Source organism: Pleurodeles waltl, chromosome 1_1, assembly GCF_031143425.1.
Source record: "Pleurodeles waltl isolate 20211129_DDA chromosome 1_1, aPleWal1.hap1.20221129, whole genome shotgun sequence".
In the NCBI taxonomy this organism is placed as follows: domain Eukaryota; kingdom Metazoa; phylum Chordata; class Amphibia; order Caudata; family Salamandridae; genus Pleurodeles; species Pleurodeles waltl.
In genome coordinates, this window is record NC_090436.1 from 727,103,247 (window position 1) to 727,175,335 (window position 72,089).

Here is a 72,089-nt window from a genome sequence, read left to right on the forward strand (position 1 = left end):
TCCTAATCAGTTTCAGTATTAACATGGTTCTACGTTGATTCAGGTAGAAACTGCAGTTTCAGACAATGGCAACACCTGAGTACTTTTGCTTTGCTAGATTAGGAGAAAGTTTATTTCTTATGATAGATGGTCATTTTCCAATCAAAAAATGTTTTTTAGCTAGAGATGCCACGTGCAATGTTTTTAAAACATAATTTTAATGAAAACATGTCCTAGCTCAGCTTTGTCTGATACATATTTCCATCCTATCCAAAAGACAACACGGCGCCTTGACTAGTAAAAGGCCTGCTTTATACGCTTGATACATTTGATGCGTAGCCCAGGCCTACTGGCACATAGTCCAGACTTTGCAGCAGTCAGTGGACAGGTTTATTGACTAGATTTAGCCCACCTTTGGACTTTCTGCCCTGCTTTCCATGGGAAATGTTTCTTAAGATAACAAAATGCTAAAAAATATTTAAAAAATTAAAAAACATATACGTGTTTAGTTTTGAATGTTTAGGTAGTTTGTGTAGAGGTGTACTTTATGTTGGTATTGTGTGAAAATGTGTATTAAGGGGGAGAGGGGCTGATGGTTAACCCCTTTGGTACGTGTGACTGCTAATGGCCATCACATGCACACCCTCCCAGGTGTGTCTGCCGACCATTGGCCATCATCAGGGAGGGCTTTGAAAAAATCACGCATCTCTGAAATCAACATTCCCCAAGGTGCACTAACATCACATTTATTTTCCCCGCCTCCAAGACAGCAGGTAAGGCTGCTCTCTACTCCTGTAGGAAAAAAAGGCCATCATGGCCTCCCCAGCTTTCAGGCAGACCTCATTTCAAAGGGGAGAGTCCCCCCTTTCAAATGATGCCGTCCCAAAAATGCTTCCTGGCCATGGATAGCAGCCGTTCTACAATCCACAGCCAAGGAACTAGATGCAAGGATTTTATGTGGGGGTCGGTCCTAATGGAGGTGGGCTGTCCCCCCGGGGGCATTAGTTTTTTAATAAATATGTGGGTGTTCCCCTGGGGGGGCAATCAACTCCCCCAGGAGTTCAAAGTGAAAAAAAAAAGGTCAACAGTGAAATTGACAGGGTGTCACCCGTTAGTAGGGCTGACCCCCTGTGGGGGCTAAATGTTATATTTTTTTAAATAAATGTGTGGTTTCCCTGGGGGCCATGATCACCCCCCAGGGAAGCCACACATCTATAAAAACATGACCTATCTATATAGAGAGAGACTCTCTCTCTATATATAAAGAGGGAGAGAAATCTTGCTCTCTCCAGATATATGTTTATATATGTACATATATATGTATATATATATATATATATATATATATATATCTATAGATATATATATAGATAGATATATATCTATATATATATATATATATATATATATATATATATATATATATATATATATATATATGTATATATATCTGGAGAGAGAGACCACTGCTTTTATACATGTGTGCCCCCCAGGGAAACCACACACATATATAAAAGTGATAGATATAGAGAGAGATACTCTCTCCCTATATGTGTGTTCCGCCTTTCACTGGCGACACTGGATGTAAAGTCAATAGGGCCAAATTTTTGACAATTGGCTACGTCCATTTCTTTTTGGATGTTGACTTCCTCGAACAAATTGTGCAAAAACAATTTCTAAAGGAGCATGGAGGTACCCTTGGGCCTTGTTTTAGGGCATGTTAGTTGACTCCCACTTTTCTGGAGGAGTTGAAAATATTTTGGGTCTTTGCGCACAAAATGAGGTTAGTGCAGAAACCAACCATGCATGCCCCCACGTCTCCCAAGAAAAACAGTGCCTCACTGGTACAGGTGGGCCAACTGCCTGTGATAGGGAGGGCCCAAAATGAATTGTGGAACATCAAACTTATCTATCACAAACCAACCTGGTTTTGTCAGGGGGGCACCTGCAACTTAAGTCCCAGACTTGGCGGGCATCCAGAAAAGCCCACCAAACCCAAACATTTTTTTAAACTAGACACCCAGGAAAGTCCAGGGAGGTATGGATTGTGTGGATTCCCCAATGTTTTCCTACCCAGGATACACTGCAAAGGTGAAACATACTTTTTCTTTGCATATCTGTGTTGTTAACTACATGAATGTGCAGGAATCCATAAACTTCCTACCCCCCAGCGTTCTCCCACTTGTCTCAATACAAACACTACCCCACTTGTGTGCCCTGGTCTAGTGCCCGCATCAGGAATGGATCACCCCAGGGTCATCAGTAGTCTTCGTGCAAGGATTACCGTTGACCCTCGTGTTTGATTACTTTCAAAAGGTCTAGGAGACGCCTGCCTGTACACGTGGAAGACGCTGTATTCCCTTGCCTTCAATTTTCTCAGGGTCTACTTGGCTCTATGAATTGATGTCAGAAACTTTATTGCATTGGAAAGTGCATAATAATTGTACATACTAAGGGGATATCTCCTATTTTTCCACTTATTGCAAGTCCTGATGATGGTCTCACTGGCAACCGCTATCGAGACCAAACATCGACATGCTGCCCAACTCACCTTTAAATTCTCCAATGTGGAGTCCTGGATCATTACTGCATGAATAGTTCTTGTGGACATTCTTATTGAGTGGGTTGTTACATGGACATATGGTTTGATGGCAATATTGATAACATTAGACCTACAGTATCTCTGTAACCGTATGTGTTTTGGTTTATGTACCCCTGTGAAAAAAATATGTTTAATGGTTGACATATTGTCTAATTGCATAAAATACAAACGATTTTCTGTGGCTATACACCTGCAGCTTTGTTCCTTTATAATTGGATCACACTGAATGGCTACTAGTTTAATTCTATCTAGATGTTACTACGATTTGAACATCTTGAAATGATTCATGATTTAATTCACATTTATTTCAATAAATTGAATCCTTTGTGGCACCTTTACCTTACTGGGACTGGGACACCTATGGACCCCCTCTAGTGTGCCCTCGATGGTCTCCTTCCCTTCCCTCCTCATCCAACATCTGCCGCTGGACTCCTACATCTTGGTGTTTAAATACATTCTGTGGGTCCTCAGAGACCAGTGCTGGCTTGGGATTTGCTGATGGGGTAGGTTGGGTTGTAGTTTGTTCTTCTTGAGTCCTGATGATGCTTTCAGCACCTTCCAGTCCCAGAGAAGGTGAGGCAATGCAGTACAGCATTTGCTGAAACCTTTCTTCATGCATGGGGAGGCAGGATGTTATTGGCTTCAGGTAGGTCATCCTGGACAGGCATCTGGTTAGGAGGAATTGTTTCTCCCTCTGTAATCAAATGGAGATATGTCAATGTTGATCACAGCTAGATGCTGACAGAAGTTATCAGACTGACAAACAGTATTTATCCTCATTCACTTTCAAATCAACATTAATGTTTGGTACCTATGTGGCTTGTATGTATTGAGGGGAAGTGGCAATTTATTTGCCTTCCAGATGGCAGTATCTGTGCATTGTTCACATGCAACTGTGTGACAAGGGTGTTTGTTTGTGTTATACCGCACATTGCAACACAGTTACACAGCACACGGGCTGTCCCTGCTAGTGCAGATATATTGAGGTATGGTACACATCCAGCTTGGTGATTGGCGCTTCTTCTCATGATGGCTATGCCTAACATTTTTCCATGTATTTACAGCACTACTGTGCACTTTTCACCAACATTGTCCCAAGTCACCAGTGTACCTAGAATTCCCTATGGCCACTACTCAGGCCACAGCTCCTGTGAAAGTTAACTGGGTTTGTTCATATATTCAATTTGATCTTGCTGTCAGCCTTACACACTCTACATAATGGCAGTCTGCCTTGTTGTGCTGACTCGCATGCACATTGTGCATTCTTATGGCCAAGGTTCATATTGGTCAAGCACCCACACTAGCTAGCAACCTGCTAGACTGTAAGAATGTGTAAGTGCATGTACTTACCATGGGTGTGCTATCTGTCTAAGCAGGGGTCAGTGTGTGCTAACTCTGTGGGGATATATACAGTAAAAGTAGGTATAAAGCTAGCACTGACGGTCACCCCACTTCATCACTGCCAGAGTTGGATATCTGCTGAGTATCACACATTGTAGACTCATTCCTACTAGCTTGAACATGTACATGACTCCTCTGGGAATCCTCATTTAGGTTCAGTCACTGTATTTACTGTCACACACAGATGGAAGCCTGATCATACATTGAATAACATGTGACACCAAAGCCTATATTTACATTCACCACTTTCAAATGCCTAACATGGCTGTGTGTATTTGTCAGATATGTATGAGGCTGAACACACACATGCTAGTACTTTTGACAATGCATGACACGTACCTACCCTGTTTTGCCACACAACTTTACCCATACTTCTCAGCCTCAAACCATCACAGATTCCTGCCCATGGTTGTGGCAACACAGCTCATCCTGTCACTTCTGAATTCACTGTTTGTCATCCTCATGCTTTGGCATATGTATCCTGGTATGAGTTTTTGGTTACCTTCTCCCTCCTGGCAATTGCTACATCTTCCCCCGGGGGCACATTACATGTAGGATGTAGTACGCCTATGCCCTCTTCTATGTCATCCCAGCTGGAACAGATGTGTGACATTAACAAACATAGCAAAGCATGTATATCTCAGACTACCTTGCAGTACACACACCACTTTTCACCACCTTGCTATGCTATGTGCTCCAATTCAAACACAGTGACAGTTCAAAATGCTCAGCCACAGTTACATTAAACAGCACTACCAGGGAACAACCTGTCTCACACAATATCTATTGTTTGACAAAACACAAAGCTTACTATTTTATGCATCACTTGCTTTACCCCTGTAAGATATTTTACATACCATGATTTAGGGTGTTGGCTACCATGGTAGGCTACACTTGTGTGCTTACATGTCACAAATCAGTCCAGCTGTGTGCAATGTAGTTTAATACAAGGGACTAAGGGGCATATTTATGATCCCCCATGCACCGCCAGTGCAACACTTGTGTTGATAGATCAGCGGCACAGATGGCAGACCCATATGTATGAGGCCACACAAAAGCTATTTGCGTGCCTTTGATTGGCCTCATTAATATGGAGTAAGGTAAGGCTTTGAAAAATGGCTGTGTTGCCTTACTCTGCATCAGGGTGTCATTCCATGAGCATTGTGGTGGTTTTCCAGTGCAACCCCCATTGCTTTCACTCATTCCCAGATTTTCAAGAATGGGTAAACCTGGAAATATGTAAAAAACATATGCCTACCCGGGACAGGGATAATAAGGAGAAATAACTTTCTTTCTCCTCCTTTTTGTCTCTTTCTAAGTGTGCTGCATTATGCCTCCATTGATTGTTATTGTACCAGAAGGCCTGCCTTCCTGCACAAAGACATTCCTGCATGCAACAAAGGTACCCTTTTAACATGTTGCAAATGTGCCTGTGTTGATGCTAGGCAGCCATAAGGGCATCAGTGCTGGGGTAAGAAACAGGAATGTACCATTTTTTGAAAATACACTTCAATTCTGCCCATTTCCCTGTGGAACAAAAGCAGGGAGAGGAACATGGGCCAGACCCACAGCAGGAGCCTGCCAGTGACACAGCAGGGCCCATCAGAACACCACCAGGGTACATGGAAGATCCAACGCAGGACATGGAGGAAGCAGGAATAGCACCAGGGCCCAGCCCCACAGAGATGGACAGTCAGTTCCACCACATGAACCAACATCTGGAGAACTTGACACAGGACATTGAACATTTGGTCACCGAACTTGTGGCATTCAGGGCACAGGCAAGGCGCAGGGAGCGCAACACTGCCGCCCGCCTTGACAGACTGGCAGCATCCATTGGGTGCCTTGCCACTAATACTGCATGCCTGTCAAGGCGTACAGTCAGTCTCCAGGTTGAACTTGGGCATTTCGCAGGGGATGTGGCACGGGACTTGGCCACATCAGCCATGCAGTAGACCTAATGGAGAGCAGGCAGACTGCAAGGGGCACAGTGGATACCCCGCAGGACAGCGAGGAGGGGTCGACCATCAGCAGTGGGTCTGCCAGAGATTCCTGTGTGCTGCAGAGTAGCAGTGCACGGCAGGGGTCAGGGGTCAGGGGACCCATCAGGAATGAGCCATGGTGGCCGCAGTAGGAGGAGGGTGTGAGCCACCAAACTGTATAAGGCACATGCATTTCATGTGTCTTAAATGACAATTGACAATACAAGACTGTGGCATACAGCACTATTCTATATCTTTCATAGTTTAGAAATAAAAAGGTTTTGTTTGTTTCACTACATAACTGGGCTATGTGTGTCTGACATTAGTGAGTGTGGTCGCGGTTGCCACGTACCTCCCAAAGTATTGGTTTGCAATGTGGTTCCGTCTCTGTCTGCCCTCATTTGCGATGCTTCTATCCCCAGGCTGTCGTTGCGGTAGCTCTTGCTCCTCATCCTCTGTGTCTGTGTCTTCAGGGGTGAGATGTAGCCCACGTCTGGTGGCAATGTTGTGTAGGATGGCACAGGTGGCAACTATCTTGCATGCTGTTTCTGGGCCATAGTGGAGTGCACCTCCACTTTTGTGGAGGCATCTAAATCTTGCCTTTAACAAGCCAAAGGTCCTCTCCACTACAGTTCTGGTCCGCCGATGTGCACTGTTATATCGCCTCTTGTTCTGATTGCCAGGTGTTAGGTACGGGGTGAGTATCCATGGTCTCAGGGCACATGCACTGTCACCTGTTTGAGAAAAAAGGTAAATTGAGCAGGGCATCATTGGTTTACACAGTGACCTATATGTATGGCTTCAGGGTGTAATCAGCAATACCTAATAGATATCCGTCTCCAAACTCCCCACGTTCTAGGCGTTGGTGTATCCCACTGTGCCTGAATATGTATGAGTCATGTGTACTCCCTGGATATTTAGCTACAATGTCAGTAATGACATTATGGGCGTCACATACCACCTGGATGTTTAGTGAGTGGGTACATTTCCTGTTGCGGAACACATATTCCAGATTTGCAGGAGGCCAAATTTGTATATGTGGCCTGTCCACACACCCTATTACATGGTGGAAGTTGGCAATTCTGTAGAAGTCCAACTTGGTGCTGTTAATTTCTGCCTCATTCCTGGGTAGGAATATATATCTTGACATGTGTGTGAGTATGGCATCTAGGAAACATCTGAAGAATCGTGAGAGTGCACTTTGGGATACCCCACCTGCCACAGCAATCACCCCCTGATAGTTACCCGAGGCCAAGAGGTGCAGTGAGCATAGCACTTGCACATGTGTAGGGATGGTGCTGCTGCGCATTGTCTGTCGTTCAAGCTGAGGATTCAGTAGTTCAATTAATTCTAAGATTGCAGCACTGCTCAGTCTATATTTGTCATACATCTCCTCAGTTGGTTGAAATAGTGTCTGCCTGGCTCGGTATATCCTCTCCTGTCTCTGCCTCCTCCTCCTCTGCTGGGCGGCCTGGACTCTCCTCCTCCATGCTATCACGTACAGTTCAGCCATTTTGAGTCACCCAGATGCCTTCTGGGTCTCCTTTTAAGGGAGCATAGTTCCTAATCAGTTTCAGTATTAACATGGTTCTACGTTGATTCAGGTAGAAACTGCAGTTTCAGACAATGGCAACACCTGAGTACTTTTGCTTTGCTAGATTAGGAGAAAGTTTATTTCTTATGATAGATGGTCATTTTCCAATCAAAAAATGTTTTTTAGCTAGAGATGCCACGTGCAATGTTTTTAAAACATAATTTTAATGAAAACATGTCCTAGCTCAGCTTTGTCTGATACATATTTCCATCCTATCCAAAAGACAACACGGCGCCTTGACTAGTAAAAGGCCTGCTTTATACGCTTGATACATTTGATGCGTAGCCCAGGCCTACTGGCACATAGTCCAGACTTTGCAGCAGTCAGTGGACAGGTTTATTGACTAGATTTAGCCCACCTTTGGACTTTCTGCCCTGCTTTCCATGGGAAATGTTTCTTAAGATAACAAAATGCTAAAAAATATTAAAAAAATTTAAAAACATATACGTGTTTAGTTTTGAATGTTTAGGTAGTTTGTGTAGAGGTGTACTTTATGTTGGTATTGTGTGAAAATGTGTATTAAGGGGGAGAGGGGCTGATGGTTAACCCCTTTGGTACATGTGACTGATAATAGCCATCACATGCACACCCTCCCAGGTGTGTCTGCCGACCACTGGCCATCATCAGGGAGGGCTTTGAAAAAATCACGCATCTATGAAATCAACATTCCCCAAGGTGCACTAACATCACATTTATTTTCCCCGCCTCCAAGACAGCAGGTAAGGCTGCTCTCTACTCCTGTAGGAAAAAAAGGCCATCATGGCCTCCCCAGCTTTCAGGCAGACCTCATTTCAAAGGGGAGAGTCCCCCCTTTCAAATGATGCCGTCCCAAAAATGCTTCCTGGCCATGGATAGCAGCCGTTCTGCAATCCACAGCCAAGGAACTAGATGCAAGGATTTTATGTGGGGTTCGGTCCTAATGGAGGTGGGCTGTCCCCCGGGGGCATTAGTTTTTTAATAAATATGTTGGTGTTCCCCTGGGGGGGCAATCAACTCCCCCAGGAGTTCAAAGTGAACAAAAAAAAAGGTCAACAGTGAAATTGACAGGGGGTCACCCGTTAGTAGGGCTAAATGTTATATTTTTTAAAATAAATGTGTGGTTTCCCTGGGGGCCATGATCACCCCCCAGGGAAGCCACACATCTATAAAAACATGACCTATCTATATAGAGAGAGACTCTCTCTCTATACATAAAGAGGGAGAGAAATCTTGCTCTCTCCAGATATATGTTTATATATGTACATATATATGTATATATATATATATATATATATATATATATATATATATATATATATATATATGTATATATATCTGGAGAGAGAGACCACTGCTTTTATACATGTGTGCCCCCCAGGGAAACCACACACATATATAAAAGTGATAGATATAGAGAGAGATACTCTCTCCCTATATGTGTGTTCCGCCTTTCACTGGCGACACTGGATGTAAAGTCAATAGGGCCAAATTTTTGACAATTGGCTACGTCCATTTCTTTTTGGATGTTGACTTCCTCGAACAAATTGTGCAAAAACAATTTCTAAAGGAGCATGGAGGTACCCTTGGGCCTTGTTTTAGGGCATGTTAGTTGACTCCCACTTTTCTGGAGGAGTTGAAAATATTTTGGGTCTTTGCGCACAAAATGAGGTTAGTGCAGAAACCAACCATGCATGCCCCCACGTCTCCCAAGAAAAACAGTGCCTCACTGGTGCAGGTGGGCCAACTGCCTGTGATAGGGAGGGCCCAAAATGAATTGTGGAACATCAAACTTATCTATCACAAACCAACCTGGTTTTGTCAGGGGGGCACCTGCAACTTAAGTCCCAGGCTTGGCGGGCATCCAGAAAAGCCCACCAAACCCAAACATTTTTTTAAACTAGACACCCAGGAAAGTCCAGGGAGGTATGGATTGTGTGGATTCCCCAATGTTTTCCTACCCAGGATACACTGCAAAGGTGAAACATACTTTTTCTTTGCATATCTGTGTTGTTAACTACATGAATGTGCAGGAATCCATAAACTTCCTACCCCCCAGCGTTCTCCCACTTGTCTCAATACAAACACTACCCCACTTGTGTGCCCTGGTCTAGTGCCCGCATCAGGAATGGATCACCCCAGGGTCATCAGTAGTCTTCGTGCAAGGATTACCGTTGACCCTCGTGTTTGATTACTTTCAAAAGGTCTAGGAGACGCCTGCCTGTACACGTGGAAGACGCTGTATTCCCTTGCCTTCAATTTTCTCAGGGTCTACTTGGCTCTATGAATTGATGTCAGAAACTTTATTGCATTGGAAAGTGCATAATAATTGTACATACTAAGGGGATATCTCCTATTTTTCCACTTATTGCAAGTCATGATGATGGTCTCACTGGCAACCGCTATCGAGACCAAACATCGACATGCTGCCCAACTCACCTTTAAATTCTCCAATGTGGAGTCCTGGATCATTACTGCATGAATAGTTCTTGTGGACATTCTTATTGAGTGGGTTGTTACATGGACATATGGTTTGATGGCAATATTGATAACATTAGACCTACAGTATCTCTGTAACCGTATGTGTTTTGGTTTATGTACCCCTGTGAAAAAAATATGTTTAATGGTTGACATATTGTCTAATTGCATAAAATACAAACGATTTTCTGTGGCTATACACCTGCAGCTTTGTTCCTCTATAATTGGATCACACTGAATGGCTACTAGTTTAATTCTATCTAGATGTTACTACGATTTGAACATCTTGAAATGATTCATGATTTAATTCACATTTATTTCAATAAATTGAATCCTTTGTGGCACCTTTACCTTACTGGGACTGGGACACCTATGGACCCCCTCTAGTGTGCCCTCGATGGTCTCCTTCCCTTCCCTCCTCATCCAACATCTGCCGCTGGACTCCTACATCTTGGTGTTTAAATACATTCTGTGGGTCCTCAGAGACCAGTGCTGGCTTGGGATTTGCTGATGGGGTAGGTTGGGTTGTAGTTTGTTCTTCTTGAGTCCTGATGATGCTTTCAGCACCTTCCAGTCCCAGAGAAGGTGAGGCAATGCAGTACAGCATTTGCTGAAACCTTTCTTCATGCATGGGGAGGCAGGATGTTATTGGCTTCAGGTAGGTCATCCTGGACAGGCATCTGGTTAGGAGGAATTGTTTCTCCCTCTGTAATCAAATGGAGATATGTCAATGTTGATCACAGCTAGATGCTGACAGAAGTTATCAGACTGACAAACAGTATTTATCCTCATTCACTTTCAAATCAACATTAATGTTTGGTACCTATGTGGCTTGTATGTATTGAGGGGAAGTGGCAATTTATTTGCCTTCCAGATGGCAGTATCTGTGCATTGTTCACATGCAACTGTGTGACAAGGGTGTTTGTTTGTGTTATACCGCACATTGCAACACAGTTACACAGCACACGGGCTGTCCCTGCTAGTGCAGATATATTGAGGTATGGTACACATCCAGCTTGGTGATTGGCGCTTCTTCTCATGATGGCTATGCCTAACATTTTTCCATGTATTTACAGCACTACTGTGCACTTTTCACCAACATTGTCCCAAGTCACCAGTGTACCTAGAATTCCCTATGGCCACTACTCAGGCCACAGCTCCTGTGAAAGTTAACTGGGTTTGTTCATATATTCAATTTGATCTTGCTGTCAGCCTTACACACTCTACATAATGGCAGTCTGCCTTGTTGTGCTGACTCGCATGCACATTGTGCATTCTTATGGCCAAGGTTCATATTGGTCAAGCACCCACACTAGCTAGCAACCTGCTAGACTGTAAGAATGTGTAAGTGCATGTACTTACCATGGGTGTGCTATCTGTCTAAGCAGGGGTCAGTGTGTGCTAACTCTGTGGGGATATATACAGTAAAAGTAGGTATAAAGCTAGCACTGACGGTCACCCCACTTCATCACTGCCAGAGTTGGATATCTGCTGAGTATCACACATTGTAGACTCATTCCTACTAGCTTGAACATGTACATGACTCCTCTGGGAATCCTCATTTAGGTTTAGTCACTGTATTTACTGTCACACACAGATGGAAGCCTGATCATACATTGAATAACATGTGACACCAAAGCCTATATTTACATTCACCACTTTCAAATGCCTAACATGGCTGTGTGTATTTGTCAGATATGTATGAGGCTGAACACACACATGCTAGTACTTTTGACAATGCATGACACGTACCTACCCTGTTTTGCCACACAACTTTACCCATACTTCTCAGCCTCAAACCATCACAGATTCCTGCCCATGGTTGTGGCAACACAGCTCATCCTGTCACTTCTGAATTCACTGTTTGTCATCCTCATGCTTTGGCATATGTATCTTGGTATGAGTTTTTGGTTACCTTCTCCCTCCTGGCAATTGCTACATCTTCCCCCGGTGGCACATTACATGTAGGATGTAGTACGCCTATGCCCTCTTCTATGTCATCCCAGCTGGAACAGATGTGTGACATTAACAAACATAGCAAAGCATGTATATCTCAGACTACCTTGCAGTACACACACCACTTTTCACCACCTTGCTATGCTATGTGCTCCAATTCAAACACAGTGACAGTTCAAAATGCTCAGCCACAGTTACATTAAACAGCACTACCAGGGAACAACCTGTCTCACACAATATCTATTGTTTGACAAAACACAAAGCTTACTATTTTATGCATCACTTGCTTTACCCCTGTAAGATATTTTACATACCATGATTTAGGGTGTTGGCTACCATGGTAGGCTACACTTGTGTGCTTACATGTCACACATCAGTCCAGCTGTGTGCAATGTAGTTTAATACAAGGGACTAAGGGGCATATTTATGATCCCCCATGCACCGCCAGTGCAACACTTGTGTTGATAGATCAGCGGCACAGATGGCAGACCCATATGTATGAGGCCACACAAAAGCTATTTGCGTGCCTTTGATTGGCCTCATTAATATGGAGTAAGGTAAGGCTTTGAAAAATGGCTGTGTTGCCTTAGTCTGCATCAGGGTGTCATTCCATGAGCATTGTGGTGGTTTTCCAGTGCAACCCCCATTGCTTTCACTCATTCCCAGATTTTCAAGAATGGGTAAACCTGGAAATATGTAAAAAACATATGCCTACCCGGGACAGGGATAATAAGGAGAAATAACTTTCTTTCTCCCCCTTTTTGTCTCTTTCTAAGTGTGCTGCATTATGCCTCCATTGATTGTTATTGTACCAGAAGGCCTGCCTTCCTGCACAAAGACATTCCTGCATGCAACAAAGGTACCCTTTTAACATGTTGCAAATGTGCTTGTGTTGATGCTAGGCAGCCATAAGGGCATCAGTGCTGGGGTAAAAAACAGGAATGTACCATTTTTTGAAAATACACATCAATTCTGCCCATTTCCCTGTGGGGCACTATAGCACAGCAAGGGCATTTGCTGTGCTGCCCTGTGACGCTGTTGTACTTATGCCCATCTGGACATGGCTCTGCACATGGTCCTATGTGATGGTACTTAACATGCTCTACATCTGACTTCCCTCTCAGGTGAGGATTTGATTCTCTGATACCCAAATTCCATTCCATTGATTTGCAGCCTTGATTCAGCTGCATAGCCCCATGAGAAACCAACTAGCCTCATGGTGCAAGGGGGTATGCATTATCCAAATCAGGGTGGTCAGGGTTCCCGTCAGACTTTTCATCCTTGGCGTGGTCTCCCTTAACTTTTTGCCTCTGTTCCCCAGGTTGTTGATGTGTGCTGGGCTCTGATTTTAGTATTTTTGTTACTCTAGGCACTTTACCATTACTAACCAGTGCTAAAGTGCAAGTGCTCCTTTACAAAATGTGTATGTAATTGCCTTATCCATGATTGGCATATTTGATTTGCCAGTAAGTCCCTAGTAGAGTGCACTAGAGGTGCCATGGCCTGTAAATTAAATGCTACTAGAGGGCCTGCAGCACTGGCTCTGCTAACCACATAAGTAGCTCTGTAATCATGTCTCAGACCTGCCACTGCAGTGTCTGTGTGTGCAAACGGGTGTATCTACTTGCCAGGCCTAAACATTCCCTTTTCTTACATGTCTGGTACCCCAAAGGTAGGCCATAGGTAGCCCCAAGGGCAGGGTGCAGTGTATGGTTAAGGTTGGACATATAGGGGGTTATTACAACTTTGGAGGAGGTGGTAATCCGTCCCAAATGTGACGGATATACCACCAGCCGTATTACGAGTTCCATAGGATATAATGGACTTGTAATACCGCTGGTGGTATATCCGTCACTTTACCGTCACTTTTGGGACGGATTAACACCTCCTCCAAAGTTGTAATAACCCCCATAGTAATGTGTTTTATATGTCCTGACAGTGAAATATTGCTAAAAAACATTTCACTGTTGCAAGGCCTGTCCCTCTCAGAGGTTAACATGGGGGCTACCTTTAAATCTAATTAAAGTGTAGATTTCCTTTGGGAGCGGATGGACATGTGGAGTTTGGGGTCTCTGAGCTCACAATTTAAAAATACATATTTTAGTAAAGTTGATTTTAAGATTGTGTGTTTGAAAATGCCACTTTTAGAAAGTGAGCATTTTCTTGCTTATACCATTTCTGTGACTCTGCCTGTTTATGGATTCCCTGTCTGGGTCAGTTTGACAGTTGGGCTGGTTGCACCTCACACTAGACAGTGACACAAAGGGAGCTGGGGTGTAGTCTGCATATCCCGATGAGCCATCTGTGCTAGGAGGGAGGGGACGATTGGTCACTTACACCTGAAAGGGCTGTGCCTGTCCTCACACAATGCAGTCTCCAACCCCCTGGTGAGTGATTTGGGCCTGCCCTGGGCAAGGCAGGATTTCACAGTCAAGAAAGACTTTACTTTGAAGTAGGCCTACTTCAAAGGAGAAACTGGGTATAAGAAGGGCACCCAAAACCACAGACTTTAGAAACACATCTGGAAACAAGAGGAACATCTGCCTGGAGAAGAGCTGAAGAGCTGAGGAAGAAGAGCGGCACTGCCTGTGACTTTGCTTTGTGGAGCTATACTGCAGTTGCCGCTTCTGCCAGAGTAAGAGGGCAAAGACTGGACTTTGTGTGCCTTCCATCTTGAGAAGAAATCTCCAAGGGCTTGATTTAGAGCTTGCCTACTGTTGTTTGAAGTCTCAGGGAGAGCAAAGACTTCTCTCTGCCAGCACCTGAAGTCTCTGAAGAGACTCCTACTCTGCCCTGTGGTGCCCATCCAGTTCCCCGGACCCTGAAAGGAGAAGCTGGCAATCTAAAGAAAAGGAAATCCACGCACAGAGTGCCGTGTGGGGAAAAGATTGACGCAACTCCGATCTGCTGTGGAAGAAACGACACGCCGCCAGCTCCGCGGCTGAAAAATGACGCTTGCTGGAAACGCGACCGAAGAATTGACGCACAGAGCAGGAGAAACGACGTGCAGCATTGCTGACAGAGGCTGGGAGATTGCAACCTGTGCTGCGTGGTTTTCAGGTCATCGTGCGGCTAGATTTCTGACGCAAGTACTGCTGGGCGTGTAAGAACAACGCAAGGCCTGCCCGGACCCGAGAGGGCTGACCGGATCGATGCATCTCTCTCCTGCGGAATGAAGGAACGATGCGCCCCAACCCGCGGAAAGGAGAAACGACGGAAGGTCCCCCTCGTGAGTGGAATCGACACATTGCAAGCCCTTTTTGACACACACTCACCAGTGCAGGTTTATTTTTTATGCACCCGAGGTACTTTTTCACGCTAACAGTGTTAGTGTGTGTTTAAAACTACTTAAAGACTCTTTTTGCATTTTTAGTGATAACTTGACTTGTGTATTGTGGATTTTTGTCATTTTGGTCTTGTTTTGGTTAGATAAATATTTCCTATTTTTCTAAACCCTGTGTTGTATCATTTTGTAGTGTTTTTATTAATTTACTGTGTGTGTTGGTACAAATACTTTACACCTAGCACTCTGAAGTTAAGCCTACTCCTCTGCCAAGCTACCAAGGGGGTAAGCAGGGTTTAGCTGAGGGTGATTCTCTTTTACTCTGACTAGAGTGAGGGTCCTTGGTTGAACAGGGGGTAACCTGACTGTCAAGCAAAGACCCCATTTCTAACATTGGTGATCAGTGGTTGGGATTTGGACTTGTATTTGTACTTGATATACAGTAATTAAGTGTACACTACTGTTTTGAGTGCAGACCACTATGTGACCACATACTACTTGCTTGGTGATCTTTGATTTTTCTCTTTTGCTTGGATTTTTCCCTACATCCATTTTTGTAGTAATCTTTGATTGACTTCTGAACTTCATTTGGGAACTTTTCAGATTTTTGGAACTTTGCACTTTTGTTGACTTTTCATCATGTCCCAATCTGGAGATGCAGCAGTTGGAGCTACTTTTGACCTGGAGAAATTGGATAGCTATACCAAGGCTCCGTTAAAAGAGTTCTGTTAAGCTTTGACAGTCTCATTAAGAGCTCATCCAAGAAGGAGGAGCTGCAAAAGGCGCTGAGGGCCTGGGTGACAGCCAAGAGCACTGGAGGGCACACAGAAGATGAGGAAGATGAGGAGGAGGAAGTGCAGTCCATACACAATGGTATTGTGGGTGGGCCTGTTATGTCCAGGGAGAGGGTATCCAGGACAAGTAGCAGTGTCTCATCTAAGGGTCTGACCCCTGAAGAATTGCAGGACAGACAGGCAGAGAGGAAACACCAGAGGAAGTTGGAAAAAATTAGGATGGCCATTGAAGAGAAAAAGTTGTTGTTGGCTCATGAGCTCAGCTTGAGGGAGCTGGATCAGAGGAGCCAGTCTAGTAGGGATGGTGGCAGCCACTTCACAGTGCAGCCTGAAAGGAGGGTGCAAATTCCTAAAGATCTTGTGAAGGATTACAAGCAGGAGGATGACATATAATTGTGGTTCAAGGGGTATGAGTCTTCTCTCCACATGAATCTGGTCCCTGAAGCTCATTGGGGAGTAAGTCTGTGAAAGCACTTTGAGGTAGAGGGGAGGGATACACTGACAGCCTTTGGGGAGGCTCAGAATCTCACCTACTCTAGCATGAAGGATGCCTTGCTCACAAGGCATGGTCTCACTCCTGAGCAGTATAAGGATAAGTTTAGGTCCTACAAGAAGAAGGAATCCCAAACATGGTTGGAATGTGTTGATTCTTATGGCAGATGACTGGAAGGTTGGGTGAAGGGCAGTTAGGTAACTACGTAGGAGGGGCTTTACAATCTGATTGCTTGGGAGCACTTGTACAGTTTATGTTTTCCAGAGCTGAGCCAGCACCTGATTGATAGCAAGCTGACTGACCCCAGGAAGCTTGCGCATGAAGTGGACCGCTGGGAGAGCACCAGGGTCCAAAAGAGGTATGGGGGAGACCACGCCAAGAGTGGGCAGGGTCCCTCTCAGAAGAAAGAGGGGTAAGGGTAAACAGGGGGAGTTCTCTAAAGGGCACCAAACTGATTCCCAGAATAAGGATTCCGAACCCCCAGCCAATCAATCAATCAATCAAAAAATGTATTAAGCGCGCTACTCACCCGGAAGGGTCTAAAGGCGCTGTGGGGGGTGGAGGAGGGGTATGCCATTTTTCTGCTCAAAAAGCCATGTCTTTAGGAGCTTTCTGAAAGTCAGGAGGTCCTGGGACTTGCGTAGGTTGTTGGGGAGGGAGTTCCAGGTTTTGGGGCAAGGTAGGAGACGGATTTGCCTTCGGAGGTGGGGTGTTGGATGCTAGGGACTGTGGCGAGGGCGAGGTGAGCAAAGCGGAGGAGTTGAGTGGGTGCGTGGAAGTTCACTCGTTCGTTGAGGTAGGCTGGTCCAGTGTTGTGGAGGGATTTGTGGGCGTGGATGAGGATTTTCAAGACGATCCTTTTTCTGATGGGCAGCCAGTGAAGGGTTCTGAGGTGAGCGGAGATGTGTTAGTGGCGTGGGAGGTTGAGGATAAGGCGTGCAGCTGCGTTCTGGATACGCTGGAGTTTCTGCTGAAGCTGGGCTGTGGTACCAGCGTAGAGGGTGTTTCTGTAATCTAATCTGCTGCTGATGAGTGCATGGGTGACGTTTTTTCTGGTTTCTATGCGAATCCATTTGAAGGTCTTCTGTAGCATGCAAAGGGTGTTGAAACAGGAGGATGACATGGTATTGATTTGCTGGGCCATGGAGAGAGATGAGTCTAAGATGATGCTGAGGTTGTGCGCGTGGGTGGAGGGTGTTGGGGGTGGTCCGAGGGCGATGGCCACCAGGAGTTGTCCCATACTGTCTTGTTGGGGCCAAAGATGATGGTTTCTATTTTGTTGGAGTTGAGTTTGAGGTGGCTTGCAGTCATCCATTTTGCGGTGTCGAGGAGTCCGACGTGGAGGTTTGTCTTGGCGGTGGAAGAGTTCCTGGTGAGGGAGATGACGGGCTGGGTGTCGTATGCGTACAAGACGATGGTGATTCCGTGGGGGCGGAGGATGTTGGCGAGCGGGGCCATGTAAATGTTGAACAGGGTAGGGCTGAGGGAGGACCTTTGGGGACCCCGCAGATGATCTTGGTTTCTGGGGACTGGAAGGGAGGGAGGCAGACTTTCTGGGTTCTTTCGGCGAGGAAGGAGGTGAGCCAGTCTAGGGCCTTGTGCCGGATTCCTGTTTCGAAAAGGTGCGCGCGGAGGGTTTGGTGGCAAACAGTGTCGAAGGATGCAGAGAGGTCCAGGAGGATGAGTGCGACGGGTTCGCCCTTGTCAACTCTGGTCCTGATGTCATCAGTGCAGGAGATGAGGGCGGTCTCAGTGCTGTGGTTCTTGCAAAATCCAGACTGGGAGACGTTGAGTGCGATGTTTTCCTATAGGAAGTGAGACAGTTGGGCGTTCACTATCTTCTCAGAGACCTTGGTGGGGAAGGGGAGAAGAGAGATTGGGTGGTAGTTGGTGAGGTCTTCCGGGTCTGCTTTGTGTTTTTTGAGGAGTGCAGTGACTTCGGCGTGCTTCCAGGTGTCTGGGAAGGTAGCGGCATTGAAGGAGCTGTTGATTATGGCCAGAGCTGGGGAGCGATGATTGGGCTGGCTTTGTTGAAGATGTGGTGGGGGCAGGGGTCTGTGGGAAGCCTGAGTGGATGGAGTTCATGTTTTTTTTGGTTTCTTCATCATTGATAGGGGTCCAGGTGTGAAGTTGGTTGAGGTGGGGGGTGTTGTGTTGTTGGTCATGTCCGTGGTATCAGTGGTGGTGATGGTGGGTGCAGTACACCTATTAAACAAAAAGTTTACAGGGTGAATGATAGGGTCAGGGCATGCATTAAGGATGAGGTATCCAAAATGCTTACCCTGGGGGTTATTGAGCACTCCAGCAGTCCTTGGGCCAGCCCAGTGGCATTGGTCCCAAAGGCGGATGCACCTGGTGCCACTTCAGAACTCAGGTTCTGTGTGGACTACCGGGGACTCAATGCAATCAGCAAGACTGACTCATACCCCATCCCCTGAGCTGATGAGCTCATTGACCAGTTACGTTTGATTTAACATCTTGGTACTGGCAGATTGCCTTAACTGAGGGGGCCAAGGAGAGGTCAGCATTCCCTACCCCAGATGGACACTTTCAATTCAAAGTGATGCCATTTGGGATGAAGAATGCCCTTGTCACCTTTCAGAGGTTGGGCAACCAGGTGTTGGCTGGACTGGATGAGTTTAGTGCCGCCTACCTGGATGACATTGCTGTGTTTAGTTCCACATGGGAGGAACACCTGCAACACCTCCGGAGAGTCTTAGAGGCCCTGCAGAAGGCAGGCCTCACTATTAAGGCGAGCAAGTGCCAAATAGGGCAAGGTTCTGTGGTGTACTTAGGACTCCAGGTGGGGAATGGCCAGGTGGCACCCATACAGCCTAAGATTGACACAATTCTGGCTTGGGGAAGTAAGAGCTTTTTTGGGTCTCACAGGATTTTACAGGAGGTTCATTAAGGGATATGGTACCATTGTTACCCCCTTAACTGAGTTGACTTCTAAGAAGCAACCCAGGAAAGTGATCTGGACAAAGGCTTGCAAGAACGCTTTTGATGCCCTGAAGTCTGCCATGTGCACAGCACCTGTGCTGAAGGCACCTGACTACTCCAAGGAGTTTGTTGTGCAAACAGACGCCTCAGAGCATGGTATTGGAGCAGTACTCTCACAGCTTAAAGAAGAGGGCCTAGATCAACCCGTAGCCTTCATCAGCAGGAGGTTACTACCCAGGGAACGTAGGTGCAGTGCCATAGAACGTGAAGCATTTGCTTGGTCTGGGCGCTGAAGAAGCTAAGACACTACTTGTTTGGGACTCACTTCCGAGTTCAGACCGACCACAGGCCCGTCAGATGGTTCATGCAGATGAGGGGTGAGAATCCAAAACTGTTGAGGTGGTCCATTTACCTACAGGGGATGGACTTTATGGTGGAACAAGGTCCTGGCACAGAGCACGCCAATGCTGATGGTCTGTCCAGGTTCTTCTGCCTTAGTGATGAGAACTCCCATGAGGTTGGGTAGTTGCTCCCCACTTTCAGCTGGGAGGACACGTGTTAGACTTTTCATCCTTGGCGTGGTCTCCCTTAACTTTTTGCCTCTGCTCCCCAGGTTGTTGATGTGTGCTGGACTCTGATTTTATTGTTTGTGTTACTCTGGGCATTTTACCACTACTAACCAGTGCTAAATTGCAAGTGCTCCTTTACAAAATGTGTATGTAATTGGCTTATCCATGATTGGCATATTTGATTTGCCAGTAAGTCCCTAGTAGAGTGCAGTAGACATGCCAGGGCCTGTAAATCAAATGCTACTAGTGGGCCTGCAGCACTGGTTGTGCTACCCACATAAGTAGCTCAGTAATCATGTCTCAGACCTGCCACTGCAGTGTCTGGGTGTGCAGTTTTAACTGTAAATTCGACTTGGCAAGTGTACCCACTTGCTAGGCCTAAACCTTCCCTTTTCTTACATGTCAGACACCCCTAAGGTAGGCCCTCGGTAGCCCAAGGGCAGGGTGCAGTGTATGGTTAAGGTAGTACATGTTGGCCCTCATTACAATCCTGGTGGTAAATCCCGCTTATCGCTGTGTCGACGGGCGCCAACATACCGTGACTGCGGCGGTATTCCGCTATGGGTATTATGACCCACACAGAGAATACCGCCACAATACAGACACCCACACAAGTCTGCCAGACCAAAGGTCAGTGATAAACTGGCGATAGCAAAACCCACACCGTTACGCCAACAGGAATACGCCCACAGTATCATGACCCACGAATCAACGCGGCGGTCTTTCAACCGCGGTAAACCATTGACGGTACACACCGCCGTGCTCAAAATACACACACACTTACAAAACTACACCACATTGAACAATTCAAAATACACACACCTGACACACATACACACACCGCACCCACACACTCATATCACTATAAAACACCCACCCACATTACCCACAACCCCTTACAACCAAAACAAAGAGACCAAGCACAGAGAGACAATCAAAGAGCACACACTCACTCAGAGGCACAGAACACCATCTCTCATACACCATCCATGCACATCACATCATACATCCCAACACATCACCCCACACATCACCTCACACATATCACTTACACCACATCATGGCACCTCAAAGACACCCCAGGTTTTCTGAGTAGGATCTAAGGGTCATGGCGGAGGAAATCATCTGGGTAGAGCCACAACTATTCGGATCACAGATGCAGCAGACGTCCATTGCAAGAAAGATGGAGCTATGGCAGAGTTGTCGACAGGGTGAACGCCGTGGGACAGCATCCAAGAACCAGGGATGACATCAGGAAGAGGTGGAACAACCTACAGGGGAAGGTGCGTTCCGTGTTATCAAGACACCAGATAGCAGTACAGAGGACTGGCGGTGGACCCCCACCTCCTCCCCCACAACAAACAACATGGGAGGGGCAAGTCTTGGCATTCATGCGTCCTGAGGGCCTCGCAGGAGTAGCAGGAGGACTGGACTCTGGTAAAGCAAATCTTAACTACTTTATCCCCCACCCTACCTGCATGCTATCACATACCTCCACCCGTACCCTCACTCCCATCACTCCATCACCTCATATCCAGTCCACCATCACAACCCACACATCCCAATACCAAGCCCTGCATGCAACAATAATGCATTGACACCCATCACAGCCCTGCATGGACACCCATCACCACAGCATGCCTAGTAGAGAGACTCACCCAGCCCACACAATCAGCAATCAAACAGGGCCAAGGTGACAGGGAAAGCACAATTCTATAAGGGAAACACACCTATTGCACAAGATGGCACACACAGATACAATAACAATGCATTTGCATCCCAACAGGACCCCTACCCAACGTCACCGGACAGGAGGTGCCAGCTACATCCAGTCCCCCCCAGAAGAGGCCCACAGTGATGACAGCAACTCTGTACGCCTGGATCACGATGACCAACCTGGCCCATCTGGGACCTCTGGACTGTTGGTTACCCTGCCACAGTCCCAAACCACCACAGAGCCTCCCCCCTCAGGAAACACCACCACAGCACCCACCCAGCGGACCCATGCCACTTGCCACTGTCCCCAGGACACATCAATCAGCAGTGTGTCCACCACTACAGGGACTCCAAGCAACCCCACTAACCCAGGACAATCAGGGGTCAGTGGCAGTGGGCACACGGTTCAGGGGACAGAGGCACAGGACAAAAGGGAAGCTGGAAGGACTGCTGTGCGACAGGGGGAGGACAGGCCCAGGGAACCGACCATCCACGAGGCACTCTCAAACATCATGGGAGCATACCACCATTCCCAGGAAACCATGGGCACGGTACTGGCCAAGTTTCAGGAGACCCAGTGGCTGCAGCAGGGACAGTACATGGGGATCAGGGAGGACCTCACATAATCTACACCATCCTGCTCACCATTGCAGGGGTGCTGGCTGATATGGGGAAGACCATGAGGGAGTCAGTGGCACAACAAAGGGCCCCTGACACTAGCCAAACCGAGGAACAGCCTTCCACCTCTGCCGGCGCTAGTGGAGAGGAGGCCCAGCCACAGAACCAACAGGCCACCAGCACCCCCACCCCCGCAGAAGGAGAACCACCAGATGGCTGGGGGATGTGGGCTGTGGGTGCCCCTAGGCCAGGGCGATCATGCCAGGTTAGGTCGCTTGTTTGCAAGCTCTGTGGCACCCCTACCCGAAGGGACAAGTGGCCAACTACTACTGTGCAGGATCCTTTGGGTGTCAGGTGTGCAGGTGCTGGCATTGTACCCCATGGGCTGGTGACTACCTTAGTCAGTGGTTGGGCATGGCCTAGTGCATAGGGCAGCTCAGTGTGTGTTGTGTACGCCAACAGTAGTGGTGTTGCTGGCATTGACCATGTGTGTCCTCTGTTTATTCCCCCCTTCTTGTTTTGTCACCCTGTCCTTGTGTGCATTAGCATAATCTGGTGGAGGAGCAGAGGCACCGGCGACGGAGGGAGCTGCATCTCACATGGCCCATGAGGGTGAATCCACAGAGGGTGAAGCCACTAGTGGGACGGAGGGCGAGGGGAGCTCCACAACGGGGACAGGAGGGAAGACCAGTGACAGTGACTCCTCCTCTGATGGAAGCTCCCTGGCCGTGGCAGACACCTCTGTGCCCACCCCAACAACAGGTACAGCCACCACCCCCCCTACCAGCACCGCCCTCCAAGCAGCCCCTCAGCGTGTTTCCCAGCCCACTCACCCAGGAGGTGGGCATCTCCTTTGCCCCAGGCACCTCAGGCCCTGCCCCAGTCAGCCCTGCTTTCCTCAGTGAGGAGGCTATTGACCTCCTGAGATCCCTCACTGTTGGGAAGTCAACCATTCTGAATGCCATCCAGGGTGTTGAGAGGCATTTACAACAAACAAATGCATACCCGGAGGGCATTCATTCTGGTGTGGCGGCCCAACAGAGAGCATTTCAGGCTCTGGCCTCATGGCAGCCATTGTCCCTGTGTCCAGACTCCCCCCTCCAACTTCCACTAACCCGACCCAATCCCCTCTACCTCAGCCTATCCCAAGCACACCTTCAGACGAGCATGCACACACATCAACACACAAGTGACTCAGGAAAACATAAGCACTGCACATCATCACACAGGCACTCACACAAGCACCATGCCCATGCACACATACCAACATCCACTTCCTCCACTGTGTTCCCCTTGTCCTCTTCCTCCACCTCCCTCCCAGTATCGTCTCCACTCACACCTGGATTCCCTACATCATCAGCCACGGCCTCCATCACCAGCACGCTCATCACAACACACCCCTCACGAGCAATCACCACCCCCACAACCATTCACACGTCCCCTGTGTCCTCTCCCAGTGTGTCTGTGAGCCCTCCTCCCAAAGTACACAAACGCATGCACACACCCACTCAACAGCCATCCACCTCATAACAGCCTCCAGCCCATGCACCTTCACCCAAACACAGCAGACGTACACCTCCTACAGCCACTACCTCTTCCTCCACTCCCACCCCCCCTCCATCTTCCTGTCCCAGTATGTCAAAAAAACTTTTCCTAGCTAACGTTGACCTCTTCCCTACACCTCCCCGCCGTCCTTCCCCTAGGGCCAGGATGTCTAGATCCCGGGCCAGCACCTCAGCCACCAAATCGGCGTCCACTGTTGTCCCTGCAAGTCCGGGAGGATTGAAGGAGGTACCCATCAGGGCTGCCATTGTGCCACCTACAGATGGTAAGGACCACCCGATTCCTCCACCTTCTAAGGTCAAGAAGGGGCCGGCATGCAGCAGGGAAAAGTTGCACCACCCACCCAGCAAGGCCTCATCCAAACCCAAAGAGGACAGTTCCAAGGTCCCAGCAGTGACTACCAAGGTGGGGAAGGGACACAAAAGCAAGGGCAGGTCACCTCAGGGCACAAAGCCTCCTGGTGAGGGGCTGGTGACTACCATTTCTCACACAGGCCAGCAACCTGTACCACGGTCAGCACCGTCGCAACGATCGCCACCTGCACCGCCACCTGGCCCACCATCTCCACCACCCCCTGCACCGCCGCTGCCACAATAACAGTCACCAGCATGCTCCACAGTGATCAACCGTCCGAGGCTGCCGGAGACGGTCTTGTGTCTCCCTCCACTACTACAGACACCTGCACCATGGGCAGCACCAGCAGCATCTCTGCCGCAGACAGCGACACAGCCACCACCACCTGCACCGCCATCTGCACCGCCGCGTGCCCAGCCGGTGCCACTACATCGGACATCAGCAGCATCACCATTAGGCAGCTGTCCGAGGCTGCAGGTGACGTCCTGGACCCTGCACACACCACATGAGGTACCACCACCACCACTGGCCCTACCAGCAGTTTACAGCCTAAGGTGCCGCAGGATGGAGTGTGGCTCTGCCTCCATGGAGTATCATGCTACCTGTTCCCTGCACACCTCGTGGCTCAGACACCCAGGTGGGGGGATGGGAACTTCAACACCCCAGGTGCAGCATCACTGGGCACAAAACCCCCTCCAGAACCAGTGGAGAGATGTATTTACTCCCCAATCCTTGGTAGGATGAATCAGACTGGGCACAAAGCTCCCTCCAGAACCAGTGGAAGAAGGCATCCACTCACTCCCTTCTTGGCAAGATGAAGCAGACTGGCCACAATGCCCCCTCCAGAACCAGTGGAAGAAGGCATCCACTCACCCCCTCCTTGGCAGGATGAAGCAGACTGGGTACAATGCCCCCTCCAGAACCAGTGGAAGAAGGCATCCACTCACCCCCTCCTTGGCAGGATGAAGCACACTGGGCACAAAGCCCCCTCCAGAACCAGTGGAGAGATGCATCCACTTTCCCAATCCTTGGCAGGATGAAGCAGACTGGGCACAAATCCCCCTCCAGAACCAGTGGAGGAAGGTATCCACACACCCCTTCCTTGGCAGGATGAAGCAGACTGGGCACAATGCCCCCTCCAGAACCAGTGGAAGAAGGCATCCACTTACCCCCTCCTTGGCAGGATGAAGCACACTGGGCACAAAGCCCCCTCCAGAACCAGTGGAGAAGCCATCCACTTGAGAGACTGTGGCTTTGCACTCCCCAGGACCAAGCAGTGGGCAAACCACCCACTAGAGAGACTGTGGCTTTGTACTCCCCAGGACCAAGCAGTGGGCAAACCACCCACTTGAGAGACTGTGGCTTTGCACTCCCCAGGACCAAGCAGTGGGCAAACCACCCACTAGAGAGACTGTGGCTTTGCACTTCCCAGGAGCAAGCAGTGGGCAAACCAACCACTTGAGAGACTGTGGCTTTACACTCCCCAGGACCAACCAGTGGGCAAATCACCCACTTGAGAGACTGTGGCTTTGCACTCCCCAGGACCAAGCAGTGGGCAAACCACCCACTTGAGAGACTGCGGCTTTGCACTCCCCAGGACCAAGCAGTGAGCAAACCACCCACTAGAGAGACTGCGGCTTTGCACTCCCCAGGACCAAGCAGTGGGCAAACCACCCACTTGAGAGACTGGGGCTTTGCACTCCCCAGGACCAAGCAGTGGGCATGGACCCCCCTCGAGGATCAGTGGCGCAGTACCATTCACTGGCTGAGGTGCCCCCCTCCCGTTCCCCCTGAGGTGCCTGTGTTTTTTTGACCGGATGCCACTGCAGTGTTCTCTCTGTTTTGAGGCAGGTGTCATGTGTGGGCTTCGCCCATGATTTTTGGGCCCACTGGTCCATGGACATTTACAAGGGACTATGTACGGCCTTCTGTACATAATGTAAATATTTGTATATACAGATTTTTTTCATTCAATTGCTATATATGAATGTTCTAAAATATCACTGGTTAAACTCATTTCATTTGGTCCTTGCGTTCTTCCAGCGGGTGACGGGGTGTATCTGTAATGTCGTTGGATGTGTTAGTGTGTATTGTGTTGTGGGTGAGGGTGGGGATGGGGGTATTGCGTGTTGCGTGTGTGTGTCACTCTCTTTTTTCTCCCCCCTCCCCTGTGTGCTAGGTGTAGTACTCACCGTCATCGTCGTAGCCACCTTCTTTCTACTTCCTGGTGTATTAGTAGATACACCAACATGGGGAGGACCTGCAGTTCGGGCTCCATGGCGTCCTGGTTCTTCGTGGAGTGTCGGAAGGTGAGTGGTTCTCCTTCAGTGTACTGTTTCCGCCATGCTTTTGATGTCGTTGGTCCCGCCCCGGAAAAGGTGGCGAATTGGCCTGTCATAATAGGGTGGGCGGTACATTATCTTCTGCCTGTCTGTTGGCGGTGACCGCCGCCATGTTTGTTGCTACCACCCAGGCGGTTGGAGTGTTAAAGTGGCTGTCTATGTCGGCGGTTTCGGCCGTGGTCATAATCCCATTTTTTTTTACCGCCGGCCTGTTGGCGGTGTTACCGCCACTTTAACACCGACCGCCAGAGTTGTTATGAGGCCCACAGGATTGTGTTTTACATGTCCTGACAGTGAAATATTGGTAAATTCATTTTTCACTGTTGCAAGGCCTGTCCCTCTCATAGGTTAGCATGGGGGCTACCTTTAAATCAGATTAAAGTGTAGATTCCCTTTGGGAGCGTATGGACATGTGGAGTTTGGGGTCTCTTAGCTCACAATTTGAAAATACATCTTTTAGAAAAGTTGATTTTAAGATTGTGTTTTTTAAAATGCCACTTTTAGAAAGTGAGCATTTTCTTGCTTATACCATTTCTGTGACTCTGCCTGTATTTGGATTCCCTGTCTGGGTCAGTTTGACAGTGGAGCTGGTTGCACCTCACACTAGACAGTGACACAAAGGGAGCTGGGGTGTAGTCTGCATATCCTGATGAGCCATCTGTGCTAAGAGGGAGGGGAGGAGTGGTCACTTACACCTGAAAGGGCTGTGCCTGTCCTCACACAATGCAGTCTCCAGCCCCCTGGTGAGTGTCTGGGGCCTGGCCTGGGCAAGGCAGAATTTCATATTCAAGAGAGACTTTACTTTGAAGTAGGCCTACTTCAAAGGAGAAACTGGGTATAAGAAGGGCACCCAAAACCACAGACTTTAGAAACACTTCTGGAAACAGGAGGAACCTCTGCCTGGAGAAAAGCTGAAGAGCTGAGGAAGAAGAGCTGCCCTGCCTGTGACTGTGCTTTGTGGAGCTATCCTGCAGTTGCTGCTTCTGCCAGAGTAAGAGAGCAAAGACTGGACTTTGAGCCTTCCATCTTGAGAAGAAATCTCCAAGGGCTTGATTTAGAGCTTGCCTCCTGTTGTTTGATGTCTCAGGGACAGCAAAGACTTCTCTCTGCCAGCACCTGGAGTCTCTGGAGAGACTCCTACTCTGCCCTGTGGTGCCCATTCAGTTCCCGGGACCCTGAGAGGAGAAGCTGGCAACCTAAAGAAAGGGAAATCCACGCACAGAGCACCATGCAGAGAAAAGATCGATGCGGCTCCGATCTGCGGTGTAAGAAACGACACGTCGCCAGCTCCGCGGCTGAAAATCGACGGTCACCGGAAACACGACCGAAGAATCAACCCACAGAGCAGGAGAAATGACGCACAGCATCGCTGACGGAGGCTGGGAGATCGCAACCCGCGCTGCGTGGTTTTCGGATCATCGTGGGGCTGGATTTCTGATGCAAGTACCGCTGGGTGTATGAAAACAACACAAGGCCTTCCCAGACCCGAGAGTGCTGACCGGATCGACGCATAACTCTCCTGCGAAGAGAAGGAACGACGCGCCCCAACCCGTCGAAAGGAGAAACGACACAAGGTCCCACTCGTCAGTGGAATAGACGCATCGCAAGCCCTTTATGATGCACACTCGCCTGTGCTGGGTTATTTTTGACGCACCCGAGGTACTTTTTCACGCTAACAGTGTCAGTGTGTGTTTAAAACTACTTAAAGAATCTTTTTGCATTTTTAGTGATAACTTGACTTGCATATTGTGGATTTTTGTCATTTTGGTCTTGTTTTGTTTAGATAAATATTTCCTATTTTTCTAAACCTGTGTTGTGTTATTTTGTAGTGTTTTCATTAATTTACTGTGTGTGTTGGCACAAATACTTTACACCTCGCACTCTGAAGTTAAGCCTATTGCTCTGCCAAGCTACCAAGGGGGTAAGCAGGGGTTAGCTGACAGTGATTCTCTTTTACCCTGACTAGAGTGAGGGTCCTTGCTTGAACAGGGGGTAACCTGACTGTCAACCAAAGACCCCATTTCTAACAGTTCCTACGTCCTGCCATGTTGCGGTATTCCATTCTTTTGCTTCGCATTTTGGGACTCGTTGTACTGGATACTGATGTTATATATTGCCCAAAAGTTCCCAAGATCCAACAGTGAAGCTGGACTGGTGCAGCACATCACACATGGACTGAACACATGTGACGTGATGTGGACTGGGACGTGCAACATGTGAGTGTTTTTCTTAAGTTATATTTCTATGATGTGTCATTTGAATGTGGCCATATCCATCCCTTTCCCTTACACTAACTGCAGTGCAGTGCAGAAACGTAGCATGCTGCACTGCTGAACCTGACATATATATTTGTTAATATTGTCCTTTGTTGCCACTTACCCTTTGTGTCTTGTTGGTCCTTAAAGGCTGCATTGTCATGTTCTTACACCGCTGCCACCAAATCGGCTGGTGTGAGTGATGGCATCACTCCTCCAACTACGTCAGCTCCTCCTAGACCTCAGCCCTCCTCCCCTATGTGAGAATGGCTGCCTTCAAGTTGCTGGCCAGTTTCTCCTTGATCCTGCCCTTATAGTCGTGCCAGCACTTCTTACAGTCTGTACTGTCCTTTTGACTTGTCCTACATTGTTGGTTTTATGGCAACCTTGAGGTGATTAAGAGTTGATGTTCAAGCTTTGTCACCTTTGTTATAAGTATTTGATTCTCCTCTACACAAAAATGACTCTTCCTCTTCCCCTGGTACTCTGCCTGGACAACCTGTTTGGCGCTGGGGTTGTTGGGGTTTTTACCCTGACTGCTTGGGCCTGCTCCATACTTTCCTTTCCCCGAATGGGGAAAACTTTTTTTTTAAAGTGTTTCATTCTTTGAATGATTTCTGATGCATTACACAATCAAAAGTGACGCAAGGCTTATGTGCCTTGCTTTATGAGCCGCAAATCAGTCATGTGTCACTTTTGCACCGCATGCGTCAGTTTCCCTTATGACATCCCTCCGACAAATGCTTCATTTTTTTGTCATACTATGGGACCTTACACCATGGTGCACCATGTTGTAAATATGACGCATCCATTCTGTAAGAAACAGTCATACCGCAGCACAAGTTATTTTGCACATCGCTGTCGCAGAACGGTGTTTCATCACTTCTCATAAATATGCCCCTCAGCTCTTTTACAAACGTCCTCTCCTATTTTACCCTGAGGAGGCGGCCAAGGAGGGTCCCACTTTGCTGCAATATGTGTACTGTGCTTGTGTGAGTCATGGTAGGGAGGATTCTGCTTTTTTAGTATCTAAGGTATTTATTTGCCCCAGTAGAAAGGTAAGAGTGTGCAAGTGTATTAAGGGAAGATTAGATCCAGTACTCTTCTTGCCTCTCCTTCAATTCCTTTGCTAATTGGTAGTACCAGTGGGTTGATGTTCAGGTGTCTGGATTGTCATTGTCTTGGAAGTAGGTAGTTACTTGGGAGGCCAGCTCCTTTCTGATCACCAGGTCACAAAGGTTTGTCTGCCCCCATGGCATCTCAAAATGGGTCCTTCTAAATTCAAGTATATTGAGGCATGGTCTGACACAGTGAGCATGCCTATAGAGGGTTCATCACCTATGATAATAGGGATGAGCTTGCAAAGTCCATTCATGAGTCCCATGTACATGGAGAAAAGGTGTATTCTCTTCCTGCTCATGGACGTGTCTCTACATATCATGGAGGCCCATGTCCCCAAGTCTGGTTTTTCGTTGTTTAAAGAATGCTCCAGAGGTGGAAGAGAGGTTGCCTATTCTATCTTTGGTGGCATCCTTTACTGCATTAAAGTCTCCCATCAGCACTATTGGTCCCACCACAAAGTTCGGCAATCTATGTCTGATTTTGGATTGTTAGTTTCAACTCTTAAAAGAGGGGAAGGTATGCCCATCATATGTGATTTGACCCGACACTCTCCTGACCTGAGCACTATCTCCTTACACTGAAACTTGTGAAATGCTGCCAAGATGTCTCTTGGTCTGCTCAACCCCTCCTGGCAGCATTGGACCACTTAGCAGACCCTATCTAGTTTGATCTGGTCCCCCACCTCAGTGAAGAGACACCGGATAAAGGTCTCTACATTTGATCTCTCTGCCTCCCCTTATGCAGAGGTTTTCTCTCTTTGAGTGGTGTTGGACATGGCCCTTTTTGCAGGATTACCCCAAACATTTTGTCTTTCTCCTCCTATTTCCTGACTCCCTTTTGGTTGGCTTTAGGACTCTGGACATTATACCACTGCTAGCCATTGCTAAAGTGCTCATACTCTCACCTCGAAACATGGCATTATTGGTTTACACATATTTGTCATATTTTATTTACTTTTACATCCTTTGTAATGTGGTATAATATATACCCTTGGCCTGTAAATTAACTGTTACAGTGGGCCTGCAGCACTGATTGTGCCACCCACAAAAGAAGTTGTTCAAACCAGTCTCAGGCCTGCCTGTGTGTGCAGTTTGCTGCCACGTTGACTTGGCATTTAAAACTACTTGCCGAGCCTTAAGCTTCCCTTTTATTACACATAGATCACCCCTAAGGTAGGACCTAGGTAGCCCTACGGACAGGGTGTTGTGTAAGTAAAAGCTAGGACTTGTACTTTTATGTTTTTTGTGCCCTGGTAGTGACAAACAGTGTATTTTGTTTTTCACTATTGTGAGGCCTGCTCCTCTCATAGGTTAACATTGGGAATTCCCCTTTTCCATTTTAAGTAGTAATTTCTGATCAGAAAGGGATAGCTGTGTCATGTTTGGCATGTTTCGAATGGTAATGATAAATCCTACTTACTAGTGAAGTTGGATTTCACATTACTATTTTAGAAATGCCATTTTTAGAAAGTGACACAAAAGGATGATACATGGAGTGCTGAACCTTTTCAACCACTCAACCCCAGTCACAGATCTAGGTCTAATCCATCATTCTTTTGCTCACCATGCCACCCCAGTTGGACCCAGACATATGCAAATCAATCTTGACCCTGTTCGCCATGGGAACAGTCCAGCCCGAACTGCCAGGCCAGGTCCTCCCTGGACCGGAAACAAGCATCCTGGGACCGGTTTCAGGGTATCACCCTTCATCAGCCAGGCTAGCTTGAATCCAGTGGCACGGTGACCCATGGGGAACAGGGTCAAAACTCATTTGCAGATGTCTGGATCCAAATTGGAATGGCACAGTGGGCAAAAAAACTGATGGATTAAACCCAGATCTGTGACTGGGGGTGAATGTCTGATTTGGTCTACATTCCGTCCATCAACTTTTCTTTTTTACACTTTTAGAAAGGGGGCATTTCTATGTGCCTTCTCTGTGCTAATAAATATGTGTGCTTTGCAGCCGCTCTCCAAAAGACGTCTGGCCTGGGTGACAGCTACACTTTGTTCATTCTCTCCAGACAGCCACAAAGCAGGAAGGGCTGGGTATGACAGGAGATACATGTGCATTCTTCTGCATACTGATAGTCTTCCAGGGCAGCGAAAGGGAGAGGTGGTTCACACTTACATTTGAATGGGTTATGGCCTGCCCTCACACAAAGAGCTGATGTACCCCCTACTGACAGTCTGGAGCGAGGGCTGGGCTTAAAGGAATCTTTGTGCACTTCAGAGACCTCTTTTCAAGTCACACCATGCATCAAAGTCATATTTGAGTATACATTCTGTGTCTCTGACCCCAATTTTTTAGACACTGCATGGGATCAGTAACCAGACACTGCTGGCTCTTCATGTGCGCATTGCCAGAGGACTGCTGTGCCCCAACTGCTCTCCTGAGGCTTGTTGGCTTGCCCTCCTGTTCTCTCAGTCCCAGTGCCAAAAAAAGACTCTGCTGCCACCTGATTCTTGTGGGACTCTGTGTCCGGCAATATCCAGCTTTCAGACAACTCAGTGCTTGATTTGGCTACAAGTGCAGCGCTCTCACCTGAGAGTGCTTTTTGTACGACAGAACTGTGCACTGTGTGCCTACAGTGCAGCACTCTAACCAGGGGACTGCTTTGTGTTTTTAAGGACAGAGCGCTTTGTGGCTTCTAGTGCTGCCTTTTTTCAAGGGGAGAGAAGTGCCAGCACTTCCAGCTAAGTATAAGGAAGCCTTTCCGTCTTCGTGGGTTACCAGTCTGCACTGGAGCTGTACTGTGGGAGAGAGCCATTGCAGTGTCTCTCAGCTCATCCCTTGTTGAAGACACATTGATGGAGTAACACTGGAAACACTGCCAATGTCAGTGCCATTCTGGCTATCCTTCCCCCAGTGAAACGCTAGGAGTTTGGTAGACGCGGGCCCCACTTCCGAGGCCCGACGATGCTTGTGAAGTGTCAGTCTGAGGAGTGACGAAAGGCCTGGGGGAGCTCCCCTTTCTTGAACGGTACTGTACATTTGGATCTGCATTGCACGCTCACCAGCTGCTGAAACTGTAAGTTGAAGCAAGGAACCGAGTAAGGTCTCTTGCATGCCTCTTGAGTCTGTGCTCCTCCTTATCCTTTGGGCTGGAAGGCACTGTTTAAGCTCTGCTTACTGGCCGTGAATCCACTGAGTAGGATCCTAAGAGCAGTGTAGAACCACCCTGAAGAAAAGGTGGTCAAAGGATTCCTGCTCATAGGAAGTTACTGTACCACGTGTAATAGGCACAATGATGCTTCTGTGCCCTATGTTTTGTGCCTGATTATCTTATGAAGTATAACAGGAGCACAGGTGCACTGTGCCCTATGTTGTCATGTTTGCATATTGTGATTCATGTGCTTTTCACTAAACAAACTTCCATAACGTGCGCTAAAGGTATGATGTAGGTCTTTTTGGTCTTACTTTGATCAGGATAATGAGCACTATCTGAAACGATGCATATTTTGTTTGTATATAATGTTTTGGCCTTAATGTGGTTATAATATAATAAGCTATTTTTATATGCCCCCATAAAGCTTTTTGTGGTGTACTCACTGTGCTACTGTGTGTGTGTATTGCATAAATACTTTACACATTGCCTCTGATGATAAGCCTGCCTTCTCTGCGTAAAGCTACCAGTGGGTGAGAACAGGTTATCTTTGGTGTACATCTGACTTACCCTGACTAGAGTGGTGGGTTCTACCTGGCTTAAGGCATATCCTAGCCAACCATAAGCTCCAATTCTAACAAGCTGTTTTGAGATCTTCTACAGTTTTCTGTAGGGCATCCTGCTGAGCCAAACATGTAATACTGTGATCCAAAAGGGTGGAGGTCTTCTCCTGCAATATCTCAAGATGACTCTCTTCTTCTTGTACCCTGGAGCCTGCTGCATCCACATCGGTTCTCAGGATCTATCTTTTTCCCCAGGGTGGAGCTGATGGCCATAGGTTCTTTGGTAATGTCTGCTCTCAGTTCATCTCTGAACTCTACTTTGAAGGTTTTGAGACTGTCTAGCAAGTCAGGCTTTGTTAATGTCATTGTGTCTTTATCCCCTTTAGTGTCCAATTTGCTGCGCTTATGAGAGTCTCCTTTGTGTTCCGTTCTAACAGGTCCAAAGAAGCCTGTGACCTTTTTCTGGGTCTGATTTTTTAGTAGGCATGTGATCTTCCCCAGCCACCTCCCCGTCTTGCAGTCTTCCTTCGTGTTATCTCTCCTTAGGGTTTTAGGAGTAGGCTACCATATGGGATCCTGGGCTTACCTCCTTAGTCCTCAATGCAGGCCCTCATATCCCATTCCTTCTAGTATCATTCCCTGGGTGCAGGGGGGCAAGGAGGACTATGTTGCATGCCTCACCTCAACTCCTTTGTTGGTGTCAATTCACTACCCAGAGTCAGCAGCGTCCAGGCCATGTTTCTTCCTGCACCGCTGCTGATTCATTAGGCCTTCACAAAGTTGCAATTTGCCCCAAACTCATGGAACTCTTCTTACCTGCTGGTTAGATCAGGTCTCTGGGGCATTGGGGCCAGCAATGTCACGCGTCCACTCCCTGACCACTCACCATCCTGTTGTCTTCGCATTTCAATTTAGACACTGCAGTTTCCAGAGCAGACCGCATTGTTCGGGAAAGGTGTGTCATTGCTTCTCTCTTCTCTCGGGACTCAGCCCCACAAAAAAAACCCTGGCAGCTCCCCTTTGGTCTCAGGGTTTGCACCTTGCCCCGTCCTCAGCGACACCGGTGCAGTGATTCTCTCCAGAGCAGTTTGCCTCGGAGTTGTAGTGCCACTGGGCCATCTTGGTCCACATCGTAGCTCTGCCCTCAACCATGGTTTTTGACACAAAGTCCCATAATTATACTTTTTCTGCCTCGCAATTGCGTCATTTTTTTACTCAAAAGTGGCACAAACGTACAAAATGTCATTGTATTTGATAAGTTTGCAGCACTTTTGCGACAAAAAATGACGCAAATGCAGTACAAAACAAAGTATAAATGTGGGCCAAAGTCTATTGGTCGACTTTCATTTGCACCAAAAAGTATGCCTCCTTGACGCAGAAATTAACAAGGGAATTGATTTTATTTCTCCTAACTTTTCACACGTTTCCTGTGGGGAAATTTTTAAAGCATGACTAAGAATATAATTTTGTACTGGAAGGGCACCCTACTGGTACAAAACCAATGTTAGGGATTAGGCCACATTTTTGCACTATGGTGCACAGGTGTGTGTGCGCCACTAGGCAACCTGAAAGATCGCCAGCCCTGGGAAAGAGAGCCGCAGCGACGTGAATAGATATGCCAACGCTCCGCTCTCTCCTCCTAGCTCAATGCAGCACAGCAACTTTGCATTACACCCCCACCCTCTTCTTTTCTTTTAGTTCGTTTTATTTAAAAAAAAGATCTAAAAACATTACAGGATATGTTTTACATTAAAACTTTCATTAGCTTGAAATACATTTACGTTGTTGGCATCAGAGCAATGTGCTGAAAACACCAAGTGCACGCCTTCCTCTGGAATTAGAAGTTAAAATGTCTTCACATCATTTTCGAGGAGAGGGGTAAGTGCAAACGTGTGCATGTCAGATGAACAGGCGTTGCATTGTTCCGTGGCATGGGCTCCAACATGCATAGCGCAAGTTAAAATAATGAAACCATTGTGTCAAATTACTGACTGAAAGCGCCATTGAAAAGAAACTCCCGCTCTGATCAAAGTCTGAGCCTTGTCAGTCAGGTTTTTAACAAAGTTTTGAATATTAAAATCTACCCTGGCAGAACAGACAATGTCGCTCAGAATCGAAATCAGCCCGCCAGTCACTGGCACTATCTGGAACAGATCCTGCGTTCACAGTAGCATTATTAAAGATGCCAGCTATCAAAGGATGACAGTGTTTAACTCTAATGGAAAATGATCTCTTCTGAACTGAATACTGATTTGGAACTGGTGGGTGGGTGGATGAGTGTATGTGTCAGGATGCGGCCGATGGACATAACCACATGAAACCCCTTACGCCTATGTACAGTCATTTAGGCACGCATAGTGTACACGGGCACATTTACTGCCGCGAAACAATACATTACTCACATTCTCTGTTCCTTCCTATGTGTGGGTTTGAGCAGTTTTACCTGTTAGGGATTGTCTGTCCTCTTGTGTCCACTTCCTTGCTTTGTCCCCAGTCCTTCCTCTGTGGTCTGTTCTGTGATTTCTTCTCCAAAGCCTACCCCGCGGTTTGCCTTTGAGGCCGCTTTTGATCCTCAAACAGCCCATACATTTCCCTCTGCTTACTGATGTGGTCCACGCTTCGCTCATTCCAAGCTCTTTTGTATGTATATGCAATGCTTCCCCTGCTTTCTTAGTACTCTGTAATCTTGCTCTTGTTTTTCTCTTTGCTCTAGGGTGGGCAGTCATCCCTAATCTTGTAGGACTGCTCTGTATTTGAAGTCTGGTTCCAGTGTCCCACACAGCATTTAATAAAAAAAAGTAAGTGCCAGTGCCCTCGTTAGGGGGCCACTGCAACTTGCACCACCCGTTGCCCTTGCAGCACGGCCAATGGCAGTACTAGCACACCTCTAACTGTCACACTCTAATAGGTGTGACAATTCAGACTATTACAGGCCCCAAAGCTAAAAGAATGGCTTGGGTCAAAAGTATTAGCCACTTTTAAAAAGAAAAAGGGAGCACACTGTCTTGCATTCAAGCGGAAAATAGCCCCAAGGCATCATGGTAAATGCAGTCATTTAAATATAAATAGCGAGAATTTTTCAAACAATGATTCACCCTAAGTAGGTGCAGCAAGTGCTGTATCGCTGTAGAAAGTCTTTCACCTAAGGTAGGTGCAGCGAGTGCCGTATCTCTGGACACGTGTTTCTGGCTTTCGGCCGTCATCAGCAGAGAGCGTATGTAACTGAAGGGGTCGCTTGAAATGCTGCCAAACGTCTTCACAGGTTTTTGTACCACTCAGTAGGCACACAGGTGCATCGCCAGTGCTCGTCAGCAAGAGGCTCACGGGAGCCGTCATTTAGACATCCAAAAAGAAAAAGGGAGCACACTGCCTTGCATTCAAGCGGAAAATAGCCCCAAGTCATCATGGTAAATGCAGTCATTTAAATATAAATAGCGAGAATTTTTCAAACAATGATTCACCCTAAGTAGGTGAAGCAAGTGCTGTATCGCTGTAGAAAGTCTTTCACCTAAGGTAGGTGCAGCGAGTGCCGTATCTCTGGACACGTGTTTCTGGCTTTCGGCCATCATCAGCAGAGAGCGTATGTAACTGAAGGGGTCGCTTGAAATGCTGCCAAACATCTTCACAGGTTTCTGTACCACTCAGTAGGCACACAGGTGCATCGCCAGTGCTCGTCAGCAAGAGGCTCACGGGAGCCGTCATTTAGACATCCAAAAAGAAAAAGGGAGCACACTGCCTTGCATTCAAGCGGAAAATAGCCCCAAGGCATCATGGTAAATGCAGTCATTTAAATATAAATAGCGAGAATTTTTCAAACAATGATTCACCCTAAGTAGGTGCAGCAAGTGCTGTATCGCTGTAGAAAGTCTTTCACCTAAGGTAGGTGCAGCGAGTGCCGTATCTCTGGACACGTGTTTCTGGCTTTCGGCCTTCATCAGCAGAGAGCGTATGTAACTGAAGGGGTCGCTTGAAATGCTGCCAAACGTCTTCACAGGTTTTTGTACCACTCAGTAGGCACACAGGTGCATCGCCAGTACTCGTCAGCAAGAGGCTCACGGGAGCCGTCATTTAGACATCCAAAAAGAAAAAGGGAGCACACTGCCTTGCATCATCAAGCGTAAAATAGCCCCAAGGCATCATGGTAAATGCAGTCATTTAAATATAAATAGCGAGAATTTTTCAAACAATGATTCACCCTAAGTAGGTGCAGCAAGTGCTGTATCGCTGTAGAAAGTCTTTCACCTAAGGTAGGTGCAGCGAGTGCCGTATCTCTGGACACGTGTTTCTGGCTTTCGGCCGTCATCAGCAGAGAGCGTATGTAACTGAAGGGGTCGCTTGAAATGCTGCCAAACGTCTTCACAGGTTTTTGTACCACTCAGTAGGCACACAGGTGCATCGCCAGTGCTCGTCAGCAAGAGGCTCACGGGAGCCGTCATTTAGACATCCAAAAAGAAAAAGGGAGCACACTGCCTTGCATTCAAGCGGAAAATAGCCCCAAGGCATCATGGTAAATGCAGTCATTTAAATATAAATAGCGAGAATTTTTCAAACAATGATTCACCCTAAGTAGGTGCAGCAAGTGCTGTATCGCTGTAGAAAGTCTTTCACCTAAGGTAGGTGCAGCGAGTGCCGTATCTCTGGACACGTGTTTCTGGCTTTCGGCCGTCATCAGCAGAGAGCGTATGTAACTGAAGGGGTCGCTTGAAATGCTGCCAAACGTCTTCACAGGTTTTTGTACCACTCAGTAGGCACACAGGTGCATCGCCAGTGCTCGTCAGCAAGAGGCTCACGGGAGCCGTCATTTAGACATCCAAAAAGAAAAAGGGAGCATGCTGCCTTGCATTCAAGCGGAAAATAGCCCCAAGGCATCATGGTAAATGCAGTCATTTAAATATAAATAGCGAGAATTTTTCAAACAATGATTCACCCTAAGTAGGTGCAGCAAGTGCTGTATCGCTGTAGAAAGTCTTTCACCTAAGGTAGGTGCAGCGAGTGCCGTATCTCTGGACACGTGTTTCTGGCTTTCGGCCGTCATCAGCAGAGAGCGTATGTAACTGAAGGGGTCGCTTGAAATGCTACCTGTGCGCCTACTGAGTGGTACAAAAACCTGTGAAGACGTTTGGCGGCATTTCAAGCGACCCCCTACAGCGATACGGCACTTGCTGCACCTACTTAGGGTGAATAATGTTTTGAAAAAGTCTTGCTATTTATATTTGAGTGACTGCATTTACTATGATGCCTTGGGGCTATTTTCCGCTTGAATGCAAGGCAGTGTGTTCCCTTTTTCTTTTTGGATGTCTATTAGCCACTTTTAACCCCTTCGCTGCCAGGCCTTTTCCCCCTCAGGTGCCAAGCCTTTTTTTGGCTATTTGGGGCAGTTCGCGCTTAGGCCCTCATAACTTTTTGTCCACATAAGCTACCCACACCAAATTTGCGTCCATTTTTTCCAACATCCTAGGGATTCTAGAGGTACCCAGACTTTGTGGGTTCCCCAGAAGGGAAGGAGGCCAAGAAATTAGCCAAAATACAGTGAAAATTTCGTTTTTTTAAAAATAAATGGGAAAAAGGGGCTGCAGAAGAAGGCTTGTGTTTTTTTCCCTGAAAAGGGCATTAACAAAGGGTTTGCGGTGCTAAAATTACCAGCTTACCAGCATTCAGGAACAGGCAGACTTGAATCAGAAAACCCAATTTTTCAACACAATTTTGGCATTTTACAGGGACATACCCCATTTTAACGATTGTTTGTGCTTTCAGACTCCTTCCAGTCAGTGACAGAAATGGGCATGAAACCAATGCTGGATCCCAGAAACCGCAACATTTCTGAAAAGTAGACAAAATTCTGAATTCAGCAAGGGGTAATTTGTGTAGATCCTACAAGGGTTTCCTACAGAAAAAAACAATTGAAAAATAAAAATATTGAAATTGAGATGAAAAAAACAAAAATTGTTCTCTACGTTTTACTCTGTAACTTTTTCCTGCAATGTCAGATTTTCAAAAGCAATATAACGTTACGTCTGCTTGACTCTTCTGGTTGTGGGGATATATAGGGCTTGTAGGTTCATCAAGAACTCTAGGTACCCAGAGCCAATAAATGACCTGCACCCTGCAGTGGGTTTTCATTCTATACCGGGTATACAGCAATTAATTTGCTGAAATATAAAGAGTAAAAAATAGCTGTTAGAAAAGGGGTCTTTGGTTGACAGTCAGGTTACCCCCTGTTCAAGCAAGGACCCTCACTCTAGTCAGGGTAAAAGAGAATCACCCTCAGCTAACCCCTGCTTACCCCTTGGTAGCTTGGCAGAGCAGTAGGCTTAACTTCAGAGTGCTAGGTGTAAAGTATTTGTACCAACACACACAGTAACTTAATGAAAACACTACAAAATGACACAACACCAGTTTAGAAAAATAGGAAATATTTATCTAAACAAAACAGGACCAAAATGACAAAAGTCCACCATACACAAGTCAAGTTATCAATTAAAAATCAAAAAGAGTCTTTAAGTAGTTTTAAAAACACACTAGCGCTGCTAGAGTGAAAATGTACCTGGTGTGCGTCAAAAATAACTCCGCACGGCGGTATTTGAGTCAAAAATCCAGCCGCACGATGATTTGAAAATCCTGCAGCGCAGGTTGTGATCTCCCAGCCTCCGTCAGCGATGGTGCGCTTCATTTCTCCTGCTCCGTGCGTCGATTTTTCAGTCGCATTTCCTGCGAGCGTCGTTTCTCAGCTGCGGAGCCGGCGGCGCGTCGTTTTTTCAGCCGCAGATCGGATTTGCGTCAATCTTTTCCCCGCACGGCGCTCTGTGCGTGGATTTTCTTGTCTTTAGGCTGCCAGCTTCTCCTTTCAGGGTCCCAGGAACTGGATGGGCACCACAGGGCAGAGTAGGAGTCTCGCCAGAGACTCCAGGTGCTGGCAGAGAGAAGTCTTTTCTGTCCCTGAGACTTCAAACAACAGGAGGCAAGCTTTAGCTCAAGCCCTTGGAGATTTCTTCACAAGATGGAAGGCACACAAAGTCCAGTCTTTGCCCTCTTACTATGGAAGAAGCAGCACTGCAGGAAAGCTCCACAAAGCACAGTCACAGGCAGGGCAGCACTTCTTCCTCAGCTATCAGCTCTTTTCCAGGCAGAGGTTCCTCTTGGTTCCAGAAGTGTTTCCCCAGTCTGTAGATTTGGGTGCCCTTCTTATACCCACTTTAGTCTTTGAAGTCACCTTTCTTCAAAGGGGACTCACACCTACTTGTGAAATCCTGCCTTGCCCAGGCAAGGCCTCAGACACACACCAGGGGGTTGGAGCCGGCATTGTTAGAGGCAGGCACAGTCCTTTCAGATGAGAGTGACCACTCCACCCCTCCCTCCTAGCAGAGATGGCTAATCAGGAAATGCAGGTTACACCCCAGCTCCCTTTGTGTCACTGTCTGGTGTGAGGTGAAAAACAACCAACTGTCAAACTGACCCAGACAGGGAATCCACAAACAAGGCAGAGTCACAGAATGGTTTAAGCAAGAAAATGCTCACTTTCTAAAAGTGGCATTTTCAAACACGCAATCTTAAAATCAACTTTACTAAAAGATGTATTTTTTAATTGTGAGTTCAGGGACCCCAAACTCCACATGTCCATCTACTCTCTAGGGGAATCTACACTTTAATCATATTTAAAGGTAGCCTCCATATTATCCTATGAGAGAGACAGGCCTTGCAACAGTGAAAAACGAAATTGGCAGTATTTCACTGTCAGGACATATAAACCACATTACTATATGTCCTACCTTATCCATACACTGCACCCTGCCCTTGGGGCTACCTAGGGACTACCTTAGGGGTGCCTTACATGTAAGAAACGGGAAGGTTTAGGCCTGGCAAGTGGGTACACTTGCCAAGTCGAATTTACAGTGTAAAAATACACACAGGGATACTGCAGTGGCAGGTCTGAGACATGATTACAGGGTTACTTGTGTGGGTGGCACAACCAGTGCTACAGGCCCACTAGTAGCATTTGATTTACAGGCCCTGGCACCTCTAGTGCACCTTACTAGGGACTTACTAGTAAATCAAATATGCCAATCATGGATAAACCAATCACATACAATTTCACACAGAGAGCATATGCACTTTAGCACTGGTTAGCAGTGGGAAAGTGCTCAGAGTTCAAAAGCCAACAGCGACAGGTCAGAAAAAAATAGGAGGCAGGAGGCAAAAAGACTGGGGATGACCCTGCATAAGCAAAAGTCCAACAATAGCTATCAAGAAAACCTTTGTATTTCCAAAATGGGCACAAGATAAGGTTTTGAAAAGCAGTGGTTATTTGCACATCTCTGAATTCCAGGGTGCACATACTAGCATGTGAATTACAGGGCATTTCTCAAATAGACGTCTTTTTTACACACTGTCTTACATTTGGAAGGAAAAAATGTAGAGAAAGACAAGGGGCAATAACACTTGTTTTACTATTCTATGTTCCCCCAAGTCTCCCGATAAAAATGATACCTCACTTGTGTGGGTAGACCTAGTGCCTGGGACAGGATATGCCCCAAAACACAGCGTGGACACATCACAGAAAACAGAGCTGTTTTTTCCAAAGTGCCTACCTGTAGATTTTGGCCTCTAGCTCAGCCGGCACCTAGGGAAACCTACCAAACCTGTGCATTTTTGAAAACTAGAGACCTAGGGGAATCCAAGATGGGGTGACTTGTGGGGCTCTGACCAGGTTCTGTTACCCAGAATCCTTTGCAAACCTCAAAATTTGGATAAAAAAACACATTTTCCTCACATTTTGGTGACAGAAAGTTCTGGAATCTGAGAGGAGCCACAAATCTCCTTCTACCCAGCGTTCGCCCAAGTCTCCCTATAAAAATGGTACCTCACTTGTGTGGGTAGTCCTAGCGCCCGCGACAGGAGATGTCCCAAAACACAAAGCGGGACATCCCATTTTTTGACAGAAAACAGAGCTGTTTTTTGCAAAGTGCCTACCTGTAGATTTTGGCCTCTAGCTCAGCCGGCACCTAGGGAAACCTACCAAACCTGTGCATTTTTTAAAACTAGAGATCTAGGGGAATCCAAGATGGGGTGACTTGTGGGGCTCTGACCAGGTTCTGTTACCCAGAATCCTTTGCAAACCTGAAAATTTGGATAAAAAAACAAATTTTCCTCACATTTTGGTGACAGAAAGTTCTGGAATCTGAGAGGAGCCACAAATTTCCTTCCACCCAGTGTTCCCCCAAGTCTCCCGATAAAAATGGTACCTCACTTGTGTGGGTAGTCCTAGCGCCCGCAACAGGAAATGTCCCAAAACACAAAGCGGGCACATCCCATTTTTTGACAGAAAACAGAGCTGTTTTTTGCAAAATGCCTACCTGTAGATTTTGGCCTCTAGCTCAGCCGGCACCTAGGGAAACCTACCAAACCTGTGCATTTTTGAAAACTAGAGACCTAGGGGAATCCAAGATGGGGTGACTTGTGGGGCTCTGACCAGGTTCTGTTACCCAGAATCCTTTGCAAACCTCAAAATTTGGATAAAAAAACACATTTTCCTCACATTTCGGTGACAGAAAGTTCTGGAATCTGAGAGGAGCCACAAATTTCCTTCCACCCAGCGTTCCCCCAAGTCTCCCTATAAAAATGGTACCTTACTTGTGTGGGTAGTCTTAGCGCCCGCAACAGGAAATGTCCCAAAACACAAAGCGGGCACATCCCATTTTTTGACAGAAAACAGAGCTGTTTTTTGCAAAGTGCCACCTGTAGATTTTGGCCTCTAGCTCAGCCGGCACCTAGGGAAACCTACCAAACCTGTGCATTTTTGAAAACTAGAGACCTAGGGGAATTCAAGATGGGGTGACTTGTGGGGTTCTGACCAGGTTCTGTTACCCAGAATCCTTTGCAAACTTCACAATTTGGCTAAAAAAAATATATTTTCCTCACATTTCGGTGACAGAAAGTTCTAGAATCTGAGACGAGGCACAAATTTCCTTCCACCCAGCGTTCCCCCAAGTCTCCCGATAAAAATGATACCTCACTTGTGTGGGTAGGCCTAGCGCCCGCGACAGGAAAATGCCCCAAAACACAACGTGGACACATCCCATTTTTTGAAAGAAAACAGAGGTGTTTTTTGCAAAGTGCCTACCTGTAGATTTTGGCCTCTAGCTCAGCCGGCACCTATGGAAACCTACCAAACCTGTCCATTTTTGAAAACTAGAGACCTAGGGGAATCCAGGATGGGGTGACTTGTGGGGTTCTGACCAGGTTCTGTTACCCAGAATCCCTTGCAAACCTCAAAATTTGGCTAAAAAAAACACATGTTCCTCACATTTCTGTGACAGAAAGTACTTGAATCTGAGAGGAGGCACAAATTTCCTTCCACCCAGCGTTCCCCCAAGTCTCCCGATAAAAATGATACCTCACTTGTGTGGGTAGGCCTAGCGCCCGCGACAGGAAACGCCCCAAAACACAACGTGGACACATCCCATTTTTTTGAAAGAAAACAGAGGTGTTTTTTGCAAAGTGCCTACCTGTAGATTTTGGCCTCTAGCTCAGCCGGCACCTAGGGAAACCTACCAAACCTGTTCATTTATGAAAACTAGAGACATAGGGGAATCCAAGATGGGGTTACTTGTGGGGTTCTGACCAGGTTCTGTTACCCAGAATCCTTTGCAAACCTCAAAATTTGGATAAAAAAACACATTTTCCTCATATTTCGGTGACAGAAAGTTCTGGAATCTGAGAGGAGCCACAAATTTCCTTCCACCCAGCGTTCCCCCAAGTCTCCCGATAAAAATGATACCTCACTTGTGTGGGTAGGCCTAGCGCCCGCAACAGGAAATGGCCCAAAACACAATGTGGACACATCACATTTTTTCACAGAAAACAGTGCCTACCTGTGGATTTTGGCCTATAGTCCAGCCGGCACCTAGGGAAACCTACCAAACCTGTGCATTTTTGAAAACTAGAGACCAAGGGGAATCCAAGATGGGATGACTTGTGGGGCTCTGACCAGGTTCTGTTACCCAGAATCCTTTGCAAACCTCAAAATGTGGCTAAAGAAACACGTTTTCCTCACATTTTGGTGACAGAAAGTTCTGGAATCTGAGAGGAGCCACAAATTTCCTTCCACCCAGCGTTCCCCTAAGTCTCCCGGTAAAAATGATACCTTACTTGTGTAGGTGGGCCATGTGCCTGCAACAGAATAAGGCCCAAAACTTGTAGAGATAGAGGGGATAGCACAGCGAGTTTATAAGGACATATTATTTTATACATCTTTAGACTGACTCTGCTTTGGGGACCCACATAAGTGAGGTGTCATTTTACTTGGGAGACTGAGGGGAACACTGGGGAGTAGGAATTTTGTGCTGGAGCGGTGATCGTACAAACAAAAGTCAGGAAAATATGCTTTTTTTAACAAATTTTGCGGTTTGCAGAGGCGTCAGGGTAAGAAAATGTTGGGGGATCCACGCAAGCCACATCTCCCTGCACTCCTTGGGGTGTCTAGTTTGAAAAAATGTCTGGATTTGGTAGGTTCCCTAGATGAAGGCCACACCCAGGACCAAAAACACAGGTGGTCCCTTCCCCCCCAAACACAGGTAGTTTTGTAATATATCATTTTGATGTGTCCACATACGTCTGTGATGTGCCAAACACTAAAATTGTGAAAAGAAACGCACTTAGGTTATGTGAAAAAGACCCCTCACCCACCAACCAAGTTGGTGGCATGCTTCATCATCAGGGTCCCACCTGAGACACCTAGCGTGTCTCAAGTGTGCTGCGACGCCTGATTACAGCGGAGCAGGTTTTGTAATTTGTACCACACATACTGGTTGGATTTGGCACGAGGGTGAGTGATGGTTCAGTAGATCAAATTTTATTAACAAGAGATTTCACAAAAGTGAAATGCACTGGTAATAACTGAAAGGCCAAAAACCAATGACTCACAGCTCGTGAGCTGTAAAGCCACGACAAGGCACCAACCGCTTTACAGTCCATTCACACACCTTTCACATATGACATGCACAAGACCATTCACGCCGCCAGCCACGGGCCCAGCACATTACAAGACTCGCATCCACAGACAGCGCCAGTCAAGGGCCCATCACTTTCACACGCCCACATGCCTGATACAGCAATCACACCAGCTGATGAGTGCGTGGACTGGCGTTTGGCTGGCACCGCCAGCCAAGCGCCACCCCACCCACACCACCAGCCAAGCCCCACGCACACCGCCAGCCAAGCGCCACCCCACCCACACCGCCAGCCAAGCGCCACCCCACCCACCCACACCGCCAGCCAAGCGCCACCCCACGGACACCGCCAGCCAAGCGCCACCCCACGCACACCGCCAGCCAAGCGCCACCCCATGCACACCGCCAGCCAAGCCCCACGCACACCGCCAGCCAAGCGCCACCCCACCCACCCACATTGCCAGCCAAGCGCCACCCCACCCACACCGCCAGCCAAGCGCCAAGCCCCACCCACACCGCCAGCCAAGCGCCACCCCACCCACACCGCCAGCCAAGCGCCACCCCACCCACCCACACCGCCAGCCAAGCGCCACCCCACGCACACCGCCAGCCAAGCGCCACCCCACGCACACCGCCAGCCAAGCGCCACCCCATGCACACCGCCAGCCAAGCCCCACGCACACCGCCAGCCAAGCGCCACCCCACCCACCCACACTGCCAGCCAAGCGCCACCCCACCCACACCGCCAGCCAAGCGCCAAGCCCCACCCACACCGCCAGCCAAGCGCCACCCCACCCACCCACACCGCCAGCCAAGCGCCACCCCACCCACACCGCCAGCCAAGCGCCACCCCACGCACACCGCCAGCCAAGCGCCACCCCACGCACACCGCCAGCCAAGCGCCACCCCACGCACACCGCCAGCCAAGCCCCACGCACACCGCCAGCCAAGCGCCACCCCACCCACACCGCCAGCCAAGCGCCACCCCACCCACCCACACCGCCAGCCAAGCGCCACCCCACCCACACCGCCAGCCAAGCGCCACCCCACGCACACCGCCAGCCAAGCGCCACCCCATGCACACCGCCAGCCAAGCGCCACCCTACACATACCATCCTTTTTTTTTGTTTTTGAACAACAAAGAAACCACTAATCATAAATAAGTACAAAACTACAAACACAAAAGCTCTAACTGAATACATGACTAATGCCAACCGTGAAACCGAACATATAAAAATATAAAACAGCAGTTTACGCTCACGGAATTTCCCAATAATTCTTCTGTGTGTGGTAGCTCCTGAAACAGCCACCCACACACAGCCCAGGCTTTGAAGGCCAATCAGGGCAGTACATCCTAGTCTCCTTCCTGATACCTCTTCGAGCACAGACTCTACATCTCTTAGTAGGAAAGTTTTTTTGGGGAGTGGGAGGAATGTGCTCAGCAAAGTGACGATCTTTCAATCTAGCCACATCCTCCACCACTGCTTCTCTAGGAACTCTTGCCTGTTCCAGCACAACAAGGCTAGCTATGATAGACTCCTGAAATTTCACAAATGTCATCCTTGACTCTGGAGAACTATCCTTGAACACAACAAAAGCATTAAAAGTTGCCAAGTGGAACAAGTGAACCGCTAATTTCTTATACCACACGTAAGACTTACGAGCAGCAGTGCAAGGTTCTAACTTCTGATCTACTCCATCAACACCACCCATGTGCTTATTATAGTCTAAGATGCACACAGGTTTGCGCACTTCGGCAACCTGACCCCAAACAGCCACAGGTGAAGTACTCTCATCATGGATGGTGCTTAGCATGTATACATCCCTCTTGTCTACAAATTTCAGAGCTAGCAGCTCATCATTCCGCAAGGCACTGCACTGTCCCTTCTCAAGTTTTTTACAGACAAGCTCTCTTGGATAGCCTTTCCGATTAGAGCGGATTGTGCCACAAGCAACAGTGTCCACTCTGAACAACTCCTTGAACAACCGAACTCCAGTGTAGAAGTTATCTACATATAAATGGTGACCTTTGTTAAACAGTCGTCTACCAAGTTCCCACACAATTTTCTCACTAACTCCAAAAGTGGGTGGACAACCAGGGGGGCAATATTGGAATCCCTACCAGTGTAGACCCGGAAATTATAAACATATCCTGTACTACTTTCTGACAGCATATACAATTTAATTCCATACCGTGCCCTCTTGCTAGGAATGTACTGCCTAAAAACCAAATGACCCTTGAACAGGACCAAAGACTCATCAACAGATATTTCTTTCCCTGGAAAATAGATCTCTGAAAACCGATCTACCAAATGATCAAGGACAGGTCTAATCTTAAAAAGACGGTCAGAATCAGGATGATCTCGTGGCAAGGCTAAAGCATAATCTACAAAATGCAGCATCCGAAGAAGAAGCTCATACCGGTTACGACTCATGATGGCAGGAAATATAGCAGTTGCCATCAAGGGACTAGTAGACCAATATGAAGACAGTGATGGCTTCCTTATCAGCCCCATCAAAAAAGTTAAACCCAAGAACTTTTTCAACTCTTCCAGATTTGTGGTAATCCACCGGCTAGCTCTAGAGTGTGGCCTAAGTCTGGCAGCGTTGTCCCTCAAAAACTGCTCTGCATACAAATTAGTCTGCTCAACAATCTCTTCCAAAAATATATCGTCCATAAACAACTCAAAAAAGTTGACGGGCAAAAAGTTTTCCGTATTAACTCGACACCCTGGAAAACCAGTAAACGCAGGCAACTGTGGCTGCTCCATGTTTGGTGCAACCCATGTGTCAGGTCTTCCAATGGGAAGCCTTTCAGCCGCTGGCTCCTGCACCATTGGCACATCACTGTCCTCCTCTAAAACAGGCCCTTCATCAGCACTGAGAGGGGCTTCATCATCAGGTGATTCATCTCTGACAGAAAATTAACTTCCAGAATCTTGCACTTCCTCCTCTGCCTCAGATGCAGAGTCAGTCTCATATTCATGGTCAGAAGATGACTCAAAAAGCACACTAACAACCTGCTGAGCGGTCATCCTACGGCTAGCTATGATCCTTCCTACAAAAATTAACTGGACAAATACACCACCAACAACCAGCACTGTGTAAGATAAGTAATAAAGTATAGCTTTATCACTAAGAGTTATAAACTCAAAAACTATACTGCTCACTTGCCTGAAAAAGCTTGACTCACCAGCAACTAATCTGCACAGCCACAGCAATCACCAATGATAGCCCACTAAAAAGAGAAAAAAAAAAAGCAAATTAGACATAAGACAACACAATAATCATTGTGCATAAATCTAAGGACAATTTCACACACAATCCTGCATTCAGTACACCACCTACAAACATGTCATTCATGCATGGCAACAATACTCACTTGGAGTAAATTTCTTTACTTACCTAAAACATGCAACTACGCAAACCGCAGGCCAACTACTGCCAAAACTGCAACAAGCCACAGCAAAGTCAGCAAAAGCTTTGAACTAGAACAAAAAGGAGAAAAACTGTTATTATCATAAAAGCAAATACTTCGGCAGTTGACAAACACTCCGCCACCAACCATTTTTTAATTTTCCCTTGTGTCTAGTGTTCTCTGCTTGGGGGAAGATGGGCCTAAAAAAAAATAGGCCAATCTACCCCCAAGGGAGGGTGGGGGGGCAGAAATCGCCCAGATTACATTGCACCCTTTGGGGGGGCGACCCTTGCCCAAGGGGCCACACCCCCACACAAAGCACACACACACACATATAGTATCCCTGGTGCTATGGGGATTCTGCCCCCCTTGGGGGCAGAAAGGCCTAAAAAAATAGGCCTATCTGCCCCCAAGGGGGGCAGAACTACCCAATAATACATACAGGCCCCTGTGGGCGACCCTTGCCCAAGGGGCCGCCCCCCAACACAAAAAAAAAAAACAACAATAAAATCCCTGGTGTCTAGTGGCTTTCTGCCCCTCTTGGGGGCAGATCGGCCTAAAAATAGGGCCAATCAAACGATGAAAAATACATTTGCCCCCAAAGGGGAGCGACCCTTGCCCAAGGGGTCGCTCCCCCACACTAATATCACACACACACCACATACTGAAATCCCTCCTGCTGCCCGATCAGCAGGAATGCTCAAAGAGACATCGAGGGAAAGGAAAACCCTTTCCTTTCCCTCGATGCCTCTTTCAGAGGCATCCCCCCCGCACGAAGGTGAAAAACTCACCTTCTCCCTTAGACGCGCTGGAAGCAAATGGCTTCCAGCGCGTCTTTCCCCCTTTCATGAAATCAGCGTGCGATCGTGCGCTGACGCCATGGGGGGAGTGAAAGGGGAAGGGATTCCCCTTTCAGCCCTGGCCTGGGGGGTGGGGGGGTGGCCCTCGGGGGAAATGCTAGCACTTCCCCCGACTGCCAGTCCCAGGACGTAATGGTTACGTCCATGGCGCCACACGGGCGCTGCCATGGACGTAACCATTACGTCCGTGGCGGGGAAGGGGTTAATGTGTATTGGAATAATAAACATCTGTTGTTGTGCTCATCTCTAAACTTGAGAAACAGCACCACCATGTGGTAGACTGTCATAAGTGCGGGTGTTGATAATTAAGTGCCACTGCTGAGCAGCAGCACACACTGGCTCAAATTAAACATGGTCCCAAAAACCTATGTGTAGCAGTGATAAAATCCCACTACCTGATAAGGCTAAGCCACTAAAAAAAGCTGAGCAACACCTCAGCAATGGCCATGATCTTCCTGCATTGCGCAGGAGCAGGTTTTTGGGGTCTGCACCCTTGGGGTGTGGCATTATATCGAGCACAGGAACCTTACGTGCACACTGTGCGTATGTCCCAGAGCTATGAGTGGGTCTTTGATGGACTCACAGTGTATGGCTGGTAGGAAGTAGCCCTGTATGACTGAAGTAATCAAGTGAGACTTGTCCACCTCATGCTTGATCCTAGAATTTTATCAGGCAGGCCACTGCTAAACCAAAGGTCTATAAAGAAACACGGTAGTCACTTGCACAGTTTGTATTTCCATATCAAAGAATGATGGTCCCTGCTTCATTTATAGTAGAGGAAGCAAGGGTATTGTTTCTTGACGTGCCTTCTGCTGTACATGTAAATATATGCCTGGGCCAAACATGGGTACTTATCTAAAATGGTCTGTTTCTTATCTTGTGTCATTTACAGTAACCGCAGTAATCTGTGCACCTTTGTAATTTCCATGGTTTAGTGAAGACATTTAGGCCCATATTTACGGAATGTCAGCATCGCCTTAAAGTCATTTATTTTGACGCTAAAGCAGAGCTAACTCAATTCCATATTTATATTTTGAGGCTAGACCTGTCTAGCCTCAAAATATTGGAGTATGCGTCATTTTTTGGAACCGCCAACCCACGGTGGGTCAATGAAATGGAAGGTAGGTGTCCCCTTCCTAAAAATAACTCTAGCCCCCCAGCGCCATATTTCATTCCCGATGCTGAAATTACGCACAACTAGGAGGCGGACCTAAATAATGGTGTTAAGCCCAAACAGCGACATTAATTAATGCCTGGTCAGTCCAGGTGTTAATGTGCTGGTAGGCCCATTTCCATGGAGAAAGAACATGGATTGGGCACAAAGATGCCCACCCAACCCCGAGCATCAGCACCACCCACACTACAGGGACACTACAGGGACACTCCCATGTCAGTTGCAGGTAAGTGTACGTGCATAAGTGTGGTGTTCCACTAGGTATGTTGGGCTTGCCCTTGGGACACTGGTCCCCTGTGGTGGGCATTGGGGCTTTGGTAATGACTTGTGTCTATACTTTAACAGGAGTCATCTTTTGGCTGCTTGTGCATCAAAACATGGCGCTAGGCTGGCTAGCGGCAGCTATTTTGTCGCTAATCAACCTACCGTCATTTTTTACCCACTAGTGCCATTTCCCCTAATGCCATCCGTTACAGGCTAACATCTTTTTTTGTGGCGCTAGCCTTCTTAAGCACCATCGTACGTCATTTCTTAAATATGGTGCATGGATGATGTTAGGGAATGGGGTTAACTTGCGTCAAGGAAAAATACACAAGACTGCACTAGCACAGTTGTGCGTCATTTTTCCTAAATAAATTTCACAAATTGACTGCAAGACTACTTTGATGCGAGCAGCTTTATAATTTGTGACAATTCATAATGAAAACTGATTAATTGTGCCTGCTCGTCACCTGCGAGTTGAAAGCAAGGCTTGTGTGTTTACAACTCCCTAACATGTTACATGTCACCACTGAGGCATGAAGTGTATAGGAAACCTCTGTTGATAGATGTTACAAACTGTTACTGTTTTGCATAGCTATAAACAGATCATCCTAGCTTTAAAACAACATCTCGTTGCACACTGAGATCCTTAACTGCACAGCTACAATAGTAAAATAAACCTATTAACCCCAGAGTACGAAATGCTACTGTCTAAAAGCCAGGGCTGACTGAGAGTATCACATACAACATGGAATAATTTTAATGCTACTGTTTTAGTAATGATAATGTTTAAATGTTGTCTTAAAATACGTTAATTCTTTTTCACTTCCTGTAAGTTTATAACTTTAGATTATATTTTACTTCTACATTGTTGGTTACACAATAGAATCTAAATGCTATTTGGCAGCACTCAAAATGTTAACATATAAATCAGCAATCTAATCCATAATATCCGTACCCACAAGCAAAACTGTTGGGACATTTTCTGACACAAGCATTCTGCTATTGTGTTTGTCTGATTCATTCATCAAGCATTCAGGCCCATATTTATCAATATTTCACACCACACAATGCAGCAAGCCATGTGACTGCACTGCACTGCGTAAAAGGCAGAGGGCAGGAATGTGCCATATTTAACAATGTACAAGGCTTTCCTGCGGTCTATCTGTGCTAGCGCACAAACTGCTGCTTTGTGCCCATGCAGGCACCCTTGCACCATGAGTAAAGATATTTCTCCTTGTTGCACCTCTGGTGGGGAGGCATATAATTCTGCTGCATTCTCGGGCCTATCAGTGCCGGTAAATTTGGGAATGTGTCAGAATGCATGGGTGGATGCATAGGAACACGCACACTCCACCCACGGCATGCCTCCATGCCACAAAGTAATGTAAGGCAGCGATTCAAGCTGCCTTGCGTTACTCTAGATTTATCAAGCCAAGCAGGGCCACGCAAGGTGAGCCTTGTGTGGCTTAATAAAACTAATTTAGGTTTTGTGTTGCTTCTGTGTTCCCTTGTGTGGCACAAGGCTGACCCAAAACATAGATAAATAATGGGCTCACTGTTTGCACTACAGTCCAAGCAGAACTATGCTGCACTTTCATTTGTTACTGTCCTATAGGTGTTAATATTGGAGTAATCAATGTTGATGCACACTACATTCATATACACAAATTATATTGCTCAGTCGTGAACTCTCCGTCAACCCTCGCTCATAGATACGTGGTCAAGCAGCCTCTGAGACCTAGGCCTGAGGTTACTGACTGACAGATCACAGGTGGGGTAAAACTTAGCCATCAGACAAACCCTCAAACAGGAAAACTCACATCAGATCCAACAGATAGGAGCAGCAACATCACAACGGTCCCAGGAGATTGGCCCCAATAAAAATGCATGGCCAGAGGGGTGCATGCATTCCCAAAACACCATAAAGTTAGATGCCACATGTAGTTAGGAACACTTAGCCAACCAGAACACAGCACACTTGCATACACAGCAACCACATGCCTCTCAGGCCGGACATCTGGACACTCACTTGCTGGCCCACATTCTGCCCACACAAGGTTGAGGCCCACCTGCATTTGTTATCTGGACCTTATTTACAACTCAATGACAACTGTTCACATTCTTAGCCAAGTAAGGAATGTTTCTAATTACTTTATGGTACTCAGAGAAATGTACAAAACCTACTGCAAACTAATGTATACCAAGAGACAGTTCTCAGTATCAGGGAAGGTGAATATTGTTTGAATCGTTTTTTGTTTTGGGTTGCTGATCACTTGGATGTCTGGGCATGACACAGATTGTATGCATGAGGCCCTCGCTGTCATATAGGGTCAACACCTCTATTGTAAGAGGTGCCTTTCGCTTGGGCCACTGGGCGTAACATAGATGGTATGCATAGCCTCTGGGTATCATATAGTGACCACACTTCAATCTTACTAGGCTGAAGAGGTTTTCGCAGTGCTACCAGTTTCTTAACACTGTTAGTATTTGAAAGAAGTGAGAGGTGTGTTCACTTGGACCACTGTGCATGTCACAGATGGTACACAAGAGCCCTGGGTGTGACATATGGTGCAATTCAGACATTAAGTAACTAGAACCGGTGGGATCCAAGAGATCAGGCATAGTTTGTGCTTGGCTAAGGAGGGCCTGTGGTTGTTGAAGTTATTCCTTTCTTTCTCCATATAAATCATGGTATTTTTTAAAAGGAAGCTTATATCAACAAGATTATCAGGCTCACTTAGTCCGAGCACTGCACAGAGCTTCCACTAGTCACAGGATAACATGCATTAAGAACAGACTAAGGTAGTTCAGACGGGCAGCTCCCTATATTTGTTTCTGTCTTGTTAGCTTTTCTTCTTACCAGTTGAAATGGTGTCACCCTGATATTGTGACACTGATAATTTAATGTGACTGTGTCTGTCTTAAGTGTTGCATTTTGTTGATGATTTAATGTGCCAAGAAGATATTGCTGATTCTTGCAAATTGCTATTTGATGCCAAAGTAAGTCTCGCCATTTTGATTTCAAATGTTTAATGTTTATTTTGGTGCACCTGTGAATAATGTCTAGCTCATTAGATCTAGGAAACCCTGAATAATACTTCTCCGCTTCAGAGTAAAACTTAAAATTCTATAAGAACAGAAAATTTAGAACACCTATGACTTAATGCAGGAGGCTGGCCTGGTTTGTAGAGGGTACTGAAGGTACTTACACCTTCTACCAGGTCCAGTTATCCCTTATTAGTGAAATGTAGGCAGTGTCTAGAAGCCTGGCTCTCTAGGGGTAGTGTGGATAAGCAGCCAAGGCCTAACTAGGAGACATGCAAAGCTCATGCAATACCACTGTAGTCACACAGTACTCACACACATGAAACAAAATACTGTGTAACAAAAATAAAGGTACGTTATTTTGGTGACACAAATGCTAAAAATACCATAGAGAATATACTCCCTTAGGAGGTAAGTAATACATATATTATATACACTAGTATGCAGAAATAGCTGTAAAAACAGTTAGAAAACAGTGCAAATAGTGAAAATCACAATAGTTAGAAATGGGCCTTGGGGAACACATACCATATACTAAGAAAGTGGAATGCGTAAGTCAGTTTCCCACCTAGGCAAGTATAGTGTGTAGAGGGGCGCTGGGAGTATTAGAAAACACCAAAGGTAAGTAAATGAACCCACCCCAGAGCCCAGGAAAGCAGGAAAGCAGGAGTAAATCACAGTAACTTTCCTAGAACACACGAGAAAGAAGATATTGCAAGAACCAGAAGAGACTGCAAGACACCAACAATGGATTCCTGGACCTGAAGACCTGTAGAAGGAGACCAAGATCAAGAAGCACTGAAGAGTCCCGAGAGAACAGGAGCCCCTGCTAACCCGGATGAAGGTGCAAAAGAAGAACCACTAGTGAAGAGCAACAGTCAGTACCGCACCCAAGAAGATGGATGCAGGTTTCTGGTTGGTGCAGATGATGTCCCATGCCGGATGGATGGTTGCAGTCTGGTTTGTGTCGCTAGATTCCACCAGCAAGCCTTGGCATACACAAAGCTTGTGGTTAGCAGAAAATGGTGCTGCCTGGGATCATGAGATACCTGGTGGACTCTACCCAGGAGAGGGAGTCAGTGGGGGCTCTCAGCAACTCAGAGAGCCCTCAGAAGGCCAGGTAGTGGAAACAGGAGTCCTACAGCACGGGGACAAAGAAGGTGCAAAAGGAGGCCCATGCAGCACTACAACAAAGGGTGCCATCACACAGGAGAACTATGCAGGAAGCTGTGCATTGCAGGAAGGAGTGCTGGGGGCCGGAGCTGCACGGTGCATGAAGAACTTTGTGGAATGATGTCAACAAGCCTTGGCAACTGCAAAACATGCGGTGCACGGGGTTACTGTCGCGTGGGGAGGCAAGCTCTTACCTCCACCAAAGTTGGACAGTTGGACGTCAGGACCACTGGGTTCACTTTAGTCCACCACCTGTGATGCAGGAAACACACAGTTCATCAGGAGAGGGGTCCCACAAAACTGGTTGTCATTGCAGAGAGGTGCCTGCTGAAGCAGGGAAGTGACTCCTTCACTCCAAGGGAGATTTCTTCGTTCTTCAGTTGCAGGCTTAAGACAGGCTGTCCTCTGAGGATGAACAACCAGGAAACAGTTGCAGTTGCTGGCAGGAGCTAAAGATACAATGTTGCAGAAGTCGTCTTTGCTTCTTTGTTGCAGTTGTAGAGTTCCTGGAGGGTCCAGATGAAGTTTCTTCAGTAAGAAATTGAAGTTAAGGATGCAGAGGATTCCTGCTGGAGTCTTGCAATCCGAATCTGAAGAACCACCCAAGAGAGAGACCCTAAATAGCCCTGAAAGGGGGATTGGTCAGCTAACAGGTAAGCACCTATCTAGGGAGGGCTCTGACGTCACCTGCTGGCACTGACCCCTCAGATGCTCCCAGAGTGCCCTGCCAAATTGGAATCCAAGATGGCAAAACCCAGGGACCCTCTGGAGGAGCTCTGAGCACCACCCCTGGAGTGGTGATGGACAGGGGAGTGGTCACTCTCCTTTCCTTTGTCCAGTTTCATGCCAGATGAGGGACTGGGGGTCCCTGAACCGGTGTAGACTGGAGTATACAAGTAAGGCACCATCTGTGTCCTTAAAAGCATTTCCAGAGGCTTTGGAAAGCTACCCCTCCCAAACCTGTAACACCTTTTTACAAAGGGAGAGGGTGTAACACCCCTGCCCCAAAGGAAATCCTTTATTCTGCCCTCCAGGGCTTGAGCTGCTCAAGCAACAGGAGAGCAGAAACCTGTCTGAGAGGTGGCAGCAGCTGGAGCTGCCTGGAAAACCTCAGAAGGCTGGAATGGTAATACTGGGTGTCCTCTAAGGAGCACCCAGAGTGCATGGAATCATACAACCATTGCTTGCAAAAGCATTGGAGTATGATTCCAACATGTTTGATACCAAACATGCCTATGTTTGGAGTTACCATTATGTAGCTGGATATAGGTAGTGACCTATGTCCAGTGCATACGTAAAATGGTGTCCCCGTACTCACGAAGTCTGGGAAAATGGTCCTGGAGGTTGTGAGGGCACCTCTGCTAGGGGTGTCCTCACACACAGGTACTCTGCACCCTGCCCTGAGGGCTGAAGGGCCTGCTATAGGGTGACTTATAAGTGATCTGGTACAGTGTAAATGGCAGTGAAAGGGTGCAAGGCACCTTGTCAGGTAGACTGCAATGGCAGTCCTGCAGAAGCCTTTGCATGGGCTCCCTACGAGTGGCAAAAGAAATGCTGCACCCCATAGGGATCCCATAGAACTCCAATGCCTTGGGTACCTAGGTACAATATACTATTGACTTATAAGGGGGCATCAGTATGCCAATTGTGGGTGAAATACTGGATTATCAGTATCCTACAACCATAATTTAAGGGTGAGAGCATAACTACTGGGGTCCTGATTAGCAGGATCGCAGTAAACACAGTAAAACACACTGATAAACAGGCCAAAAATGGGGGTAACCATGCTAGAAAGATGCCACTTTCCTACACTCAAGATCCCCTAGAAGCATAAAAGCTAAAAAGAGTAACTATCCCCTAAAAGACTACCTAAGTTCATGACACATTTAAAGCATATGCAAAATAAATTCACCACAGGTTGAATTGTTTTGCCATAAATGACAAACACACACCAAGACACATGTGTTCCCCTGGCCTAAAGAGGGAACCTTGTACACCAACACAATTGAACACATTAGAACACACATACGAACTAAATACACAGGGAAAAGAAGGACAAAAGAGAAGCATTATTACAATTATGGGCCATCTTTGAGGAGGACCAGGCCGATAACACTAATGCAATAATGCAAATAAGGCGTTCACACTTCCCCTGCCATATGTGGGAATGAAGGTCTTGTCTTCAACCTCAGTGCCTGCTATCCCTGCAATTAGGGTATACCAATCCACCAGTCGTGGAAGCCCAAAGGCCCCCTGCCGAACAACAAGCTATCAGGTCCAGGCATGAACAGGCTAACAGGTCAACAATTCCAGGTACTCGCAGCACCACCCCAGCCCAGCGCTAGAGCTCCCCCGAACTTGGAACCCCGTCCATCACATTCAAGCCAACAAACTTCAGGCGGCACCTTTGCGTGCACACGAGGAGAGCAGCGACAAAGATGTCTGCTGCTCCTTTCGAGTATGCAGGACAAATAAACTAACCCCAAACGACATAGTAGCTCATCAGGAAGGTGAGATCTTTGCACGACCATTCCACTATCTGCATGCCCACTGGACCGAAGGAAGTGATCACTATGATAGACCCTGGCCTGAGGAAGGATCCTTCAAACCAGAGGATATAGCTGTTGCGGAAGACTACATCCGGCACAGAGGGGTGGGAGATCCCAAATGAAACTTCTCTTACATGCAGGATTGTCTAAGGTGATGAGAACACTATGTTGAGGAGAAACAAGTAGAGCTGCCCAAAACAATATTATGTCCACTACTATACAAGGGCCCGCCTGGGACCCTCTATGTGCCATGGGACCAGATGGGCAATGAAGGGCTAGGAGCATAACTGCCACTGTTGTTGGATGGGGCATGGAAATGGATATTGCACTTTGAGAAGAACACTTCAGGAATAATCCTAGCAAAGTGATAGTCGATGTTAAGTGTATGCTAAGTAGCTTTATCGGTGAGCAGAATAACACATTGTTCACCCAAGCTTGCTTTCCAGCAATCACGCTGACAAACATGGAGCATGATGAGCCACATTCAATTCATACAGGCCCCAAATATGGATGGCCCTGAAGGAAATGCTCCCTGACTGCCCAGATGTAAGAGGGTTGATGGCAGAGACCATGAAGCATGGAGAGACCATAACAGATTTCCTAGACAGGATGAGAGAACAATGGAGACAAGAGATAGCACAGCTATGGACTGATTGGGCCCTCAGGTTGTCTTCTTTTACATTTTCCTCACGAAAGGGCTGCCCACCTAAATACAAAGCGGTTTGGACAGCATAGTAGGACTTGTCACCAAACCCTGGTGGGTGATACAAGTCCACATATTGCATTTTCATAAAAGAATACATGAAAAAGATAGGGAACAACTGGAGCAAGCCTAAAGAGATATCTTTAAATTGGTCCAAAATAAACGTAGGAAGGCCACCCTCAATGGGGGGCATGTTGGCCTCAAGCATGCAAATGGCACCAGTTCTGAAGGGTGCTCCACCACAAACCCCAGAGGGTTTCAATTTATCTATAATAATATAAACTAGGGAGGCTGGCATCAGCCAAACCCCATACAATGCTTATATTGCCACAGAATGGGCCATGTGGTCGACAAATGCTGACTAAACTCACACCACGAGCAAAAATCGGTGATCTCAGGGTCAAGCCCCTCAAAAGTTGCATCCGCAAAACCTACCCCAGGGAAATCTAAGTGCACCTTATATTCAGCCGCAGGGGAGTCAATCCACTGCCACGTCACATTAACATGGGTCAGGTAGTTGGACTAACACATGGCAACAGCAACCACAGACAGGTAATCCAGCCCACAAGGACCAGAGCCACAACCGTGAGAGGGAGAGGTAACTCTTTGTGGAAGCAATGCCTTCGCACAGATGCAAAACCCAAATTTGCAGTAAATCATTATACCCCCAATGCAAATCATACATTTTGTACACACCTTAAAATTCACTGTACTAAAAACTCAAGAGTCAGGCAAACAAGACAATATTAGGGATTTAAACCTTTACTTACATTTAGGAAACTCAGGGTAGCTGTGCGGCTGTCGATTGGGTATCCTCCCTAGAGTCTGCCATTCAGGGTGCCTCACTGAGCCGTTGCCCCACTCTGTTGCTAATCCTTCTGGGAGGGGCTGGTTGGCCACACCACAGGGGACGGCAGTCTGATGAAGAAAGGCTGGGAGAGTCCCTGACCAGTGCTTAATAAAATCAGCACACCAGGTTCCTGTATCAACCAGCAAGTGGACCAAGTCAAAAGGTCACCATTCTCAGGCATCCAGCCTGGACCAAAATGTCTTTGTCATGTAGTACTAGCAGCAATAGTCCCCTGAAAGTTCCCAGTACCAAAGACCCCATAACCTCCACAGTACATGCACAAGTTCTGACAGATTGGGAAGCACCACATGGTGCCACATCAGTAGAGGGGGTCAACCAGATCATCCAGCCGTCCCAGTCCCATCCCATATTTTGAGCAATTGTAGATTAAGTTCTTAGCTTTGCTTCTGACTCCCTGAGCAGCAATATCTTTACCTCCTCCTTTTACTCAAAGTTTTCCAAGTAGTAGCTGGGAACTGTAGGTCCAGATTAGATGTGGTCCGAGGAAGGGTGTCCTGGGGAAAAGGGAGTCCAACAAACCTATCATAGCTCCAAGCAGAATAGAGCACAGAGGTATGCTCACCCCCGCATCAGGCCTAAGAATCAGCTAAAATGCAAAGTGTTGGACCTGGCCCTTTTTGCAGAGTCTTCCCAAATCTTTTTGCCTACTTCCTCCTAATTGTTCTGACCAGTTTTTGTTGCCCTTAGGACTCTGGGCACCTTACCACTGCTAACCAGTGCTAAAGTGCATATGCCCTTGGTGTAAATTGTATTGGTGATTGGTTTATCCATGATTGGCATATTAGGTTTTCTAGTAAGTCTCTAGTAAAGTGCACTAGAGGTGCCCAAGGCCTGTAGGTCAAATGTGGGCCTGTAGCACTGATTGTGCCACCCACATGAGTAGCCCTGTAAACATGTCTCAGTGTCTGTGGGTTCAGGTTTGCACTGCCAATTCGACCTGGCAAGTGACCACACCTTCCTTTTTTATACATGTAAGGCACCCCTAAGGTAGGCCCTAGGTATCCCCATGGGCAGGGTGCAGTGTATGTTAAAGATAGGACATGTAGTGATGTGTTTCTACATGTACTAAGAATGAAATACTGCCAAATTCAGTTTTTCACTTTTGTAAGTCCTATCTCTCTCATACGTTAACATGGTGGCTGCCTTTGAATAATCTTAAAGTTCAGTTTCCCTTTGAAAGCAGATAGAAATTTGAAGTTTGGGGTCTCTGAACTCACCATTTAGAAATACATCTGTTAGTAAAGTTGGTTTTTAAATTGTCAGTTTGAAAATTCCACTTTTAGAAAGTGAGCATTTTGTTGCTTAAACCATTCTGTGACTCTGGCTGGCTGTGGTTTCCCTATCTAGGTCAGACTGACAGTTGGGCTGTTTGTGAATCCCCTCTAGATAGTAATAAAAAAGGGAGCTGGGGTGTAACCTCCATATCCTGATGAGCCATCTGGGCTGGAGTGGAGGCAGAAGTGGTCACTTACACCTGAATGGGCTGTGCCTGCCCTCATACAATACAGTCTCTAATCCCCTGGTGTGTGTCTGGGGCCTGACCTGGGCAAGGCAAGATTTCACAATCAAAAGTTGGACAACTTCAAAGGCAGAAAGGGATATAAGTATTAGACCCAAAACCCCAGTCTTTATATTTCTCCAAGATCACTTCTGGAACCAAGAGCAACCTCTGCCAAGGAAAAGAGCTGAAGATCTGAGGAGAAGTGCTGCCCCGGCATGTGACTGTGCTTTGTTGGGCTATCCTGCAGTTGCTGCTTCTGCCTGTGAAAGGGGGTAAAGACTGGAATTCGATGTGCATTCCTGCTTGAGAAGAATGATGCAATACATCTTTTGGTAAAGTTGGTTTCTTAATTATCTGTTTGAAAATGTCACTTTTAGAAAGTGGGCATTTTCTTGTTTAACCCTTTCTATGTCTCTGCCTGTTTGTGTATTTCCTGTCTGGGTCAGACTGACAGGTAGGCTGTTTGTGAATCTCCTCTAGACAGTAACACAAAGGGAGCTGGGGTGTAGCCATATCCTGATAGGCCATCTGGGCTAGAGCGGAGGGAGGAGTGGCCACTTACACCTGAGTGGGCTGTGCCTGCCCTCACACAATGCAGTCTCCAACCCCCTGGTGTGAGTCTGGAGCCAGGCAAGTCAGGATCTTGTGAACAAAAGAGACTTTCCTTTGAAGTTTGCCTACTTCAAAGGCAGAAAAGAATATCAGTAGTGGACCCAAAACTCCAGATTGTCAGATTACATTTGGAACCATGAGGAGCCTCTGCCAAGGAGAAGAGCTGGAGGAGGAGTACTGCCCCTTTGCCTGTGACTGTGCTTTTGTAGGTTGGCCTGCAGTTGCTTTTTCGGCATGAAAGAGGACAAATACTGGGCTTTGTGGTATATTCCTACTTTTGAAGAATGTCCAAGGGCTTGGACTAAGCTTGCCTCCGGTTTTGAAGTCTCAGGGCCACCAAAGTCTTCCTCTGCCAGCACCTGGACTCTCTGCTGAGACTACTGCCCTGCCGAGTGGTGCCTTATCCAGTCCCTGGGCCCTTGAAAGGTGAAGCTGGTAGAACAAGGACTAGAATCCCTGCACAGGAAGCCATGCAGGAAAATTTTTATGCACAATCTGCAATGTGGTTGTAAAAACGATGCACCACCCACCTCGTGTCTGAAATTGATGCACCACCTGCATCCTGGCTAGGAATTCAACGCATCGCAGCTGGAAAAATAATGCAACACCCGCTTGCGGCTGCTGAAAACATTGCAAACCCCACGCAGAGCAGTTTCTCATCACTGTGAAGCCAGATTTCTCATGCATTATCTCTGGGCATCAAAATCAATGTAAATCGGCGTGAAATCGAAGTGCCCACCCAGAAAACAATGCACGGCCTGACTTGCGTGAGAAAATTAAGCATCAGTAAAAACCATGCAGCTTTATTTTTTACACAAATCAGGTACTTTGTGTAACAACTGTGTTTCCATTGTTTTCTATGGAGTAAGAATCTATTATTTTAAAAATTCATAACTTTACTTGTGTATGTTTTTGTCATTTGGTCTTGTTTGATTTAGATAAAAATTGCCTATTTAACTAAACTGGTGTGGTGTCCATTTTGTAGTGTTTACACTGTATTAATGTGTGTGTTGGTACAAATACTTTACACATTGCCTTTGAGAGAAGTCTGACTGCTTGTGCCAAGCTACCAAGAGGGTGAGAAGGGGTTATCTAAGTGTGTATCTCCATTGCCCTGACTAGAGTGAGGGTCCCTGCTTGGACAAAGTGCAAACTAACTGCCAACCAGAGACCCTATTTCTAACATTGGTGGTCAGCAGTGAGGATATAACTTGTATTTGTACTTGATATACGGTGATTAAGTGTACACTACTGTTTTCATTGCAGACCATTACGTGACCACATGCTACTTGTTTTTGCTTTTTCTCTTTTTGGAATTTTGGACTTCCATTTTTTGTGATTTTTGAACTTCTCTTGGGAACTCTCTGAATTACCTCGGAACTTTGCATTTTTTGTGAGTACGCACCGACATGTCACAATCTGGGAATGCACCAGCTGTGGCTACAAAGGCTGTTTTGGGGTTGGAGAAACTGGAGCAGTACATAGTGGCTCAACTGAATTAGTTTTGTAAGGATCTTGCCTTCCCATTTAAGATCTCCTCCAGGATGGAGGAGCTGCAAAAGGCCTTGAGGGCTCGGTGTCAGCCAAGGAGGCTGGGAGGCACACAAAGGAGGAGATGCAGAGTAATCCAAGTGGTGTAGTGGATATACCTGTTCTGCCTGGTGGGAGAGTCTCCAGGGCAGGTAGCAGTGTATCATCTAAGGGTCTCACTCCTGAGGAGTTGTAGGACAGACCGGCAGAGAGAGTGCACCTGTTGGAGTTAGAGGCTGGGCATTGAAGAGGAAAAATGCTCTTGGCTCATGAGCTCAGTTTAAGGGAGCTGGATCAGAGGAGCCAGTCTAGCAGAGATGGTGGCAGCAGTACCTCAGTAAAACCTGCAAAGAGGGTACACATTCCTAAAGATCTGGTGAAGGATTACAAGAGGGAGGATGACATCTATCTGTGGTTCAAGGAGTATTGTATTGTATTGTAATTGTATTTATAGAGCACTTTTCAGCGAGTAGCACGCTGCTCCCGAACCAAAAAGGAATTAGTGGTGGATTAGTATAGGGAAATATGGGTACAGTATTAGTATTATTATGAGTTAATTTGAGCAGAGGATATTTGAGTTTGTTAGTTGGATTGACTAGAATAATGGAGGGCTAGAGGAGGGAAGAATCCAGAAGTGTTAATTGGGAATTTATAGTAATAAGATGAGGTTTGGGATGAGTAAAGTAGAGATGGAGGTGGAAAGAGTCTGTGGAAAAGGGTATAGGGAGATCATACTAGCAGGAGGGATTTGGATGAGTCAAAGGTGAGATAAATGAGGGAGAATTTAATATGGTTGTTTGGGAAATCATGGTAGTAAACTGAGGTTGGGTGAGCTGGATGTGGTAGAGGAGGGAATAGCTTAGGCAGGGTTATTTTGGAGATTAAAGTAGTAGAATGGGTTTGGGATGAGTCAGAGTGGGGATGGAAGATATATTGATAGAGACATAGGGTGATGGAGAGAAAGAGTAAAGCTAACGAGAGAGTTAAATTTATACTAGGTTTTATTTATTTATTATTTTATTTATATATATATATATATATATATATATATATATATATATATATATATATATATATATATATATATATATATATATATGTATATACATACATATATATACACACACATATATTTTTATTTTAAATTTGTTTTTTTTATTTAATTTAATTATTTATGTTTTAAATTTTATTTATAGACTTAGGTCCATATTTATACTCCTTTTGTGCTGGATTACCATAATTTTATTTACGCTAATCCGGTGCACACTTAACACCATATTTATATTTTGACGCTAGACCCATCTAGCATCAAAATATCAGAGTGTGTGTCATTTTCTGGATGCGTGAAACCGTTTTGCATAAATGAGATGCAAGGTAGGCGTTTCCGTCCCAAAAATTACTCAAACACCCGTGCCCCATATTTATTCAACCGGGCAAAAATGACGCACAGATAGGAGGCGGAGCCAGAAAATGAAGCTAATCCTGATTTGCGTCAAATTTCAACACCTGGGTCAGGGCAGGCATTAAAATGGGGCAAACTTAAGGAAAACTAACACAAGCAACATCATTGCTCAAGAAGAACGACATGGAGGTGTTACTCATGCAGCATGCCAAAAGACGCAGAGCACAGGACCAACAGCAGCAGCTATCACCACACCAACATGGACCCCAAAGGCAACGCAGAAGGCAGAAGAGGCTATTCATGACCAGGTCAACCCTTCTGGGCCTCAGGGAACATGATGTCATCCAGAGGTACAGACTCAACTGGCAAGCCATACAGCAGCTGCTGCGCCAAATTGAGCCACAGTTAGCAGCCAGCTTGCAGACACCCCACATTATTCCACGGGAGACCAAGCTGCTAGCTGTACTGCACATGTTGGCAAGTGCCTCATTTCAAACTACTGGTGCTCTGGTTGCCAGGGTCTCACATCCCTCATTCTCCGCCTTCCTTCCCAAGGTACTTGATGCCATCATCTCCCTCACACCACACCACATCAGCTTCCCCAACACACAGCACAAGCAGCAGGAGACCAAACAGGGGTTTTATCAAATTAATGGCTTTCCACACGTGCTTGGTGCCATTGACTACACACATGTCCGGATTGTGCCACCTGCTGCAACCGAGCATCTATACCGCAACAGAAAGCACACCCACTCCATCAATGTGCAGGCCATTGTTTATCACCAGGGATTGTTCACCAACATCATGGCAAAGTATCCTGGGAGTGTACATGATTCTTTCATCTTCTGCCACAGCACCATCAATTGGCACTTCCAGGATGGAGGATATGGCAATGGCCTTCTTGTTGGTAAGTCCAGAAACCAAGTAATTTACACACAGCACAGCAACACTGTAGGACACACAAGACATACACCACTACATTGACACGTGGCCAGTGTCAGAGTCACCAGATCCTCGGGGTTTGCGCACGTTCCGAACACGTCATCTAATGAACAACTCCAAGACTCTGATAGACAATTCACAGAGACTGTGAGAGTTCAAGAGGGGAAGAGGGGATTAGGAAGGGTACTGCTGGGAAGGAGACCTTTAATGGGAAAAAATGTTAGAACACACAATATAACCTGAAGTAAATATTAATAAACATAGTCTTTCTGAAAATATGAGCAATCTTGAATTGCAGTTTTAAAAATGAACAGATTTTGTGATGATCAGATACCTGTAATGGAATCAAGATTAATTTGAAATAAAACTTTTCTTATTCAAGCATGAATTAGAATAACAAGAATATGCATAATAGGAGCATATAATATTGCATCTAGAACTTCTGATCCTATATATATTTTCCTTGAAATGTTTTCAACACAGATTACACTCTTAAAACACTAGCGAAGAAATATTTTTCAATGGGTTCAATAGTTCAAGAAATATTTCCCATACTCGTCAACTTGAATTGTACCAAGCAATTATCCTGGAATGGTAATATGCAGTTCACAACATAAATAAACTCTAGTAAAAAATTGCATGTCCTGCTGACTCGAATGCCACCATGCAAAGTCAAGAAATGGTTGCACAATAAATAGCGACAGGTTTTGAAATTATTTTTAATTGAATTATACATTGTGCCACTTCAAAACCTTCTTTTAAATGTCAATAAATAGTAACACACAATGTACCACAAGCTTTTAAAGCTTCATAAACGAACCGCGCCTCTTGCCGATTCGTGATCAATCATGAGTTACTTCCAGGACCATAACATTTCCATGAGAATAAATACCAAAGATTAAGTCCTCTCAGTTTAGAATCCAACACTTTCTTGACTTCATATTCTTCTTCCCCTTGTACTAAAACAGGAGCTGGATGAGGATGGACCTTTTGGACTGCCTTTTTCAAGAGGGAAGTATGGAACACTGGATGAATCCGTAAGGATCCGGGCAATTGTAGTTTATAAGTCACTGGATTGATTTGCTGAAGGACAGTATAAGGACCTATGAATTTGGGGTTAAACATGTGCTTCTTCTTGAAGTCTATATGTTTTGTGGAAAGCCACACTTTGTCACCTGGTTGATATTGCGGTCCCTCACAATGTTTCTTATCATAATGTCTTTTATATTTTTGTTTGGCTTTTTCTAGATACTGTTGAATCAGCTTCTGGGTTTGATGTAAATGCTGAATGGTTTCTGACACAGCTGGAGTAAGAGAACTTTCTTGAGGAATTGTGATGGGCAAGGTGTTAGGATGATAACCAAATAATCCAAAAAAGGGTGTAACGCCAATGGAAGTGTGGAATGAGTTATTGTAAGCTAACTCAGCTAACCAGAGCATAGATGTCCAAGAATGAAGTGCCTTTTCAGCGTAGGCATGTAGGTATTGTTTTAAAGTCTGATTTAGTCTTTCTGTTTGACCATCTGTTTGAGGATGGTGACTAGTAGATAGTGTAGATGTCACTTGGAGTGTTTTACACCATGTCTTCCAGAAATTGGAGGAAAATTGTGACCCCCGATCGGAGAGGATAACCTTTGGTAGTCCATGATAACGAACCACTCTGTTCAGTAAAATGTTTGCCAATTCACTAGAAGTGGGCAATTTTTTACAGGCAATAAAATGTCCATATTTTGTGAGACTATCTACTACCACCAGAATTACTGAATGCTGTTGAACCACTGGCAGACCTGTAATAAAGTCTAATGAAATGTGTTCCCATGGACGACTTGGAGTTGGAAGTGGATGTAATAATCCTTTTGGTTTAGAATGACTTGTTTTAGTGCGAGCACAAACTTCACAGTTGTTTACCATTGCTTTTACATCTTTTGTTAGGGTAGGCCACCAAAAATAAAGTTGGATCAGTTCAAGAGTTTTAGGAATACCTGGATGACCTGCCGTACTTATAACATGTAACCAATTAAACACTATCTTGCAAAGTTTGATAGTGGGTATGAATAAAAGAGCGTCATGAAAGGGTAAACCTTGTTTGATTGACCTTTTGGGATCAGCTTGGGCCCATGTTTGCCATTTTTCAACAGTGAAGGAATTGCGAATTTCTTCAAAGAAATCTTCAGTTTTTATGATACATAGAACCTTGTCTGGAGCAATGATAGCTCTGGATGCTTGAAATGCAGGCAACATGGTAGACTCTTGATGGGACAAGGCGTCAGCCTTGCGATTATCTTTACCAGGCCGGAAGGTTACTACAAAATCAAATTCGGCAAAAAAAAGCATCAAGCGTAATTGTCTAGGGGTCAAAAGTCTGGCGGAACTCATGAATTGAAGATTACGATGATCAGTATATACTGTAACAGTGTATTTGGCACCCAATAAATGATGTCTCCATTCTTTAAAGGCGTCCCGAATTGCCAGAAGTTCTTTTTCAGCAATGACATAGTTTTGTTCGGCTTCGTTCAACTTCCGAGACATATAAGCTACAGGATGAAGTTGACCAGTGTCTTTATTTCGTTGTGATAAGACGGCTCCTATTGCTACATCTGAAGCATCAGCTTCCACTATAAAAGGTTGATTCGCATCAGGATGAGTTAAAACTGGGGCAGTGGAGAAAGCTTTCTTTAAAGTCGAGAAGGCTTGATCAGCTTCTGGGGACCATGCAAACTTTTCTTTCTTTCTTAGTAGCTAAGTGATTGGAGCCACTGTCTGGGAGAAATGACTTATGAACCTCCGGTAAAAATTTGCAAACCCCAGGAAGCACTGTACATCACGAACAGTTTTTGGGATGGGCCACTCAGATACAGCTTTTACTTTCTTTTCTGCCATCACCATACCTTGAGGGGTAAGAATAACCCCCAAAAACTCAACGTGGTAACATGAAACTCACACTTGGTTAGTTTACAATATAAATGGTGTTTTCGAAGGGCTGCTAGAATTTTCTTGACATGTTGTACATGTTCATTTTCATTGTCTGAGTAGATCAAAATGTCATCGATGTAGACTATGGCAAATATGTCGAGGTACTCTCTAAGAACGTTATTCAAGAAAAATTGAAAAGCTGCTGGAGCATTACACAGACCAAAAGGCATGACGGTATATTCAAAAAGGCCATATCTTGTCTTGAACGCTGTTTTCCATTCGTCACCCTCTCTCATTCTGACCAAATGATAAGCACCTCGAAGATCAAGCTTCGTGTAGATCTTTGCTTTCTTTACTTGTTCCAATAAAACCGGAATTAGGGGTAAAGGATATTTATTCTTGATGGTGACTTTGTTTAAACCTCTATAGTCAATGCAAGTTCGAAGTTCTCCATTAGCTTTTGAAACAAAAACTAAAGGCGAAGCTGCAGGAGACTTAGAGGGGCGAATGAAGCCATTCTCTAAAAATTGATCTAGGTATTTTCGTAAATGTTGGTTTTCATGTTCTGACAGAGCATATACACGACAGTTGGGAAGTGTCGCACCTGGGGCTAGGTCAATTTGACAGTCATAAGATCTATGAGGAGGTAGAGTCTCTGCACCTTTCTCATCAAATACATCTTTGTACGATGAATACTGTTTGGGCAACTGAGTTTCTTTCTCTGCAGCAGTAGCTATGTTAGAGTTGCAAACTGTTGGTACTTGATTTTTTTGGAGACATTGTTCATTACATAGCGCAGATGAGAACACGATTTGTCGTTCTGCCCAATTGATTTCTGGATTGTGATGAGTTAACCATGGAAAGCCGAGGATAATCCCATATTGGGGAGCATGGATCACATCTAGAATGATTTTCTCTTCATGTATCTTTCTTAGAATCTTATCTTCACAAATCGTTGACAAGGGGATAGTCTGAAGAGTTACCGGACCACCAGTCAAGAGTTTTCCATCGACTGCCTGGATGATTTCTGGGTTTTTCTTTTCAATACATGGGATCCCCCATGCACGAACCAATTGGACATCAACAAAATTCCCAGTAGCTCCGGAATCGACTAGAGCTTTTTTGAAATAGATCTCTTTCTTGACCTGAACTCTTATTTCCAGTTTAAGATGTCTAGATTGTGAAGGGTCCACGGTGACACCAAAGAGCAACCCTTCTCTGCATCTCGGGTGTTTTAGTTTTCCAACTCGACTGGTGCATTGGCTGCGACCTTCTGAACTGGACCTTGCTTGTTCTTTGGTTTGATTGGAAAATCTTTGGCAAAATGACCTTTTCGCCCACAATAAAGACATTGTCCATTTTTTCTGCGTAAGTCCTTTTCATCTTTAGTCAAAGGTCTTCTGATGGTTCCAATTTCCATCGGTTCCGACGTTCTTTCTTTTGGAGTTCTTGAATCTCTGTTATCATAAACTCGCCATGAATATTTTTCAATCTTTTTGTGCGTTCCTTTACGTTCTGCTAAACGATGGTCAAGTCTCAAGACAAGATTTATTAACTCTTGACAGTCTGTAGGTTGTGGATCGATTTGCGCTAAGATATCTTTTAATTCCTCTTTGAGTCCCTTGTAAAACAAGACCGCTTGTTTTTCTTCAGGCCAGGAAGTCTCGGCAACCAGCCGGTTAAAGTTGGCTAAATACGACACTAGGTCTTGATTTCCTTGGCGTAAGTTTAATAATTCATGATCTGCTGACTGTGTTACAGTTCTACGATCAAAAACTCTCTCAAATTCACGAACAAAATTTCTCCAATTATACAACAAGGGACTATTTTTACGCACAAGAGGAATTGACCAAGTAGCTGCATCTCCAGTCAGATATGATAACAAGAAAGCTACTTTGGACTCGGCATCGGGAAAGGTATTTGGTCTGCAGGTGAAGTGTAGTTCCACTTGAACCAGGAAAGATTGCGCTTTCAATGGGTCACCTGAGAAACGTTCTGGGGGAGCTAAAGGAATAGCAGCAGGAACATTTAGGGAAATTGGACTACTTCCAGAAGCCTGAGAAGAAGTACCTGGCCAAAACACCCCTGTGGGACTTTGCTCCTTCTTCTCTACTTTATCTTGCAACTGACTCACTCTCTCTGCTAAGCTGGTTGTCAATTCTTTGGATGATACCACCTCTGCTTGGAGCTGGGTGATAGCCTTAACTAACTCATCTAGCGTGGCCATGCTGAGAACATACACAAACCAGGAGGATAATAATTCGTGGGCTCACTATTCTGTCAGAGTCACCAGATCCTCGGGGTTTGCGCACGTTCCCAACACGTCCTCTAATTATCAACTACAAGACTCTGATAGACAATTCACAGAGACTGTGAGAGTTCAAGAGGGGAAGAGGGGATTAGGAAGGGTACTGCTGGGAAGGAGACCTTTAATGGGAAAAAAGGTTAGAACACACAATATAACCTGAAGTAAATATTAATAAACATTGGGCCTGATTCCGACCCCGGCGGTCAAGGACCGCCGGGGTCGGGGTCGGCGGGAGCACTGCCAACAGGCTGGCGGTGCTCCACAGGGTATTCTGACCGCGGCGGTTCAGCCGCGGCCAGAAAGGGAAAACCGGCGGTCTCCCGCCGGTTTTCCGCTGCCCTGTAGAATCCTCCATGGCGGCGCAGCTTGCTGCGCCGCCATGGGGATTCTGACCCCCATACCGCCATCCTGAACAGGATGGCGGTATGGGGTGTCATGGGGCCCCTGGGGGCCCCTGCAGTGCCCATGCCAATGGCATGGGCACTGCAGGGGCCCCCGTAAGAGGGCCCCACCCTAAATTTCAGTGTCTGCTTAGCAGACACTGAAATTCGCGATGGGTGCCACTGCACCCGTCGCACATCCTCCACTCCGCCGGCTCCATTCGGAGCCGGCATCCTCATGGAGGGGTGTTTCCCACTGGGCTGGCGGGCGGCCTGTTGGCGGTCGCCCGCCAGCCCAGTGGGAAACCCAGAATACCCGCGGCGGTCTTTTGACCGCGCAGCGGTATTCTGGCGGTTCCCTCCAGGCGGGCGGCTCCCGCCGCCCGCCGGGGTCAGAATGATCCCCATAGTCTTTCTGAAAATATGAGCAATCTTGAATTGCAGTTTTAAAAATGAATAGATTTTGTGATGATCAGATACCTGTAATGGAATCAAGATTAATTTGAAATAAAACTTTTCTTATTCAAGCATGAATTAGAATAACAAGAATATGCATAATAGGAGCATATAATATTGCATCTAGAACTTCTGATCCTATATATATTTTCCTTGAAATGTTTTCAACACAGATTACACTCTTAAAACACTAGAGAAGAAATATTTTTCAATGGGTTCAATAGTTCAAGAAATATTTCCCATACTCGTCAACTTGAATTGTACCAAGCAATTATCCTGGAATGGTAATATGCAGTTCACAACATAAATAAACTCTAGTAAAAAATTGCATGTCCTGCTGACTCGAATGCCACCTTG